General features: G+C 37.9%; 3 protein-coding genes across 4 annotated transcripts; 1 reads left to right on the top strand and 2 right to left on the bottom strand.

Moving 5' to 3' along the window:
• The first annotated feature begins 8,798 nt into the window (after window positions 1-8,798).
• On the top strand, window positions 8,799-26,781 carry LOC136221893 (GEM-like protein 4). 2 transcript variants are annotated; one of them, XM_066009366.1, is made up of 4 exons: window positions 8,799-8,955; window positions 9,045-9,125; window positions 10,238-10,515; window positions 26,700-26,781. In XM_066009366.1, exons 1-4 carry the CDS (start codon window positions 8,844-8,846, stop codon window positions 26,766-26,768), a joined length of 540 nt encoding a protein of 179 aa, XP_065865438.1. In that variant the 5' UTR covers window positions 8,799-8,843; the 3' UTR covers window positions 26,769-26,781. The 2 variants fall into 2 exon arrangements, with proteins under 2 accessions (XP_065865438.1, XP_065865437.1); XM_066009365.1 differs by lacking the exon at window positions 26,700-26,781 and adding an exon at window positions 12,379-12,728.
• Window positions 23,503-26,978, bottom strand: LOC136221891 (GEM-like protein 4). Its single transcript, XM_066009363.1, has 4 exons — window positions 26,804-26,978; window positions 26,631-26,711; window positions 25,264-25,541; window positions 23,503-23,817 (listed from the first exon to the last, which is right to left on the bottom strand). Exons 1-4 carry the CDS (start codon window positions 26,913-26,915, stop codon window positions 23,635-23,637), a joined length of 654 nt encoding a protein of 217 aa, XP_065865435.1. The 5' UTR covers window positions 26,916-26,978; the 3' UTR covers window positions 23,503-23,634.
• A 31,321-nt stretch (window positions 26,979-58,299) lies between these two features.
• Window positions 58,300-60,446, bottom strand: LOC136223896 (GEM-like protein 7). The gene is made up of 4 exons (XM_066012066.1): window positions 60,164-60,446; window positions 59,965-60,045; window positions 59,433-59,707; window positions 58,300-58,637 (listed from the first exon to the last, which is right to left on the bottom strand). The coding sequence occupies exons 1-4, from the start codon at window positions 60,312-60,314 to the stop codon at window positions 58,422-58,424; spliced, it is 723 nt and encodes a 240-aa protein (XP_065868138.1). The 5' UTR covers window positions 60,315-60,446; the 3' UTR covers window positions 58,300-58,421.
• Between the last annotated feature and the right edge of the window lie 7,864 nt (window positions 60,447-68,310).

The raw sequence follows: 68,310 nt of genomic DNA, 5'->3' as shown, positions 1-68,310 counted from the left end.
ATGATGAAGAATGGATTATGTTAGAATAAATGGCTTTGGTGTTGAATAAAATGGCTTTGAAGTGTGGGGTATATTTGTCTTTAGGGACTTTGCTTTCAAGAGCACTTTTACAATCCCACATAGGAAACTTACAAAGGTTTGAGTGGGTATATATAAAATTGGGCTTTAGAAGCCTTTAAATTGTGTTAAGTGGTTTTTAGCAAATATACCACACGCGCGCACTCGCTCGTTCGCGCGACTTGACTGAGCCCGAATTTTATATGAACGTTCTTATTTCTGAAGCCTATAAATACAACAAGTTTCCAACTTTGAACACACATTTTTTCTTTTAATCTTTTCAATCAAACTTTCTGTGCAATTAAAATACACTCTTGCTGTTCCACCATCTTCGACTTTGAGTGCACAAGTTCGAAGGTTTCTGTGTTAACCTTGGGGAGCGACCAGAATTACAGATTGCACCTCGGTCTGCCGAAATCGCTTTCAAGGTAGTGGCCTCCACCATGGCACAGTTCGATTTCTGTTCTCAATTTCAAATTGGTTTTTTTTTTTCTGTAACCCTAATCTATTTCTTACAGATTACAGTTGTTTTTCAATGGGATTCGACTTACGAGGAGTATATGATTTCTATTTTGTTGTATTTGTACTTTTTATGGTTTTTATTTGCTCTTTGTAGTATTTTTACTGCTCTTTGTAGTCTTTTTTATTGCTATTTGTAATCTATTTTCTTTCTTTTATGGATCTTGTACTGGATATTGCTTGTATGGGTGAAAAGTTTTATCGTGCTTTATTTGTACTTTATGATTCTATGGAATAAAATATGGCATCTTTATAAAAAAAAAAAAAAACTTGTAAATATGTTTAACAAATTGATGAGTCAATCTTCGACCCAACCTATTTATTTTGTGGGCAGAGCCGTATACAAGGGTGTGTAACCAGTCTCTTAGCACAAGGCTTGGTTGAATATAGGTTTTACCTAGAATTGAAAATAATAATATAGTGTAATAGAACCTATATTACATCATTTCATTAGATTGAGTTTACATGTGATTCCAACATTTACCACTTTAACATTGAGACCCTTGCAACTTATTTATTTATTTTATATATTTTCTTAATACGAAATTATATTAAACATTAAGGTCTGATATAATTTAGCATATAACCTCCAAAAAATTTAAGACGGGCATATTTGTGGGTTAAACATGTTAATTTGTTTAGGATCCAACACTATAGGGGAGGGAGGGACAGGGTCTCAGAAGGGACAGGGTCTCAGACATCAGATCTCTGCCAACCCTTAGACCAATTATATCAAAACACTAGTGTTGAGACCTATGAAGCACGGACTCTTCTTCGGGGTCGTCGTGGCCGAGTCGGACTCGCCGGACTCGGGGACTCGACGGGGACACGGCGGGACACGGGGGAACACGGATGGGGACACGGCCGGACACGGGGGACACGGCTGGGGTAAAAAAAAGTTAAAAATTAGGGTTTTTTTTTTAAATTTTTGGCTTAATCCTTCTCCAGCCCCCTTAACTTGTCCAAATTGTTCATTTTACCCCTCCAACTCATTGAAGGTCCTATTTACCCCATTAACTCCATAAAAATGGTATTTCTCACCCCCTTAACTTGTTCAAATTTGTCATTTTACCCCTTCTCAACTCATCGAATATCCCATTTACCCCCTTAACTCCATAAAAGTGGTATTTCTCATCACTTATGATCATATTTACCCTCTTATAACTCCATAAAAATTGTATTTCTCCCTTTATAGTAGTAAAAAAAGTTGAAAAGAGAAAGAACGAATAAAAAATACAAATAACAAGAACATTAATATAAAATAAACAAGTTAAATACATTATATGTAGAGATAATGTACCAAAATAGGCCTATGATTTTTGGAGAAGTATCAATATAGGTTCCACTTACAAAATAGCATAAATATAGGTTTAACGTTTAAAAAAAGTTCTCAATTTAGGCTTCGATAACAGACTGTAAGGGGTGAAAAATATCACTTTTATAGAGTTAAGGGGGCAAATAGAATATTCTATGAGTTTGGCGGACAAATGGACAAGTTGAGGGGGTGAGAAATATCACTTTTATGGAGTTAAGGGGGTAAATAGGACATTCGATGAGTTGAGGAGGTAAAATGACCAATTTGGACAAGTTAAGGGTGCTAGGGAAGCATTAGACCTAAATTTTTTTATAAAATTTAAGGATCAATTATGCAATTTGTCAAAATCCGCACGAATTAGAATTAGGTCTTCTCTCCTTCCTGCGCAAATCGCGATTTCAACCCCTGTGCTGCGTACATCGCAGTTCTCCTAACATCACGATTTCGTTTTTGTTTGGGAATAATCAGAAACAATTTCTTCTCTCCTGGGTTCTTCCTTCTCATGCGCTGCGATTCTTCTCCTGGGTTCTTCTCCTAACATCACGATTCCGATTTGTGATTTAGCATGTTTTTTTTATATTTTTTTATATCTAATATATATAAAATTAATTATATAAAATTTACCGTGTCCCCGCTGCACCGGTATCTCATATTTTCTAAAAATGCCGTTTGCCGTGTCCGCACCCGCGTCCGTACCCGTGTCCGTGCTTCATAGGTTGAGACATGATCATTTATATCAAAGCACTACTGCCCATTGATTCCTACATCAGCAAAATGAAGGAAACATCTAAAGAAATACCAAAAAGAAAGTATAGAAAGAGGTGGTCACATAATCTTTAACTTTGACCAATTAAGACCATTTTCTTTTTAGAAAGTTGTTCTCTTTATTTCATATGGTCTCTTTCTTTCATTTTATTTTGTTTTAAAAAAGAGAACTATTGTTCAAGTTGTTGTATGTAATGCAATATGGTATGAATATTGAAAAGCTCAAAATGCCAACTCAAAAGCTTCAAACTCCACACAGACTCTCCCATTCACACTCACACATTGCTTAGTTAAGATTGCATCTTTATAATTGGTTCCAGCTATTTGGGATAATTAATTTAGGGTAATTAATTTATTAGTCTCTATATTTTGACAAAACACACTGTTTAGTTCCTGTATTTTTAGAAAGACACAGTAATGTCCGTAATCTTTTTGTCGATGAACTGTTTAGTCCCTGCGGTTAGACTTTCATGAAGATTCTGTTAGTCAATTTGGATTAGCAGAAACATTTTTCGTCATCACTGAAGCAATTGCCAGTAAACATGAGTTGAGAATATGAAGGAAATTAAACTCATCATTGAGAGTAAGAGGATTTCCACCTTCAATTCTAACAGGAAGAGTAAGCGAGAGAGATTTGAGTTGATTTCTACCTTCAATTCAAACAGGAAGAGTGAGCATGAGTGATTCGATTATGGGTTAGGGATTCAATCTTTTCTCCATTTTTTTATGAGCGCTAGTTGTGAAAGAAAGACACAGAGGTTTAAATTGCTTTTGACTGATAAATAGTAAAGGGTAATTTAGTCATTTCCGAATTCATAAACGGTAAAAAATCTAACAAACAGACGGAAGGACTAAACATTTCACTGAGAAAAAAGTTAGGGACCTTACCGTGTGTTTTTGAAAATATAAAAACTAAACAGTGTGTTTTGTCAAAATATAGAAACTAATAATTTATAATAAAAACCCAATAATCACATAATAATGCATAACTTTTAGGCCAAAGTGAAAAAAAAGCATGTGGTTTGTGGATTTGCCAGGGTAGACTTGTGGTTTAAACCCAAGTCTGTGGTTTGTGCGGTTTATAATTGAGCCGAACCACCGAGTTTTGGCCTATTCATTTTCAGCTTCACAAAAAACGCACGAGTTTGGTACGAGCTCCGTTTATTAAGAAAATTATTTGATAGTCACCAGCAGCTGGCTTATTTGTTGACCAGTTTTATTTATGAGAAGCTTGTTAATTTAATTGTGTTTATGCGTCCGGTTATTAATTATGTTGCTAAGTTTTGAAAGTTACAAAACTAAAGTTTCATATAAAACTACATAGTTTTACGGTTTCTCCTTTATAGAACTTCTATTATTAAAAAAAAACGAACCGACCTTCCTCACTAATCTGTTCATGAACATTATAATCGAGCTTGTTTACGAACTTATAACGGAGCATGTTCACCAGCATTCGAGCCAAGTTCTCCATGTTCAAACTTGACTTGTTTACGAGGGCTCGGCTTATTTACAATGCTACCAACGAGTCAATGTGTCAGTAAAAAGCACCTGTAGTTTATGTCATTTGTATATTCCAACCTTATATATTTAGTTAATTTGCAAAGTTGATCTTTATACATGTTCCAAATCGCTCAATTTGGACCTAAATAGCATGCTAACAATTTTTCAAAGAATATCTAAGTTTGCAAACCTTTGAACAACATGTTGAGCAGAATTAACGAAAGATAAATAAACAAGCAATCGAAGAAAATAGATTTATGTGGTTCACCAACTTTGTGTTGCCTAGTCCACGGGCAGAAGGAGAATAGTATTATTAGGAGGCGAAAATGAGATTACAAATTAGGTTTACATAATGGAGTATTTATAATACCCAATCTAACATAATCCAACTTGGAAACCCACGACCTAATCCGACTAGGAACCCATGATGTCCCCATAATTTCGAATCCAAGTAGAAATCGAAACACAATACTACTCCGAATAGGAAACAAGATATACCGTGGGGCCGAGGCCAGCGGGCGCATCGCCCCCTGGACCCCGACTCGCTGCCCGGTCAACGAGACCCCGTTGCTTCTTGTCGTAGTGTGTTTTACTGATTCAAGGCATTACCACACAACATCTGCCTTGAGTCAAATCCCATGCAATTTTTTTTTGCTAAATTTAATTTGCTAATACAGACTGTTGGAAATGTGCCTTAGTTAATTTATTAACAGATAATGTTTTATTTAATTATTTGAATTCAGGAGAAGTTATTCAGTTATTGCTTATGTTTAGGAGAAGTTATGGAAGTCAGTTGTAACTGATGTCTGCATTGCTGTATAAATTTCCTGAATAGAAGTTCACGTTGGTTCCAAACTCTTTAAATATTAATTACTACAAATTGGTATCAGAGCAAATTATCTTGAGGGATCTGTGCGAATGGAAGCAGATGCAGTATCTTTTAATCAGGTTACTGCACCAGTTTTTGATGGCCAGAATTATCAAGCTTGGGCTATTAAAATGAAGGTTTATCTTGATGCATTGGATCTTTGGGAGGCTGTAGAAGAAGATTATGAAGTTGCTCCGCTTCCACTAAATCCAACAATGGCACAGATAAAGAATCATAAGGAGAGAAAGACAAGGAAGTCAAAAGCTAAAGCCTGTCTTTTTTCTTCTGTTTCCAACACCATATTTACTAGAATTATGAGTCTGGAATCAACAAAAGAAATATGGGACTACATCAAGAAGGAGTACCAGGGAAATGAAAGAACCAAGAACATGCAGGTGCTCAATTTGATTAGAGAATTTGAGATGTTGAAGATGAGGGGGTCAGAAACAATTAAAGACTATTCTGACAAGTTGCTAGGCATTGTTAACAAAGTCAGGCTGCTTGGTAAGGAGTTCTCTGATGAGAGAATTGTCCAAAAAATCCTTGTTACTTTGCCTGAAAAATATGAGTCTAAGATTTCTTCTTTGGAGGAGTCTAAAGATCTTTCAAACATCTTTAGCAGAATTAGTGAATGCTTTACAAGCTCAAGATCAAAGGAGAATGATGAGAAAAGAAGAAATGGTAGAAGGTGCTTTCAAGGCCAAAACTGAAAGTTAAGGAGTCATCAAAGACAAAAATTACAAGGAGAAGAAGAAGAACAAGTTTAGGATGTGAGCACACCTTGCCCACATTGTAAGAAGATGAATCATATGGCAAAAAGATGCTGGTGGCGGCCTGACATCAAGTGCAAGAAATGTGGTAATATGGGCCATATGGAAAAGGTTTGCAGATCACAACAAACTGAAGCCGCAAAAGTTACAGAAGAACAAGATGAAGAGCAACTCTTTGTGGCAACGTGTTTTACAATTAACAACAGCTCCAGTGATGCGTGGTTGATAGATAGTGGTTGCATAAATCACATAACCAATGATCAAACTCTTTTCACAGAAATAGATAAAACTCTCATTTTTAAAGTCAAAATTGGAAATGGTGAGTTTATCTCAGTGAAAGGAAAAGGAACAGTGGCCATTGAAAGCTTAGCAGGTGTAAAACATATTACTGATGTTTTATACGTGCCTGACATTGATCAAAACTTGCTTAGTGTTGGACAGCTTGTTGAAGAGGGCTTCAAAGTTACTTTTGAAGACAAGTGGTGCTTTATCAAGGATATTAGGGGCAAAGATGTGTTTAAAGTGAAGATGAAAGCCAAAAGTTTTGCCTTGAATTTGATGGAGGATGAGCAAGCAACACCAGCAAGTCATGTTAGCAATCAACTTACAACACCTTACATACCACAACAGAACGGTGTAAGTGAGAGAAAGAATCGGAGTGTCATGGAGATGGCTAGAGGCATGCTTCATGAAAAGGAATTGCCAAAAAAGTCTTTGGGCGGAAGCAGCGAGTACTGCAGTTTTTCTACTAAACAGGCTGCCCACTAGAGCTGTGCAAGGAAAAACACCATTTGAGGCTTGGTTTGGTTATAAACCATGCTTCCAAAATCTGAAAATTTTTGGTTGTCTCTTTTTTCCTTATGTGCCACAGGTGAAGCGAGACAAACTCGATAAGAAGGCAGAACCGAACATTTTTATTGGCTATAGTAGCACTTCAAAAGCTTACAGAATTTTCCAACCACAAAATGGGAAAATGATTGTGAGCCGAGATGTCAACTTCATGGAAGATAAACAATGGAGTTGGGAGGAGTCACTTGAAAGGCAATCTCCAACAAATTTGTAGATTCTTGATGAAAAGATCGATGATGTTCCTGTTCGTGGCACAAAATCTCTATCTGATATCTATGAAAGAAGTAATGTTGCTGTTTTTGAGCCTTCAGAATTTAAAGAAGCCGAGAAGGATGACAAATGGATAGAAGCCATGAAAGAGGAGCTTCGTATGATTGAGAAAAATGACACTTGGGAGCTAGTTGACTTGCCTCAAAATAGAAAGAAAATTGGAGTTAAATGGGTTTCAGAACCAAACTTAATGCTGATGGTTCTGTCAACAAACACAAAGCGAGGCTAGTTATTAAAGGGTACAGTCAAGTTTTTGGTGTGGATTTTTCAGAAACTTTCGCTCCTGTTGCACGCTTGGACACCATCAGAATGTTATTGGCATTGGCTGCACAAAATGGGTGGAAGCTTTACCAATTGGATGTTAAATCAGCCTTTCTAAATGGCTATCTTCGTGAACAAATTTTTGTTGAGCAGCCAGAAGGTTTTGTAGTCAAAGGACAGGAGGAGAAAGTTTACAAATTAAAAAAGGCATTGTATGGCCTTAAGCAGGCTCCTAGAGCATGGTACATCAGAATTGATGAGTATGTGCAGAGTCTTGGATTTGTTAAAAGTCCAAGTGAAGCCACCTTATATGTAAAAAAATCAGATGCTAACTTAATCATAGTGTCTATTTATGTGGATGATATGCTTGTTACAGGAAACAATGAGGAGCTTGTGAATGAATTTAAAGCAGATATGTTCAAAGTTTTTGAGATGACAGATCTTGGTTTGCTTTCTTACTTTCTTGGTATGGAAGTGAAACAAGGTCATGATGAAGTCTTTATATGCCAAAGGAAGTTTGCAAAAGAAATTCTGAAGAAATTCCAAATGGCGGATTGCAAAGAAATTCACTCACCAATGAATCAAAAAGAGAAGTTAAGAAAAGAAGATGGAGCTGAGAAAGTAGATGAAGGACTGTACAGGAGTTTGATTGGTTGCTTGATGTATCTCACAGCCACAAGACCAGACATAATGTTTGCAGTAAGTTTGTTGTCCAGATTTATGCATTGTGCTAGTAAAATTCATTTTGTTGCTGCTAAGCGTATTTTGAGATATGTCAAAGGCACGCTAGATTATGGTATTAAATATTCTTGCTGCAATAATTTCCAACTCCAAGGCAGTCATGATTTTCAGCTCCGAGGATTTTTTGATAGTGATTGGGCTGGTTCAGTTGATGATATGAGAAGCACAACTGGTTTCAGTTTCAGTTTCGGCTAAGGTGTTTTCTCTTGGAGTTCAAAAAAACAAAGTGTGGTTGCTCAAAGTACATCAGAGGCTGAATTTATTGCAACAAATACTACTGTGAATCAAGCAATTTGGATCAGAAAAATACTTGCAGATTTAGACATGAAGCAGTTTCAGCCAACAGAGATATTTGTAGACAATCAAGCAGTTATTGCAATCTCTAAAGACCCCATTTTCCATGGGAAAACAAAACACTTCAATATCAAACTCTATCACTTGAGAGAAAAGCAGAAAGATGGTGAAGTCAAGCTGATTTATTGCAAAACAGAGGAGCAGATTACAGATGTGCTGACCAAAAGTTATTCAGTTATTGCTTATGTTTAGGAGAAGTTATGGAAGTCAGTTGTAACTGATGTATAAATTTCTTGAACTTCAATAGAAGTTCACGTTGGTTCCAAACTCTTAAATATTAATTACTACACAGACTGACAATTATCTCTATGAAAAGGAGGGTTGAGACATTGTACAACAACTTTTCCTTAAAGGAAACAAAACTTAACATTCTTTATTATCTTTCTTATCTTCAGATATCAATCATTAGCTTTTGTCTATGCCTTTTTGTTGTGAATGAAACTTAAATGACTCATTCCACTAAGTTTTTTCACCCTTTAAATACATTCAATTGGGTGATATCAGATTCAGGCATATCAGAAGACTAATATTCTCTTCCTTCTGTCTCTACATTTAGAGAATCTCTCTACACAAAATGAAGAACTCATTTGAAAATCAAGTGATTGGGATTCCAATAATCTCAGAATCATATAGACTTGGAAGATCAAGGGGATATTTACTTGATTCTGCTTCTGGATTCAAGCAAAGTATGAACTCTCACCCTTTGGGCTCTCTTATTTCGTTTTCCAAGTTGAAAAATGTTGATCATTGAGATGTTTTGTTGGTCTTGTTGCAGATAAAGGAGATTCAGTGTTGAAGATAATGCACAAATTAGGGAAGAAAGCCGACAACTTCGCACAATGTTTTCGAGAGCATGGTAACTACTTTTCATTTTGACAATCATTGAAGTTCGGAGTCTGTTTCATAATTTTATAAACTTTATTTTCTTTCAATAAAATCATTGAGCTTCACAATCGATTTCATTAAAGTTATCGCGGCCAATTTGTGAACTTGGGAAGACGGTGGACTATATGACAATTCAGCGCCATGTCGGATAACAATGTGATTTTTGGATTTCTTTTTTGTGGCTTAAGATGTGCAACGTGGCACAAACATGATTGCCACGTTTATGAAAAATAAAATAAAAAACCATGTCTAATATGGTGCTTTGTTGCATATAGTCAACCATATTCTATGACACGTCAATATTCTAATGAGTTTTGATACATAGATTGGTCAGAATGACTTTATTGAAATCAAGTGTTTGAATTCATCACATGCCATCTGAACTTGGTGAGTAAAACCGATTGGCCACATGAACTTTAAGAGTGTCCCTTTAGTCCTCTAAACTTGCTTATTCTACCACGTGTACTTAGGGGGATGATGATATATTTTAAGCAAGTTCAGGAGCTATAACGAGACACCTTAAAATTTCAGAGTGTTAATCATGTCGGAGATTAACGGTTCTATGACATGGTATCAGAGCTTCTTGGACTAAACGATCGAGGGTTTGAATCCTGACAACCTCATTAATTTGTGAAACTACTATCTACGATTAGGTCTATTAGCTTGAGATTAATATAAGATCTACAATTGGATCTTAACTATCGGCTTGAGCTGTTGGGCATTTGCGTGTGAGTGTGTGTCAGAAATTAATATAAGATCTACCATTTGAGCCTTAACTATCAGCTTGAGTTGTTGGGGTATTTGTGTGTGGTTATGTGTCATAGATTAATATAAGATCTACAATTGGACCTTAACTATCAGCTTGAGCTGTTGGTTAAAACAGACCTTAACTATTAGGTTGAGCTGTTGGTTTAAACGGTTCTATGACAGGTATGGCTTCTGGTGTATTAAGCCTTTATTAAAACAAAAGAAAGTTTAGTGATATTTACGAAATAGACTCCAAACTTCAATGAACGTCGATACATTTTACGCATCAATTGAATGAAAAGCTAACACCTTTGATTGATTTTCTTGAAACTGCAGTAAGGTTGGGGCAAAATATAAGTGAAACAGTGAAAGGGAAGTTAAGTTTAGGAGCTAAAATTGTGAAAGTTGGAGGTGTGGACATGATTTTCAAAGAGTTATTCAGAGTTAAAGAAGAAGAAGATAAACTACTAAAAGTATCACAATGCTATCTTTCAACAACAGCAGGTCCAATTGCAGGTCTATTGTTCATCTCCACTCACAACCTTGCTTTTTTCAGTGAAAGATCAATCCAATTTTCTTCTCCAAATGGAAACTCAATTAGAGCCCATTACAAGGTAACTTCAAACAACTAAGAAAGTTCAAATCTTTTCTATGATTTCACAAAGAATTTTTTATTGTATGCTGAGGTGGAGGGAGGGGTCATGGAGGAAATTTTTTAGAATGGTAAAGTACAATGGTCCTTGGTCCTAGACCATTCAGACGTTGACACGTCAATACAACTATTAACGTGTCAGCATCTCAGTGGTCTATGACTAGTTTGCCCTGGACTACTATAGAACTGATGGGAAAAAACGAACTAACAACGGTAACAACAATAATGCGGAATTAACCTTCGTTATTAATCCTTTCCCGACTTGAATGAATCTATGAGGAAACTAATTAGTAGAGCAACAACCAAACATAACGAAGCAACAATAGTAGTTAAATGGCAGCCACACAAACACAATGAACAAGCACGATTTTTACGTGGAAAACCCTCTCAATGCAAGGAGTAAAAACCACGGGGACCGTAGTCCGCTTAAACCTTCCACTATATCAAATAATAATGGACAATACACAAGTTCATCCCTAGATAACACTAGAGGCATACACAATCAACATACAATCTTGGAATTTTCCCTCAAGAAGTATGGAATCAATCACAACACAAAAGAAAAGAAGAACCTCAAAGAAGTCACAAATCTGACTACAATCTGCCCCTGGTACGAATTGGTCTTTCAAGCCTCCGAACGACAATCGATCCGGTGAAAACAAGCAAACAGGTGTTAGAAAGCTCCTGTCCAAATTTCACGATGATCCAACGGTTCAATCTCCGACTATGGGCAATTTCGTGTGGCTGGGCGGAATGGAAGAAGAATAGGTTTTCTCTTTATCCTTTCTTTGTGGTGGCCGAAAATTAGGTCTAAAAAACACTCTTAAACTTATCGTTATATACTCCTAGGGTTAAAGCATGGACCTAACCCTAATTGGGCTCCTCATGGGTCAGAAAAGCCCAACAAGAACTTCTCATCATAGCAGGAGAGAAATAAAGAAAAATTAGAATTACAGACAAAAGTTTCTGTTTAAATGTAAATAACTTTCCTCGGTAATTTCAGTCTATTTAAGAATTTGTACCGGATTTAGCATTACTGACGAAATCTAATGAAAAAAGTTGTCATTAATGCTTATTCCAACAAAGAATTTGTACCGAAGATATGATGTGGCTTCAACGTCAGCACTAGTCAACCTTCAGCGCTCTCATGGCTACCACCTAGCGGACCAAACCACATGTGACCGCCACCTAGCTGATATGTGTCATTTAGGTGGCAGTCACGTGTGGTTTCGGTCAGTGGTAATGTGGTAGTCACGAAACTTTTCAAGTGTCTTTTTTCTTTTGAAGTTGTCAGAGTGATTTTATAAAAACAAATTTCAAAGAGGAATGATTTTATTGAGAAAAATTTAAGTAGAAACTATTTTGAGATAATCATAATAGTTCGATGGCCAAAGATGCTTTTAACTCGTAGTGTTGGAGGATTCTACAATGATTCTGCACCATTCAAATGTCAACACATCAGAGTCACAGATTAATATAAGATCTACGTTGTGCCTTAACTACCGGTTTTAGCTTTTAGTTTCATTGGTTCCTTGATATGGTATCCAAATCTCTTGGACCAATTGGCTGAAGGTTCTAGTCCTCAGAACCTCAATAATTTTGAAATTAAAAACACATTGTGGAATGGACCTGTGTTGTACATGCTGCAAATGTTTAACCTTCATCAGTAATTTCATTCTATTAAGATTTTGTAGTGGATTTAGGATCAGTAACAAATCTAATAGAAAAAGTTGTCGTTGATGCTTAATCCCAAAAAAACTGTAATTTTTAATAAATTTCGATTCATAAACCCCTCGAGCATTTTGTTCTGACTCCGCCAATGCAGGTTTTGATCCCAGTAGCAAAGGTTAAAGAACTTAACAAGAGTAAGAACATGAAGAATCCATCCCAAAAGTACATGGAAATAGTTACTATAGATGAGTTTGATTTCTGGTTCATGGGTTTCTTAAATTATGACAAGACATTCAAATGTCTTCAGCATTCAGCAGGCAACTATTCTTCCTAAACTTGCTTAATTTGACTTAATAATTGTAATTAAACAATATTCTTTACCTATATGTATGTACAAATTTTGTTTATCAAGTTTCATCTATTAAAATTTTTTAGTACTAGATATTCATTTCTCTTATGTAATCATTTTCGGGTGAAGTGTAACCACGATTATTAAAGTTTTCAAAAAATTCGAGAAATTTTACTGTATTCCGAAAATAATACATCTTCCATTTTAAAATAATTGTCAGATTCGACTAAATTATAACTAAGGAAATTATTGATTTGTATTAAATTTATAAAAAAAATTAACTAAAGCACCCTACACTGATTAATTAAAATAATGATGGAATAATTAGTGTCAAATTCATTAATAAGCCTAAAATATGAAAAAACTGCCTTGAAAATTAAACTTCACAAATAATGAAATAAGGAAAACTGGTCAAATGTGACAATTACTTTGAAACGGAGAGAGTAATTTTATATACCACTTCATGGGAGATTATTGATGTAAAGCAAAAAAAAAAAAACATGTTAGATTTGTAGCCTTGAACAAAAGTAACTTCGATCGAGGATATAAACGGTTAGCGGAAAAGTAACGCCATCCTGACTTAATCCCTTAGAAATAGGCTACATCATTCTTGGCAAAGGACGTCATCATCACGTTATGGATCATAAATTTAATGATGTCATTTCACGCGTGCATCAGATATCATATCACACACGTACATACTACTTCGCATCGAAACAATAAAAAATTGTGACAGTTATGCACTAGACATAAACCAAGAAGACCTGGAGGTTAGCATCAATCTCAAACCAATCCAAATTTTCTTCGAAGCAAAACTCAACCTTCAGTACAATAGTAGGATGAATGAAGCCCTAAAGCATTTCAAACTCTACTTCGGAGGCATCTGATATCATACTATCATAAAAAGAATACACATGGACTAATGAGACACTTCACCCAATAGTATAACCGCTGGATAGGGGAAAAATAAGGATAAAAAATGCACGCACAACTCTGCCACTTATTCCTCGTGGCAATAAGGGGAAGCAGCAGGTACCTCCAAATTTAACTGTAATTGGTACATCTACTAAGGCATTTGTCGTAATGCATTGAATCAGTATAACACACTACGACAGGAAGCAACAGGGTCTCGCTGCCCGATGGTATATCTTGTTTCCTATTCGGATTAGTATTGGCTTTCGGTTTTCTACTTGGAAGCAACATCGTGGGGACATCGTGGGTTCCAAGTCCGATTAGGTTAGATTGAGTACTATAAATACTTTATTATGTAAACCTAATTTGTTATCTATTTTTTCCGCCTCCTAATAAAAGCTATTCTCCTTCTGCCCATGGACTAGCCAACACAAAGTTGGTGAACCACGTAAATCTGTGTTTTCGGATTCCGTTTATTTTTCTTTCGTTAAATCCGCACAACAACATTGTCACATGGGAATCTACTAAAATCTAAGGTGCCCCCAACATGACTATAAATACTAGATACACCACTAAAAAGGTATTCACTCACTCATCTCTCTTGGCTACTCTAAGCTTATTTCTCATTCAATACTATCTTTCTAATTAACTTAAGCATATAAGTGTGGGCTCATCGGTTCCCGACCCCTCCTTTGACTACTTTTCTGTCTCATATGAGGTGATTAGTACAATCACCAAGCTTAGATTTTCAAAATCTAGACATGATATGAATCTTGAATCTAAATGATGTTGGATTTTAACATTTTCTGATGCATATTTGAATGCCTAAGAAAAGGCTTTCTACTGGAAATAAAAAGAAAAAAAGAAGTAGCCAGTGATTCCTTAAAATACCCTTTTCTTTTCTCATCCTTAACCTTTTGATATCATAAAAATTGCAATATATAATTTTCTTATGGGATTTGTGGTGACTTCAACAAAAGACTTAGGCCTGTTCTTTTTGACTGAAATTAAATTAAATTAAATTAGCTGAAATTAAATTAGCTGAACTGAACTGAACTGAACTGAATGCTACTGAACTTAACTTAACTTAACTTAACTTAACTGCACCAAATAATTATAATTATAATAAATTATATATAATGATATATTTTATATATAAATAATTATAATTACAATAAATAGTGATAAATTATATATATATATAATATGATAAATTATATATAAAACATTATATTTATAATAAAAAATAATAAATTATATATAATAAATTATAAATTATATATAAGTAATTATAATTATAATAAATAATGTTGAATTATATAAAAATTATAATAACTAATAATACATTATATATAAATAATTATAATTATAATAAATAATGATGAATTATATATAAATTATATTAAATTATAAATTATATATCAATTATAATAAATAATAATACATTATTTATAAATAATGATGAACTATATATAAATAATACTAAATTATATTAAATTATATATGTCGGGATAAGCATATATTCACAACATATATATTTATCCGAATAAGTAAACGGGTTTACAGGTTACCTCTTGTAGCGCAGATCTCGTTCTTGATTTGCAGCGGAAGGATTTCGGATCAATCGTCCGATCTAGTATCACCGGTCAAGCCTTCAACCACGCCAATAGAATTGGGAGAGGAAGACAATAGGTTCACAAACTAAAGCGACAACGAATCCCAAAAATAGAGAGAGGGGCGGCGGCTTAGGGAAAAATAGGAGAGAAAAAAATTCTCTGGAGATCCTGTATCTCAAAACCTAATTTCTGACTCTCTTCTAATTCTCTTAGAATTATGATAGATTAGGGTTTCTATTTATACTGAATAAATAGATCACCTATCCCTAATTCTTATTGGGTTTGGGCCCGTTCCATTTCGGGCGGGCCTAATTGGATCCATATCCAATTAATTCCAACATCTCCCACTCGCACGCAATGGAACTTATTCCAAACTTTCTCAATCTCGGTTTCTATCATACTCTTACAAATAGTTCGTGCGACCGGCATACTATCGAGAGCTCTAGTGCTATATACTCGTTAGAACATATAGCTGCTCGATTTTCATGTAACAAACTTGGAACTATGTACTCGTTAGAGATATATAGATCTTAGATTTAAACACGAATCATCGGTGGTGTATGCTTTTATCCTAGACTCCATATCATATCCACTGTAGTCTTCGGATATCTACAGTACATCTATTTTTCACAAATATGCACATATGCATAAGTGTCCGAACGGTGAAGAATAGAAACACTTAGATATGATTCAAATGGATATGTCTTTCCCTCTTAACATTATTCTGTCCATTATAATTTGATTCGCTTATCCAGTCAGGGTCTCTTTGGTTGGTATTATCTCATCAACCTCGAGGTATCCCTTTCCAAGGTAGCTACATCAGACTAAACTTCTTAGAATAAGTCTAGGGTCTATAAGGATAAACAATAGTCAAGAAGCACATCTTCATGACGTGAGTCTCACATTAGGAAAAGGCGAGATCAATCTACTTTTCCATCTCGTGGTCGCTAAATCACACATGGTATGGGTCATGTGTTATGGTGTTCAATTCTTTTCTGAAGAAGAGCATGTTATTAACACCATACAGAAGCATAGGTCTAGATGTGCCTGAACATCTAACTTTAGTTCATCACTTATGATGATCACTTCTGGCTATGACAGAAGGCTATAAGTTATCGCAAACTTGCCCTTTTAGATTACTTGTTAATCTTTTTCATGTATTTGTAACACATGTTATCTTGCACCGTAATGGAAACAATTTTCCATGTCTATAGCAAGACGACTTCTATCATTGAACAAACTCTCGAAATTGCTCAAAGACAGCCTCATCCTTCATTTATTATCACATCGACTAAATGGGGGAAACTGCTCATGTGAGTGAGCTACATTCTGTCTAAACATGCATTTTGAGTTCATAACAGCAAATATTTACAATTAAATACTCGCACTCGTGTATTGATGAAAATTCATAAAACCTTTATTAATAATTCATGTCTTACAAATAAAACAATGAAGAATGAGAAATATACTTAGATCCTAACAATCCTCGGGATCTAACATGTTTAAAATAAACATCTCTCTTGACTGGTTTGGTGAGGGGATCTGCCACCATGTCATGAGTATATATATACTTCACATTAACTTCTTTACGTGCAATTAAGTCCCTGACAAAATGATACTTAATCTCTATGTGCTTTGATTTGTTGTGGAACCTCTGGTCCTTAGCGAAAGCTATAGCAGATTGACTGTCATTGTTAACTATGACTTGGGTTTGACAATTGGCTACATTCAAGTTGTTTAGGAACCGATTCAGCCAAACAGCCTCTTGAACTGTTGATGAATACGATACGTATTCAGCTTCCATGGTGGATAGGGCTACACAAGTTTCTTTCTTGCTACTCCAGGAAATCGCGCCATTTCCTAGCAAGAACACATAGCCTGACATGGACTTTCTTTCGTCCAAGTCTCCTGCCCAATCAGCATCCGTGTATCCTCTTAGATTTAGGTCTTTACCTTGATAGCATAGAGAATAATCTGCTGTTCCTTTGAGGTACCTCAGTATCCTCTTCATAGCTGCCCAATGTGCTAGTCTTGGGTTGGACTGATATCTACTCACCATCCCAACGGCATGACAGATATCAGGTCTTATACACAACATGGCGTACATTAGACTACCTACGGCACTTGCATATGGAACCTTTTCTATCCTTTTCTTTTCGTTTGGATTCTTTGGACACATTTTGGTACTTAGGGTGATGTCCTTAGTCATTGGGCTATCTACAGGCCTACTTCCACGCATACCGAAACGATCAATGACTTTGTTAACATAAGTCTCTTGAGACAGTGCTAATAGTTTCTTTGATTGATCCCTTGAAATCTTAACCCCAAGTATGTATGCGGCTTCACCCATATCTTTCATTTCAAAACTTGAGTTTAGCCAAGCTTTGATTTGGTTTACAAATTCTATGTCATTTCCTGATATCAGTATGTCATCTACATACAGAGATAAAATGACAAAATTTCTACCCGACCGTTTCGTGTAGACACAATGGCCCTCTTCAAGCATCTTGAAGTCATTCGAAATCATTTGATTGTGAAAACGAAGGTACCATTGCCTAGAGGACTGTTTAAGGCCATAAATTGACTTTTTCAATTTGCAGACCTTATGCTCGGAGCCTTTTACCACGAAGCCCTCTGGCTGTGACATATAGATCTCTTCGCTCAATTCTCTATTGAGAAAAGCAGTCTTAACATCCATCTGATGTAGCTCTAGGTCTAAACTTGCTACAATAGCTAAGATTAGTCTAATAGATGTAAACCTTACAACAGGTGAGAATGTTTCCTCGAAGTCTATTCCTTCCTGTTGTGTATAGCCTTTAGCGACAAGGCGAGCTTTGTACCTTTCGATACTATTGTCAGTCCTTCGCTTCACTTTGAGAACCCATCTGCTCCCAACAGCTTTTCTACCCTTTGGCAGATCAACCAGTTCCCAAACATGGTTGGATCTCATAGAATCTAGTTCCTCTTGAATTGTTATAGTCCATTTATCTTTTTCTGGAGAAGTGAAAGCTTCTTTAGCATTTCTAGGTTCCGCGTCATCATTTGGAGTTACTAAAAGAGCTGTGCCTTCGATACCAAATCGTCGACTATCAACTCTTTGCCTTTTATTACGGCGCGGTTCCGAGTTTTGATAAACTTCTCTCATGTATTCATCATAACCCGGAATCCTATCTCTTAGACTTTGTCCCAAATTCTCACAAGAATCAGGAATCAAACTCCCACTTAAATAAGGATCTGTCACATTCAAAACGTTTTGAGGTTCGGAATTTTGACCTTGTTCTTGTTCCTGGTAGTGATCGGTATCATTACCTTGATCCTCAAAATTCCTCCCACTCGAATGGAGAGGTCCGTTTGAATCTATTTCCTCAAACAGAGTGAGATCAGTGTCAACTTCTCCTAGCTTAGGAAACTCATTCTCTAAGAAGACGACGTCTCGTGATTCAAATTCTGTCACTCGGTCTTCACTATTTTTTCCCACTAGGACATATCCCTTTGATACGTCAGGGTATCTTATAAAGACATACTTTCTACCTCTTGGGCCTAATTTCCCAAATTTACTAGAGGTATCATGGGCAAAAACAGTACAACCCCAAGGTCTGAGCATACTCAAATCGGGTTTTCTACCAGTCCACAGCTCATAAGGAGTGGAAGTGACAGTCTTGGAGGGCACTCGGTTTAGAACATATGTAGCTGTGAGCAAAGCATCTCCCCAATAGGAAATAGGCAAGTTTGCTTCAGCCATCATAGATCGAACCATATCAAAGATCTATTTCTCCTCTCAGCAACACCATTTTGCTGCAGAGTGTATGGGATAGACAACTGATGCTCTATCCCTTTCTCATCACATGAAGCTTTGAATTCATCTGAAAGATATTCTCGACCTCGGTCAGTTCTCAAAACTTTGATCTTCTTATCTAGTTGATTTTCAACAAGGTTCACAAACTTTCTGAAACAACTCAAAGCTTCAGACTTGTGAGACATCAAGTAGATGTGACCATACCTTGTATAGTCATCTATGAAGGTGATGAAGTAGTAGGCCCCATGCCTAGCCCTCACATTCATTGGACCACAGACATCAGAATGAATTAATTGCAGAGGAAATTCTGCCCTAGTACCCTTCCCGAATGGTTTTCTATGCATTTTTCCTTTAAGACATGGTTCGCATGGAGGTAATTCAACTTTTCTTAAACTACCTAGTAAGCCCTCTTTGGCTAAATGATTCATGCGATCTTGGCCAATGTGATTTAACCTAGCATGCCATAAACTAACATCTTTATCCACAGAAGAAGAAATAGTAACAGAAAAATTATTGGAGTTATATAATTCAACATCCAAAATAGTCAAACCATTCAGTACATATCCTGAACCATAGAATTCATTATCCAAACTTAAATGCAAACTGTTATTAGCAAAAAGAAAGGCAAATCCAATTCTTAACAAAGAGTTCACAGAAATAAGGTTTCTCCGAATATTCAGAGCATAGAGAACATCTTGTAGGAGGAGAGTTTGACCGCCACGTAGACTCAATCTACATGTGCCAATCCCTTCCTGCCATGTGTTTTTAATTCTACAAATCTGAGGTTGTCTGGATTCGAACCTCGACCGTTTGGTCCTAGAGGCTCTGATACCATGTCATGGAACCGATTGAACTAAAAGCTCGAACTGATAGTTAAGACACAATCATATATCTTATATTAATCTCGGACGGAGACATTATTTATATTCAAGCATGGTGTATTGGTCTAGTGCCCATATTCTTTCCTGCATCAGCAAAATGAACCCAACATCTAAAGAAACTTTCTCTTTGACCAATTAAGACCATTTGCTTTTCGGAAAGATATTCTCTTTATTTCATAACTCAAAAGCTTCCAACTCCACACTGCAAACAGACTCTCCCATACACACACTTGCTAGTTAAGATTGCATCTTTATAATTGGTTCCAGCTATTTGGGATAACTAATTATAATAAAAACCCAATAATCACATAATAATGCATAACTTTTAAGATAAAGTGAAAAAAATGTTTGCGGTTTGTTGGATTCGCGAACACAGACATTGTGGTTTAAGAGTTTGTGCCCTTTACCGCTAAAAATTTATGAGTCAACATTTTGCACTGGGCCAACTTATTGACACCATGTGGGGTGTTTAATTTTCTCCCACGAAGGTAAGTCAGCCAAGAGTTACACCTTAAAATATATGTAATAGGCATATATACAGGTTAGGATAAGCTATAAACCATGCAAGATAAAAGGAACAAGCAATTGACACTGATCATACATAACAGTAAGCAACAACATCACATAAAGGGACAAAATATATATGAATAATGCATGATTGATTTTATTAATCTTAAGACACTAATATTAGACCTATCCTAGTGTCAAGTCCTGGACAGACTAGTCCCTTTTTCTTATAGTGTTTCTTACACCAACTCGAGGCCCAGGGACAGTAGACGTTACAACGTTCCATTCACCATTCAAATATAAAGATTATGTGGTCACCTCTTTCTTTTTGAGATTTCTTTAGATGTTGTCTTCATTTTGATGATGTAGGAATGAATGGGCAGTAGACTAATAGACCATGCTTGAATATAAAAGGATGTCTCAACTCAAAATGTGTCATGTTACGCGTAGGGATGGCAACGGGTACTGTATCCGTGGGTACCTGACACTATCCAATCCTAATAAAACTACATATACTCTGTATAAAAGGGTATGAGATCAAAACCATTATTCGTGACGAGTATTGGACGGGTTTGAGAATACCCCCAGGATACCGGGTACCCGTCATAAATCTCTTATATATTAAAAAATATTATTGTTTTTGTTGTGCGGATTTAGCGAAAGATAAATAAACGGAAAAGCGAAACACAAATTTTATGTGGTTCACCAACGTTATGTTGGCTAATCCACGGGCAGAATGAGAATAGTTTTTATTAAGGAGGCAGAATCAGATTACATTTTAGAGTTTACATAATAGAGAATTTATAGTACTCAATCTAACCTAAACCGACTTAGACGCCACGATGTCGCTTCCAAGTAGAAAACTGAAAGCCAATACTAATCTAAATAGGAAACAAGATATACCGTCGGGCTGGGGGTGACTCCCCCCAAGGCATTATGAGAGTTTTTTAGATGTAAGATGTTGAATTCAAACCTCAAATTTTTGTTCTTCAACCATTGTGTGATACTATTAAACTATTTTATTTTTATTGATTAAAGTTCAATTTGTTTAATTTTTAGATGCATGATTTATTAAATTTATACTTTGTTAAATTTGTAATATTTTTTGTTTTATGTATTGATTTTTAATGGGTAATGGTACCTGTGCGTACCCGTGAATTAAATGAGACGGATATGGGATGTAAAAGGTATACATGTTAAGGTAATGGGACGGGAACGGGTAAGGGTTTGAAATTGGCACTACTCGCGGTATCCTACTCGTTGCCATCCCTGGTCATGTGACATTACGATTCATGAACTCGTAACCTAAATGAATTATAGCAAAAGTGTAATGAGTTCGGTACGTAAACAGGTTAACACGTTCAACCCGAGAACATGTCTGTTCCATACTTTTTAGAGGTTATATGGTAAAATTTTAGCCGGCCTTTAATATTTAATATAATTTTGTATGAAGAAAAAATATATAAAAAACAAATAAATTGGAAGGGTGCCAATTTTAAATGGCTAAATATCTAAATTACCTCGAGGGATGACTATGGGTCCTTTTCATCAGGAAAGGAAAAAAAAAGGTAGATAGATAGACAAAAGATAGATGAACGAGATATCTTTTTTTTTCTCTACACCCCCGTCTGGCCAAGGCTTTTTCCTTATTTTTTAAGTCGCCCCATTATCCGTCTTGACCACGAATCGTGACCCGCCTCCACGTTCTCAAGTAGTGCACTCTTGCTTTCATCTCCTTTTCTTGGACCACGCCTCTGTGAACTCAATATAATGAAATGATGTAAAATAGATCTTATTACATTAGATTATTATTTTTCCATTAAAGGGAAAACCTATATTTAAGCAAATTCATAAATTATACGGGGGAGGGGGATTCAGAACTTCTATAGTGGACCAGGTGCAATGGACCCAACCAATGAAAAGAGAAAAGCATGTTACCTCAATGGGAGATGATTGGTGTAAGGAAAGAAAGTGCACAATTTTCATGTTTCTATTAGCAAGGTCCAATGGACCGGGACCATTGTAGAATTTCTCGGATTACAGACCCTTTATGTTGATCTGCCCACAAAATAAATAAGTGGTATCGCGCATTGAGTTGTCAAATCGTTATTACCCGTAAAAAATTTACCAGTTGGCAGTTCGTATCAACACGGTCCATTTAACTAATTTAATACTAAACATATTTATAAGTTATATACATGATTATCGGTTTATGAGTCATTTTACCCTAGTATACTCAACCGTTTTTTGCGCGATGTCACCCACTCCGGCCCAGATCGTTACAGGTCCACTAGCTTTCGCCTGATTCATCCATGAACCATATATTGTACATGGAGTCGCATTTGATACTAATTGTACGAGTTTGGTCCAAACCATGTAGATATTGTCCACTTTGATCCAAATCCAACACCTTAAGCCTCAAGGCTTTAAGATACTTCTACATGTATTGGATACATACCCTACTAATAATTCCAAGTCAATCTCTGTTTATTTTTCATATAGAATTCAATCCATTACCCTCTATTCATAACGTGACAATGACATTCTTTTCTAAGAATGACACCGTATTTTTGACAGATTATGTTAGGATGACGTTGCTTTTTGGAAAAAGGTATCGTGAGGTCCCTGATCTTTTATTGTTTGGTGCATTAAGTCCTCGATCTTTCATTTAGACACATTGAGCCCCTTATCTTTCATTGTTTGGTGCATTAAGCCCTCGATCTTTCATTTAGACACATTGGGCCCTTGATCTTTCATATATGGGTGTATTAGGTCCTTTTGTAAATCAATTCATATATAGGTGTATTAAGGGTCTGTTTGCTTCAACTGTTAGCTAATAGATGTTGTTGTTGCTGTTGTTGTATTAGCGTTTCACTCCAAACCGCAGAAAATATAGCGTTTGGTTAGGTTTATATAACCGCAGTGTTTAGTATTTTCTCTGGACACTGCAGCATATTGGAGCTTTTCACGAAAAGCTCTTTTTTAGAGCTTTTCATGGACAGTTGTTTGTATTTACGTTATTATTGACAAAATTATTCTTCTTATTTCCATAAAATGTGTTTCCTTTTTAACATTATTTTTATTTCTAGAACAAAATTATCGAAAAACAAAGTTTTGTTGCGTTCAATATTTTTTTATTTTTATTTTTATTTTTTTGTACAAAGATACATTTATATTGGGATTATTATATTACTATTTTGTAGACGTTTGAGTTACCCCAAAATAAGGTGTAATGACATCATTCAAATCAAACGTAGACAGATAAAGAAAATTGATTAACTTGATAAACAAAATTTATACATATATATAGCGAAAGAACGTTGATTAATTACAATCATTAAGTCACTAATTAAGCAAGTTTAGGAAGATTAGCTGCCTGCTGAAGACATTTAAATGTCTTGTCATAATTCAAGAAACCCAAGAACCAGAAATCAAACTCATCTAGAGTAACTATTTCCATGTACTTTTGAGATGGATTCTTCATGTTCTTACTCTTGTTAACTGCTTTAACCTTTGTTATTGGGATCAAAACCTGCACAAATTAATAAAAGAAATATATGAAATTTTGTTTTTACAATCAGTGGCGGAGTCAGAACAAAATACTCGAAGGTCCATGGACGAAAATTTGTTACAAATTACAGTTTTTTGTTGTATTAAGCATCGGCGACAACTTTTTCTATTAGATTCTGTCACTGATGCTAAATCCATAGACTGAAATTTCCGATGAAAGTTCAACATTTAACAACAGAGTTTTGTCTGTAATTCTTAATAGACTGAAATTACTCATCAAAGTTAAACATTTAACAACAAAATCTTTTGTCGGTAGATGAAGGTAAATATTTAACAACACAACCAAAATTGTTTTAACCAACTGTTTTTGAAGCTTGAGAAGTGTGCATTTGGGAAGACGAGTATTAAATTCCTTGGCCACGTTATTGAGGAAGAGTCGAAGATTTTGATTCTATCTTGGTGGTAGTGGATAGATTTTCAAAATACGGGACTTTCATTCCGATGGCTAAGTATTCCTCGGCTGAAGCAACTGCTAGGGCCTTTTTCAAGCATGTTGTTAAATATTGGGGTATTCCTAAAAGCATCGTTAGTAATAGAGATGGAACATTTGTGGGTAGTTTTTGGTCAGAATTATTCAGATTGCTTGGCTCAAATTTGAACATGTCCACTAGCTACCACCCCCAAACGGACGGCAAAACTGAAAGATTCAACAACATGTTGAAAAAGTACCTTCGACATTTTGTCAATGCGAGCCGAGAAATTAGATCTCCCTATTAGATGTGGCCCAATTTTGTTTTAATAGCCAGAAAGCTCGGCTACTAATAAAACTCCTTTTGAAATTGTTACCGGTCAACAACCTTTAGTACCCCATTCTGTAGATATGCCGTACAAAGGAATTCTTAATAAACTGAAATTACCGACGAAAGTTAAAAATTTAACTACAGATATATTTTACAATTGAAATTTCTGTCAATAATTCTATTTTTTTTTTTTTTATTTCTCTCTTGAATCGGACGATAAATAGACCCTCTAAAAGGGCGGCCCAGTGCACTATGCATCCCGGCTAAGCCAGGGTCTGGGGAGAGGTCCCACCACAATGCTGTATAGGGGCAAGCCTTCCCCTGCCAATTGTTTTGGCAAGAGGCCGCTTCTAAAACTCGAACCCGTGACACAGTCACTCAATAACAACGTTTACCGTTACGCCAAGGCTGACCCTCTGTAAATAGACCCTTTATGACAAGAAATTCTAAAGTGATCCGAGATCAACTGGTTCAGGATCACTCAAATATTGACACATTAGTTGTTGTTCTGACATGTCAACATCTTAATGGTTGTAGACCAGTTTTGTCTAGGACAGTTCTAGAAATTTTCCTCCATAACACCCTCCTCCCTCCAACCCAACATACAATACAAAAATTGTTTATGAAATAATAGAAAGATTAGAACTTTCTGGGTATTTTTAAGTTACCTTGTAATGGGCTCTAATTGATTTTCCATTTGGAGAAGAAAATTTGATTGATCTTTCACTGCAAAAAGCAAGGTTGTGAGTGGAGATGAACAAGAGACCTGCTATTGGACCTGCTGTTGTTGAGAGATAGCATTGTGAAACTTTTAGTAGTTTATCTTCTTCTTCTTTAACTCTGAATAACTCTTTGAAAATCCTCTCCACACCTCCAACTTTCACAATTTTAGCTCCTAAACTTAACTTCCCTTTCACTGTTTCACTTATATTTGGCCCCAATCTTACTGCAGTTTCAAGAAAATCAATCAAAGGTGTTAGCTTTTCATTCAATTCATGGATAAAAATGCATCCACGGTGAAGCCGGTTCTAATGCGCTATAAATATAGCTGCCATGATGGAAGAAATGATTCACCCATCTAATAAACTGAAATTAACTTTAAACAAAATGAGCATCCCATATGATCAAAATCAGTATACATAATGATCTCTACTGGATTTGACTCTGACATATTATATGCGAGCTTTATTCTATGTGCATAGTGCATGACCTTATTGACTGCTTTTCTAAAACTTTAAAACTAAAACCTACAAATTTAACCCTATAGTTATTGGAGGGGAACCGATTTAGTGTCCACCTACAAAACAATGTAATATTAAACGTAACATTTACAAGATTGTGCAATTTCAGGTCTTATTTGGAGGCCAAACTCATCGTCCGTTAATAAGACTTGAAATTGTAAGGTTTTGTAAACGTTAGGCTTAAGGTTCTGTACTCTCTCCATTAACCATAGCAATAAATTTGTATTTTATCCCTAAAATCACCGAACTTGACATTTGATTTTAATAAAGTTATTTGGACCAATTTGTATATAACAACTCTTTAGAATATTGACGTTTCATAGAATATAGTTAACTAAGCAGCATATTGGACATGTATATTATCAAAATATGCCTAAGGTTTTTCGAGGAGTATCAATTTAAGCTCCACCTACAAAATAGCACCAATTTAGCATAATGGAACGTGAGACCTCATTCATATTATTCCGTTAAGTTCTGTCAATTGTAGAGAGAAATCAGAATTTAACGGATTAATGTGAATGACGTATCAACATTTCATTATCGAGACCTAAATTGATTTTTTTTGAAACATTAGTTTCATTGGTGCTATTTTGTCCCTCATGGCCCTTAGTTGGAATATACTCAAATATCTTCTGTGCGATGTTAATATTCCAGTGAGTTTTTATACACCACTTGGCTGGGATGAAGTTATTAAAATCAAATGCGAAATTGACTGATTTTATAGAAAAAAGTAATTTCACTAACATTTATGAAACAGACTCCAAACTTCAATGACCCGAGACAAAAGAATTTACCATGCTCTCGAAAACATTGTGCGAAGTTGTCGGCTTTCTTTCCTAATTTATTCATTATCTTCAACACAGAATCACCTTTACCTGAAACAAGACCAACAAACCATCTCAATGATGAACATTTTTCAACTTGGAAAATGAAATAAGTTTGAGAGCCAAAGGGTGAGAGTTCATACTTTGCTTGAATCCAGAAGCAGAATCAAGTAAATAACCCCTTGGCCTTCCAAGTCTATATGATTCTGAGATTATTGGAATTCCAATCACTTGATTTTCAAATGTGTTCTTCATTTTGTGTAGAAAGATTCTCTAAATGTAGAGACAGAAGGAAGAGAATATTAGTCTTCTGGTATGCCTGAATCTGATATGACCCAATTGAATGTATTTAAAGGGTGAAAAAACTTAGTGGAATGAGTCATTTAAGGTTCATTCACAACAAAAAGCATAGACAAAAGCTAATGATTGATATCTGAAGATAAGAAAGATAATAAAGAATGTTAAGTTTTGTTTCCTTTAAGGAAAAGTTGTTGTACAATGTCTCAACCCTCCTTTTCAGAGATATAATTCTCAATCGGTAGTAACAAAGACATAAGGTTTAAAATGGGAGGCGGAACTTTGTCATGGTACCATTTGAACTGAAAGCTAGAGTTGATAGTTAAGGCACAATCATAGATCTTGTACTAAGATCTATAAGATCTGACACATCCTAATGCAAATGCTCATTGGGCTTGCAGCGTGTACAACACAGACCCATCATACCATGTGTTTTCAATTCCAAAAATTAATGAGGTTGCCAAGACTCAAACTCTCAATTGTTTGGTCCAAAAGTCTCTGATATCATATCATAGAACCGTTTGAATTAAAACCCAAGCTAATAATTAAATTTGATTCATAGATCTTATATTAATCTCTGACACTGATGAATGTGATTTCAGAGAACACCTTCCTCAAATAAGGCAAAAAATGAATCAATTGAAGGGCTACTTACCAGCGAACTCACTCCCCGATGTCTAAGTTGGCAATATTTTCGAGGAAGAAGGGAGAAAGAATAGTAGTATTCTAGGGTTTAGTGATGGTGGACGTTTAGGTTCCCAACTACATTTTTTATTCATAAGATGTCTGGAGCAATCCCGATAGTTTGGCAGTTTGTGCACCCTAATAGAAACTCCGAACAGGTGTAAGGACATCAATGGAAAATATCCTCAATTGGGTCTGATGATGTTAGGCAGGTAAAGCTGTCATTCTGTAATATCGGCATGAAGGGACACAGTCTAACGAACTCAGGATTTCTTCTTATTGGTCCACATGGTAAAGGTTGTTATACTCTTGTTGCAACATGTTCATTGGTCCACGTGTCTAGCATGGTTACTTGTCTTCAAACTCCACACTGCAACAGACTCTCCCATACACATACACTCTTACTAGTTAAGATTGCATTGTTATAATTGATTCCAGCTATTTGGGATAATGAATTTATATTAAAAAACCATTAATCACATAATAATGCATAAGTTTTAGGACAAAGTAAAAACTAAAAATTGATATAGTATAAAATGATATAGACTCGTGGCATTTTAGGAGACCTCAGATCGATCATCACATGTCTCAAAACAAGCCTTTGAAACTACACGAAACTTCCATGACATGTATCCTTCCTCAGGATCAGTGGCGAATCTAGGATTTGAGGGAGCGGGGGGAGGGGCCAAAATTCTACGTAAAAAAAATTTAGAGAAAAAATGCAAAATTGTTCAATTTTTTATGACAAAAAATGCAAAATTGTTCAATTTTTTGTGACGAAAAATGCAAAACCGTTCAATTGTCATGCATTATTTTCATGATTTTTTTTGATAAAAAACGTAAATTATAATGTTTCCGACTCGTAATCATCCATTTCCGGGATTATCGGGTTGTTACGCATCAAATATCCGTAACGTTTTGGGTCAGGTGCAATTTTACCCCTAACATCTAAAATGGTGCAATTTTACCCCTAATGTTTGTAGCCAATAGCAATTTTATCCGTAACGTTGATAAATTGGATCAATTTCAGACACTATTATAAAATACAGTCATTTTTTTCTTTATTTTGCACCAATTGCATATCAATTTTGTAATTTTGCACCAATTTTACCTCTAACGTTGATAAATTGGATCAATTCCAGACACTATTATTCATGACCGAGAAGACAGTTTGATGAATTATTTCTCAAATTGAACAAATTTATCAGCGTTAGGGGTAAAATTGCTCTTGGCTTCCAACATTAGGGATAAAATTGCTCCTGACCCAAAACATTAAGGGTGTTTTTGCACTTTAACCCTTATTTTTCGATTTTAATTTTTTTTTAATGGGGGGGGCAAATGCCCCCTTTGACCCCCCTACATCCGCCCCTGCTCAGGATGGAACCCTCATGCGGCTAGGTCAAAGACTCCTCACATTAGAGGACTTCTCCTAGGAACCAAACTCCTAACAGACAAACGATTTCTAGAAGACAGGGATCTTGCCGGTCTAACCCTATATATAGGCAGATATAGCCAAATCCTATGGTATGTTGATTCTAGAACTCACACTTAGTCGTTACTCTTCATCCATTCTTAAGCACCTACTGACTTATACATCTGAGCAGATTCGTCGGTCTCTATTTTATAGATTCATCGAGGAAGATTCATCAACATGTTCAAACCCTCCATTGAGAGTTCATAACACAGTTATCAATAATAATAATAATAATAAACTGGTGGTTGTTGGATTCATGAGCGCAGATATATGATTTAAAAATCTGTGAACTTAGACGCGTAGTTTGTAATGTTTATCATTAAAGGACTTGTGAGTTAATAAAAATATATTGTCTATTTTACAAGTTAGAAAAAAAAAATCAAAATATTTTACCGAAGTTATAAATATTAATCTCCAATTATATTATTAAATCACATAAAATATGAAATCTTTTTTTAAATACTTAACATATGTTTTACGCATTTGACTAGTCTGAAAATTAGGACTTCAAAGTTTAAAGTACAACTCTAAAGACTAATTAGCTTCTCCCTCACAAAGTTCTCGCTATATATATTGTGTCATACACACTAGTAGCAATGACAACTATTGTCCTTAGACGATGAGCCGACAACAAGGCCATCTATGAGTTTGCCTCTCTGGCAACCATTGCGGCTACTATTATTACAGCCCGACATGACATTTTTTCTTTTAAGCCCCCATGGAATATGTTATAGGAGTTATTTTTTTTTTTTGTCTTTTATGCTACTACTTATTGTATACGTGAAGGTAAATTAAATACGTGATGTACAATCTTTGTGAGTTTTCACACTTTGGTGTACAACCTTCAATTTTGCATACAAAATTGTACAACCCTTTGTTAACCTTCTACAAAAATGTACAGCCGGCAATTATGACCAGTCAACGCACCATGTAAGCAATTTGACCTCCCTAAAAATCAAAATTGGTAACGTGGCGTGTTGACTTTTCGCTGACCGGTTAACTTTTGACTTTTATGGAGGTCAAATTGCTGATATGGCGCGTTGATTTTGTGTTGACCGGTCATAACTACCGGGTGTACACTTTGGAGGTCACTAAAAGGTTGTACATTTTTTTTTTTTTTGTATAAAATTGAAGGTTAAACACCAAAATGTGAAATAAGACAAATATTGTACATCACGTATATAATTTATTTTATACATTTATGATGAATATAGTTAAAGTTCATAAAAATTCGGTCAAAGCTCCCTCAATCAAAACTCGATTAAATTCAACTCGATCAAAACTCTGCTCGAGAAATTAACGGAGCAAATACAAAACCTACTTAAATTCGATATCGATTCGGCTCGTTAATATCCCCGGCTACTGTCTTAATACAAAATGGGCAATAACTTAATGGTGATGGTTTTGTGGTGACATGGAAAAAGATGGTTTGGCCAAATGTCTAGTCATCAACACCTCATCTTGATTGAATACATAAAAGAATGGATAAAATCCCTTAAAAGTTGTTTAGTCCAATTAAGTTGTGGACTTGTGAGCTATTGATGTCAAGTTTTCAACAATTCAATCCCATGTGACTACTTTCTTTCCTTTCTAACATTTCTTACCCCATTTGGAAAAATGGACTTTTCAATCTCTCTACTAAAAAGATGGATTAAATGTATCATTTGTTAATAAATTGGCTTAATACATCATTTGCCCTCTGAACTTGTCCACAAAACTTGATTGGTCTCTTGAACAGTGTCCCGATAGCCACCTGAACTTGCATAAAATGTTCAGTTAGCCTCATGAACTTGCAAAAAATGTAATCAATTGATCACTCGGTCGCAAAAAAGTAAGTTAAACGCGGAAGATATATTCCATGAGTCTTAAAAAAAGTAAAACGACCAAAATCGGGGTATACGATTCTAATATTAGAGAAAACAAGTTTTATAGTTGAATAAGTAATAACTTCATTTTTAATCTATTTTTGAATTATGTAACAACATTCTAAGATGGGTGGAATACATCTTCCGCATTTAACTTACTTTTTTTCGACCGAGTGATCAATTGATTACATTTTTTCCAAGTTCAGGGGGCTAACTGAACATTTTATTCAAGTTCAGGGGGCTATCGGGACACTTTGAAAGTTCAGGGGGCCAATCAAGTTTTTTGGACAAGTTCAGGGGGCAAATGATGTATTAAGCCTAATAAATTTATATGGTTATCTCAAAATAGTCACTCAAGTTTCAATAAATTATTAAATTTTGAGTTTTATCTCAATTAGATCACTCCGAAAATTTTAGTAGTTAAAATGCATCAGAATAATGTCATGACTGACACGTGAGCATGAGTTAACTCAGATGTCTAATCGAAATAACACGTGGAAGACACATGTCAGCTGGTTATTTTTATGGAAAAAAACAAAATTTAGTTCTTTTTTCATAAAAATAACCGACAAGTGGCTATCAGGTGGCGCATAAATGGATGTCATTTTTCATTTCGATCAGATAATGTTGATGTGTCATTCATGTCATCATTTCGATCTCGTTTAATCACTGAAATCGCCAGAGTGACCTAATTGAGACAAAACTCAAAGTTTAATGATTTTATTGAGACAAATTGAAGTTGAGTGACCATTTTAAAGCAACAATGTAAGTTCAGTTTTTTTATTCGAACAATAAGTTCAAACATGGTAAGTTCAGTTACCAACGACACATTTAACCCCTAAAAAGATTAAAAAGATAGAATTTGACCCTTCAACTTACTATTTCAAACATGGTACCGACTTGTTCCAAAATTGCTTTATCAAATTGGTCTGTCTCAATTCTCAAGTTTAAATTATTTTCCTTTTATAAAAATTAGAGTTTTCTATATGTATCTCTTATTTATTATACATAAAAATCAAAACAGCTATTGAAAATCTTAAGTTTCCATCAAATTGATGGATTGTATAAACAAAGAAGAAGAGAATTACAGTTGAGAAGAAAAGAATACAGAAGGGAGAAGAAAAATAAAGTGTAAAATTACAACAGACCTGTTATCCTTTTATACAAAGACAAGGGAGAAAATGGTAATTTCTCACCTAATAACTAACTCAATCCTACAGTAAAACTATTTTAATAAACTATGGTTAACACCCCCTCTCAAGCTGGGAAGATGGACATTAAGAATTCCCTAACGTTGAAGAAAAGAAATCAGCAGAGGTGAATGTAACGGTTTCGTGAAACAATCTGCTAACTGGTTTTCTGATCTTACAGGCAGCAACTTTATTTTCCCAGATTGCACTTTCTCTCTGATAAAATGACAATCCAGCTCTATGTGTTTCGTTCGTTCATGAAACACTTCATTTTTTGCAATTTGGATTGCAGATAAATTATCACAGAACATCATAGCAGACTGTGGATGAGGGATATGCAAATCATTCAGCAAAAATAATAGCCATTGTAATTCGCAGGAAGTTAAAGCCATGGCCCTATATTCTTCTTCAGATGAAGAACGGCTAACTGTATTTTGTTTTTTAGACTTCCAACTTACAAGACTGTCTCCTAGAAACACACAAAATCCCGTAATTGACTTGCGTGTTTCTTTGCAGTTCGCCCAATCTGAGTCGGTGAAAGCTTGCAACTGAATTTTAGAATTTGCTGAGAAGAAAATGCCTTGAGCAGGACTCTGCTTCAAATAACGCAAAACTCTATGGGCTGCAACCTGATGAAATTCTGTAGGCTTCTCAAGATGTTGTGACAATTGTTGCACAGCAAACATAATGTCAGGCCTTGTGTTAGACAAATATAAAAGTTTTCCTATTAATTTCCTATACCCTGTAACATCCTCTAAAAACTTTGAATTCCCATCATCCAAACTATCTACTGACATTGGAGTTGAACAAGGTTTAGCTTCTAAAAAACCTGTTTCAGCCAATAAATCTAAGGTATATTTCCTTTGATAAACATGAATTCCTTGCTTAGTTCTAGCAATCTCTAGGCCTAAAATAAACTTCAATGCGACTAAATCTTTAATACCAAAACTCTTATGCAAAAAGGATTTAACTTCCAAAATATCCTCATCATTATTGCTTGCTAAAATCACATCATCAACATAAACAGTTAATGCTATGAACTTACCATCAACTTTCCTGATATATAAAGAAGGATCTGCTCTAGATTTTTTGAAACCTAAAGATAACAAAGCAGTATTTAATTTAGAATTCCACATTCTGCTAGCTTGTTTAAGACCGTACAACGACTTAACTAACCTACATACACGATTAGGCACATCAGTCTTAATTCCTTCTGGCAAAGTCATATAAACTTCCTCTCCTAAATCACCATGCAAAAAAGCATGATTAATATCTAATTGTTCTAATTTCCAATTATTAACAGCAGCCAAAGCTAATATTAATCTAACAGTTGTTAACTTAGCTACAGGAGAAAAAGTTTCTAAAAAATCAATGCCTTCTTGTTGCGTATATCCCTTTGCCACTAATCTAGCTTTAAATCTTTCTACTGTACCATCACTCTTTCTTTTTATCTTAAAAATCCACCTACTGCCTATTGGCCTTTTTCCTGGTGGTAAAGAAACTATTTCCCAAGTCCTATTGTCATTTAAGGCTTTTATCTCACTGTCCATGGCTTGTTACCACTCAGGATCCTTAGGTGCCATTTTATAACTTGTTGGTTCTGTTTGAGTAGATAAAGCAACAGTATACGATTTATGAGCATTAGATAGGTGGTCATAACTAATAACCCGAGACAAAGGATGATAAATGTCTTGTTCTAATTGAGGATTAACAAACCCTGTTTCCAAAACAGCACAGTGATAATGCTCAAGATACCTAGGTTATGAAACAGTTCTGCTTGACCTTCTAATATTATGTAAAGACTCCGATACAGGCTGAATTGAAGGTAAAGTAGACATTTCAGACAAACTAGGCACTTTAGACAAACTCGGCATTTCAGAAATTGAAGGTAAAGTAGACATTTCAGACAAACTAGGCATTTCAGATTGATATGTCATTAATTGCTTAAGATTAGTTCCATAAGGAAATTGAGTCTCATGAAATTTTACATTTCTAGAAACAACAATATCACCTGTTCTAAGCTTTAAAATCTTAAAACCTTTCTGCCCTGTGTTATACCCCAAAAATACCCCTGGTTCTGCCCTCGGATCAAACTTAGTTCGGTTTCTAGCTAAGGTGCTAACAAAACATAAACACCCGAATGAACGAAGAACCTTATAGTCAGACTTATTGCCATTTAATAATTCATAAGGAGTACAATTCTTAAGCAAAGGTGAAGGTATTCTATTAATAAAAAAAACAGCTTGAGCCACAAAATGATTCCAGTACACATTAGGCATTTTACTTTGAAATTTTAAGGCCCTAGCAACATTTAGAATGTGCTGATGTTTTCGTTCCACTTAACCATTCTGTTGTGGTGTTTCCACACAGCTGGTTTGATGCAAAATTCCCTTTTCAGCATAAAAAACATCCAGCTTAAACTCCAATCCATTATCAGACCTTAGAATTTTAACTTTCTTACCATATTGTGTACTCACCATTTCAACAAACCTTTTCACTAAGCTCGAAACTTCAGACTTGAACTTGAAAAAAATAACCCAAGTCATCCTAGTATAACCATCAACTAAAAATATCAAAATCCTTCTATAGAACTCACCGTAGGTCCCCAAATATCCATATGAACTAAATCAAAAGGATGTAAAACCTCACTAGTACTCACAGGGAAAGACTCCTTCTTTTGCTTAGCCATAGGACAAATATCACAAATAAAAGAATTACTAACAACTAACCCATTCAAGTCAGATCGCAAAATAGATAATATATCATTAGACAAGTGACCAAAACGATAATGCCAAAGTTTGTGAATATTCAAATCTTTATTCGTATGATCAATTGTATGTACATCAACAATATGTTCATCAATAGAATCAAAGCTTTTATCAACAGAATCAAAAAAAATTCACATTAGAATCAATACAAGCAGCAACTATGGAATCAACAACATATGCAGCATCAAGATGATATAAACCTTGTTTCATATTAGCTAATCCAATCATCTTCTTGGCCGCTAAATCCTGTATCAAACACTGTTGAGACATAAACAGAAGACTATAATTCTTGGAACTAGTCAATTGAGACACAGAAATCAAATTATATGTAAAATTCGGCACATATAAAACATCATACAAAATGAAGCCTTTTGAAATCTGTACTTGACCAACAAATTGTGCTTGCATTTTCATGCCATTTGGCAAGACAACAAACCAATTAACAACTGGCTTAATATTAGCAAGATTTTCTAAAAAACCTGTTATGTGATTACTAGCTCCTGTATCTAATATCCAATCGTGCAATTTAATAGTATTGTCTACAGAAGTAAGTAAGACTTGCGATTGTGTTTGCGTACCTTTATACTTCCCAGTTGTTAAATTTGCTTGTTCTTGAATGGCAGACACACACGCTATCGTAGCAAGATTCTCATGAACAGAAGATGACCCCCCTCCAACTTGATTTTGCAAAATAGACATAATTTGTGCTAGTTGCTCAGAAGAAAAAGAAGAATTCAGAACTGCTCCTAAAATCCCCGCTGAATTAGAACTAAAACCTTCCTGAGCTGCACAAGATTCTGCTAGATTTGCCTTGACAAACTTTTTCTTAAACACATAACCTGGGGGATACCCATGTTACTTATAGCATGTATCAACAGTATGCTTCTTCATGCCACAATATGAACAGACAACAGGTTTTTGTGATTGTTGCTGATACGTAAAAGGTTGCTTTCGAAAAGATTGTGAGTTTTGTACAATAGCAGCCAAATCTTGAATAATTCCAGAATTAGGCAAAACAGTAAACTGCCTTTCATGTTGCAAGATTAGGGAAAATGCCTTGTTGATAGTGGGTAAAGGATCTAAAATCATGATTTGAGATTTTACACTAGCAAAACTTTCATTGAGCCATTTCAAGAAACATATCACAACATCCTTTTCTTGATTCATCTTCACAGCATTAGACAAATCACATACACAGCCATCACAAATACAACTGGGTATATGACGTAGAGTAATATATTCATCCCAAAGTAATTGTAAATCTGCAAAATAATCTGTAACAGACCTGGCATTTTGTTTAATCGTATAAATTTCTCCTTGAAGATCAGCAATACGGAACACATCAGCTTGTGAAAACCTTTCTTTAAGATTATCCCACACAACTTTTGCACTATCCAACCAAAGAATGCTTTTTGCAATTGAAGGAGATAAAGATTTCCCCAACCAGGAAAGAACAAGATTATTACATCGTTTCCATGGACCCAATAAAGGAGCGCCTTGAATCGGCATTAACAGAGTACTGTCAACAAATTCCAATTTGTTCTTGGACATAAGTGCCATCCGCATGCTTCTACTCCAACTATGATAATCTGGGCCGATTAGAAGACTAGGTACAAGAATCAAAGAAGGATTCTCACCTGGATGAACATAATAAGGGCTAGAAATTTGTTCTTCAATTCGCACCATTGAAGCCAGAATAGGGTTTCAGAAAAGAAACAGACTATGATAACATTAGGATATTATCATAAGGACCAAAAGGGGTAATTACCTTAAGATATGCCACGTAGCAAAGGAAGCCGTCTGGCGGATCATCCTAGATCAGCTCTAAGAGATCCGTCGGCGGATCTCTTAGGCGAATCTCTCCATTTACCTAGATAACGGCTGGCCGCCGTCTCGGCCATAAATGATTATTAAATGAATCATTAAATAGTCTCAAACCGCCATTAAATGAGCATTAATGGAGGCTTTCTAGTTACCTAGGGGTTACGAATTCCTCAACTATATATAGCCTACCTTTCCATGCTATCAAGGTACACTTACTTTTATATTCTCTAAGCTTCGTCAATATAGTTTATTCTCCCTATATTCTACTGACTTTGGCATCGGAGTGTCCCCGGCCGATCCCAACGGCGCCTCACAGGGACGTGATCCGATCAGAAGTTTCTCTTGTGTTATCAATTGGTGCGGTGAGCGTGGAATCCTTGATCAAATAAAGGATTTTTTCGTTCACAGTGAAACATCATGACCGATGAAGGACCAAATCCCTCCTCTGGGATTGAATCACCGATAATTACACCATCTAGTGCTGGACGCATAAGCACAACTGCTCCTACAATAAATATTAATGGAAATATGCCCATTGCCTCTTTCATCGATATGTGTGTTCAGGATATTGAGGCACGATATGGGCTTGAGATAGGGAACCGCCTACGGGCATCCATGACTATCCCTCCGCGTTGGAGTACAATATCTACGACATCTGTCTCATCCTTACCTCCTTTAAACTTTGGTCTGGGACCGGGTGCCCATAGCTTTTCATTCCTTCAAGCTCATAATATTGATTCCATAATAACCACTACGGCACCAGGTGACGGACGACAGGTTAACAGGGAATTATTTCCTGGCGAGGGAAGTCGAAGGAATGATACGGTCCCTCCTGGCGGATCGGGGGTTCCAAGGTTTAGTCTCGATGGACCAAATGTACCCAGGCGTCCGCGGACAAATTCGTCTCTTGGCGGATTCAAGGAGCCCATGCGTAAAAAGCATAAAAAGAATAAAAATAAGCGAGCAGGATCCCCACGCCGTGGCAGATCTCCTCCATCTACTGGTCGTAGAAGAAGTAAAAGGACAGAAATAACATCTCATATAGGTGGACCACCACCGTATCCATCTTCGGGAACTGTTGGACACACCTCGCCAGGAGGCCAACAAGGAGGAAATGGTCCAACTCCACCAGGCAGAGGAGGTAGTGGAGGAGATGGGGGAGGAAGGGGAGGGAACGGACGTGGTAATGCAGGAAGACATTCGCCATCAGATCCATCGTCTGAGTCAAGTTCTTCTTCTTCTTCTTCTCCAAGTAGATCGCCACGAAGGGGTCGCCCCAGGGCGGATCCGAAGAATTTTGATGATAGGGTGAGGGCCCTAGTACTCCAAATGAACGAAGAAAATGCTAGGCATAATCCATTTGCCAATAGGGATTCGCCTTTTGCAGTCTGGATCGAGGCAGAGGAAACCGACAGAGCTTTCAAGATTCCCAACCTTGCGATATACACAGGCAAAGATAATCCGGAGGCTCATATTCGAAAATATCGAATCCTAGCCAGACTCAATAGAGCTACTGAACCCGTGCTTTGCAAAATGTTTGTCACCACACTAGGAGGTCCAGCTTATTGTGGTTTCAATCTTTACCTCCAGGCTCAATAAACAGCTTTGATAAATTGAGCAGGGAATTTTGTGCAAAATTTGCTGGATGCATCCCTGCAGTGGTGAAATCCGGAAAGCTTTTCGAATTAAAGCAAAAGGCGAATGAGCCCCTCCGAGATTATGTGGACACTTTCAACCAGTTGTGTATACAAATAGTTGATATCGATATCTCCGTAGCTGTGGAATGTTTCGTGAGAAACACTACATGTAAAAGTTTACAAGAGGACCTCATCCGCAAGAAGCCTACCAGCATGGCAGAGTTGATGGAGCGTTGCAAAGACTTTATAGAGGTTGACGATATTCACCGAGGTTCTCCATCATCGCCAAAAAAAGACAAAGGCGAATCTCGTCCCCGAGATCGGGACAGAGACAAACGTCAAGATTCTTCTTCTCGGAGCAAACGAAGGGATTCTAGGAACAAATCGACGTTTGTCACTTCCTTCACACCTCTCAATGCTTCTAAGAGCGAGGTTCTTATGTGGATCGAGAATAGTCAACACAAACGGAGCATTTCATACCCCGAGCCAAAAGGAGGGGAGTACACCAATAAAGGAAAGAATCCTAAAAATTATTGCAAGTATCACAGGAAAAATGGCCATGATACAGACGCTTGCTGGGAGTTAGCTCGAGAAATTGAGCGACTCATTGAAAGAGGAAAGTTGGATCGGTTCATCCAAACAGAAGGAAAGGAAGATGATAGATCCAAGGAGGACCCAAAGAAGAAAGGAAAGGGTACCATCAATGTCATAGCAGGCGGACCTGGCTATCAGCCAGCATTGAAAAAGGCGAAGACAACCACCCTTGATAGGACATCGCTAAACCGCCCCTTCTCGGATGCGGGTCCTGAGATTTTACCCCATGCGGACGCACTGGTCGTCACTATGACGGTCGAAGGTTGGGAGATGAAGAGGGTAATGATCGATACGAGAAGTTCATGTAATGTCATTACCCGAGGAGCATTCGCCAAACTCCGGATTGATCCCGTCCAGGTGGAGCCAACGGTGGTTGACATTTTGGGAGTGACAGGTCATACCATTCAAACGAAAGGCCAAGTAACTTTGGATTGTGAGCTTGCTGATAATGATCAAGTTTGGAGAGGAGATTTGGAGTTCTCGATCTTGGATGGACAATTAGCTTATAACATTATCCTTGGACGACCTTTTATCTCCGAAGTTGCAGCTCTTATCTCTATTCGCCATTTGACACTTTACATTCCCACGGTCAAGGGAGGTGTGATGGTCAAAGGTTGTCAAAAGGTAGCCCAAGAAACATATACGGCATCCTTAACGATTCGCCCTCAATCTAAAGAAGAAGATGAGGAAGAGCGTGTCACAATGGCCCTAGGTGAAACCGAAATGTACTTTGTGGCAGAAGAGAAGCAGGTGCGAATAGCTAAGGGGCTACAAGGCAAGATCCGGGATGCGATCACCAAAGTACTTTATGAAGCTGAAGATGTCTTTGCATGGAAGGACGAAGTTCTCCTGGGAATCAGCCCAGATGTGATCACCCACAAGCTTAACATCGATAAAGATGCAGTCCCTGTGGCTCAGAAGCGGAGAAATCATAGCCCAGAAAGGCAAAAAGCGATAGAAGAAGAAATCGCCAAGCTCCAAAAGGCGGATGCCATTGAGGAAGTACTTTACACTCAGTGGTTGGCGAACGTAGTGCTAGTCAAGAAAGCTGGCGGATCTTACCGCATGTGCATTGACTTTACGGATCTCAATAAAGCTTGTCCTAAGGATAATTATCCTTTGCCATGCATAGACATGCTTGTAGATGGAACGGCTGGTCACGCAATGTATTCATCTACTGACGTAAAGTCAAGTTATCATCAAATCCCGATGGAGCCCTCAGATAGGATCAAGACCTCGTTCGTAACTCATCAAGCGACTTATTGTTTTAAAGTCATGCCCTTCGGGCTCAAAAACGCAGGAGCTACCTATCAGAGGATGATGAATAAGATATTTGCAGACAGTAAGACTGATAATTATTCAGTCTATGTAGATGACATGATCATTAAAAGTACAACTGTGGAGAAGCATGCAGAGGATATAAGGGGGGTACTGGACGTACTTCGCCACCACAACATCAAGTTGAATCCAGAGAAATGCACTTTCGGGGCAACATATGGCAAATTTCGAGGGTTCATGATTAGCGAAAGAGGAATTAGCCCAAATCCTGACAAAGTCAAAGCAGTCCTAGAAATGCAACCTCCTAGGAATATCAGAGAAGTACAACGCCTCAATGGGCGTATCATAGCCTTGGGCAGGTTTATCTCTTGCTCAGCTCGTAGATGTCAGCCTTTTTTCGAAGTTATCAAGGGACAAAAGGCGTTTGAGTGGAATGAAGATTGCCAAAATGCATTCGAAGGAATCAAGCGGTTCCTTACAGAGCCACCCATGATGAGTCGACCTTTGAAGGGGGAGGATCTATACATGTACGTGTCAGTCACGGATAAAGCCGTATGCACAGTCATGGTGCGAGAAGAAGATGGCCAACAATTCCCCATTTATTACGTGAGTAAGGTTTTGAAAGATGCTGAAACCAGATATTCGAAGTTGGACAAAATGGCACTGGCTATCGTAACCACGGAAATTCGCCTTAGGCCATACTTTCAGGCGCACACCGTGATAGTTCGAACCCATATACCGATGAGAAAGGTATTACAGAAGCCGGACACTTCGGGAAGGTTGATGGAATGGGCAATTCGCTTGGGCGAATTCGATGTAAGGTATGAAAGCAGGTCGTCTTTGAAAAGTCAGGTCCTGGCGGACTTCGTGAATGAATTCACTGACGAGGGGATATCTCATCCCAAGCCTCCATTAGAAGAGTGGTCGATGTATACCGATGGAGCTTCCTCTGCAGATGGAGCTGGTGTAGGAGTCGTGATCAAAGGTCCCCACTATATAAGATTGCGATACGCAGCAAAGTTAAATTTCCATGCTACTAATAACGCTGCTGAGTATGAGGCTCTAATATTGGGCTTACGCCTACTTCAAGAAATCACCCCGGAACAGATCGTGATATACAGCGATTCTAAACTAATGGTCAACCAGGTGATCAAGAATTACGAGGTGAAGGACGAGGTTCTAGCCAAGTATGTAGCAGAAGTCAAAAAGATTCTAGATAACCTTGAAGCTAAAGAAACTAAGTGGGAATTGGTTCACATACCAAGGGAATCCAATACAGAGGCTGATCAATTGGCCAAAATGGCTTCTTGTGAAGTAAACTGGGCGGATCCAGATTGTCCCTTCGAGGTAAAAATGGCTCCAGCATTCGCTGCTAAGGAAGTGTCCGTACTCACAACGGTGGAAGATGATTGGAGGACAGTCATCCGCCAATATCTACTAAATGGAACATTACCTGAAGACAAGGAAGAGGCGAAAAGGATTGTCAGGAGATCAGCTTACTTCTCCTTGATCAATGATGGTCTTTACAGAAAATCCTTTAGTCATCCTTGGCTAAAGTGCATTCTACCAGAAGAAGGGCAGCAGATCCTCAAGGAGCTGCATGAAGGATCTTGTGGGTCACATGAAGCATCCGCCACGATCTTGAGGAAATCCAGGATAGCAGGTTTCTACTGGCCCACAGCTGAGTTAGATGCCCAAATTTTGGTGGAATCTTGTCACAGTTGTCAGATTCATGCGAATGAGTCACACACTATCAAGCACATTCAGAGACAAATTATTGAAGGCCGTCCGTTCGCCCTTTGGGGAATAGACATCGTTGGCCCGTTCCCTCCAACTCGTCGGCAAAAGAGGTATGTAATAGTAGCAGTGGACCATTTCACCAAATGGGTAGAAGCCGAGGCCGTTTCCTCCATTACAGCAGAACAGATAGTGGAGTTTGTCAAAGATAACATCGTAGGAAGATATGGCATTCCACATACCATCATCACTGACAACGGGACACAGTTTAACTGTGGCAAATTCAAAGCTTTTTGTGAGGGATTGGGCATCCTGAACAGATTCGCCTCCGTTTATTATCCCCAGTCCAATGGAATGACCGAAGTGACCAATCGAACGATTGTAAAAGGGATAAAAAAGAGGTTGGGTGAACACGACAAAAAATGGGCGGACCAGCTTACAAGTGTTTTGTGGGCCTATCGCACCACCCCAAGAACTGCTACGGGAGAAACGCCATTCGCCCTTTCTCATGGAGTGGAAGCCGTAATCCCCGTTGAAATACAAGTCCTCAGTGATCGAGTGGCCTTTTACTGTGAAAAAGACAACGATAAGCGATTAAGGGAGCGTCTGGATCAGGTTGAGGATCGCAGGAATCAATCCTATGTACGCATGGCAGCATATAAACAGCGGATCGCATCCTATCATGATAAAAATGCCAAGCTTGTGGATCTAACGATAGGAGATCTTGTGCTTCGCAAGGCTGATAAAGTCCAATCTCGAGAAGGCAAGGGCAAGTTGGGGATCAATTGGATAGGTCCATACCAGATAGTGGAGAAGGTGGGACCAGCCACATTCAAAATACAAGATACGGAGGGCAACACCTTGCCACGCACCTGGAACCTCCAAAATCTCCGCAAATACTTTGTTAGAAAATAAAGTGTGGTCTTGAGTACTCTTTTTCCTTGAACAAGCTTTTTCCCATGGGGTTTTTCTTGTTAAAGGTTTTGACGAGGCTCATCTATAAAAGACCTGTCCGATGTAATAAGGTGTTCATCCCATTAATAAATATCATTGGTTTTATTATTCATGTTCTTTTTATAATTTACTGCTGCAATATCAATATTCCAGTCTTAAAAAGAAAGGGGAGGCATCCAATGTTCTCCACATTCGCAATATATCGCTATCTTAAAGAACATAAGAGGATCAATCTCAAAAGTTCCTTGAACCCCAAACTTGGCGGACCAATATCCGCCGATATCAGGCTTCGCCATCTGCTTAAACAGGAAAAAATCATACGCCGCTTTAAAATCAGATGAGCAGGAAACAAAATCAAGAGACTAATTACCTGAGCCACTTTCTCCGTAGGTTTGGCGGATTTACTCGCGTCCGCCATTATCTTGGTACTCCCAACATTATTGGGCCGCCTCTTCTTCAGCGGCGGATCGATAGCCATCTCCATAGGGCGTTTGCCCGTATCAGGTTGAGGGTTAGCCGCCTGATTTTTCTTGCGGGCTTCCTCCTCTTGAAACATCCTGCGCGTCTCTGCAAGAGCACGATTTTCCTTAGACACACCCCTGTCAAAGAAGATATCAGAATAATTAAAGCTCCTGAATTATACAAAGTACCTTGATCAAATTGAGTAATTTTTGAATAAATGAATTGATCCTCCACTCGGCGGATCAGAGGAATGTCACTCATCATGAAGGCTAAGGCATCCGCATACGTCCATGCATCCGCCTTAATTTGCTTCATGAGATCCGCCACCTTTTCATCACTGTGTGTTAAGATTCGCATATCGCCCGCCATGTGTAGCGGATGAGAATTCCAGACAGAAGGAAAACCTAACGGGTCATCCTCCTTTATCTTCACGTAGAAAAAACTCTCGTCCCAACTATGAACGTTGGACATTTTGTCTTAAAAGGGCGAATAAACACCAAATTTAGCAAATTTAAGATAAGACTCCGACTTCCTCCTGGAGGGTTTGTGAAAAGCTCTAAAGATTCGGCCATTATACACTACACCTAAATTTGACGCAAGATAAAAATCTAACGCCATGTCAAGCCAGCCGTTGGGGTGTAGCTGGTTGACGGCGATGTCAAAATACGAGAGGATATCCGCCAACATCTGAGAAAGAGGAAGGCGAAACCCTCTCTCAATATGACTACAAAATACAGTAAAGAAGCCCACCGGCGGATTGGAGGGGCGTTGATGAGAAGCTGGGAGTTGGGTTTCGTAATTTTTGATCCACGGAAAGCGATCCGATAGACTCGCCAAATCCGTGGCACTCATACGAGACGAAGTAGACTCCGTTCGAGGATTCTTTTTTCTAACAGGAACAAAAGAAGAGGCCATTAAACCCAGAAACCGGTTACGGGCACCGGCCGGGGTAAAACCGAAAAAGAAAGATGGGTTTCCGGTGGAACGAGTCTGGTAAGGGTTACGCGCCGAGTTATTGAACTCAGTTGAACCAGAATTAATCTCGCCGACAGAAGATTGGGAGTTTTCCGACGAGGATGTGGTCCAACTAAAATCTAGTTCAATCTTGGGAGAAGGCGTCGAATTAAAGAGTTCGGAAGTTGACCCAGAGGATGAAGATGAACTTCTAAACATTCAGAATAAAAGAAAAAAGCACTTACATGGAAATGTAGAAGCTTGAGTAGGATCTTTGAAGTTTCTGAGGAAAAGCTTCGAAAACGGGAGGAGATGGAAAATGAGAAAGGAAGAGAAACTCCGGAAGATGAAAGATGGTTTTTGAAACGTTCCTAGGACCGTGTGCTATTACACGTGTCGATCATCAAAGGACGTTGAACAGAGTGCACATTAAATGCGGAAGCATAAGACGGCGCGCAGAAGTCCAAAAGCCCTAAAGGACTTTAAAGGCATTTTTGGGGGGGCTTCTGATAACATTAGGATATTATCATAAGGACCAAAAGGGGTAATTACCTTAAGATATGCCACGTAGCAAAGGAAGCCGTCTGGCGGATCATCCTAGATCAGCTCTAAGAGATCCGTCGGCGGATCTCTTAGGCGAATCTCTCCATTTACCTAGATAACGGCTGGCCGCCGTCTCGGCCATAAATGATTATTAAATGAATCATTAAATAGTCTCAAACCGCCATTAAATGAGTATTAATGGAGGCTTTCTAGTTACCTAGGTGTTACGAATTCCTCAACTATATATAGCCTACCTTTCCATGCTATCAAGGTACACTTACTTTTATATTCTCTAAGCTTCGTCAATATAGTTTATTCTCCCTATATTCTACTGACTTTGGCATCGGAGTGTCCCCGGCCGATCCCAACGGCGCCTCACAGGGACGTGATCCGATCAGAAGTTTCTCTTGTGTTATCAGACTGAAAGAAAGAAAAAACACGATCTTTAAACAAAAATCGATCAAAATTGATTCAAGAGAAAAAGAAATCGATGAAAGATGAGCGGAAGCTTTTAAACAGTTTCTGATACCATCTTAAGTTTCCATCAAATTGATGGATTGTATAAACAAAGAAGAAGAGAATTACAGTTGAGAAGAAAAGAATACAGAAGGGAGAAGAAAAATAAAGTGTAAAATTACAACAAACCTGTTATCTTTTTATACAAAGACAAGGGAGAAAATGGTAATTTCTCACCTAATAACTAACTCAATCCTACAGTAAAACTATTTTAATAAACTATGGTTAACAGAAAATTGTAATAATTTAATTTTCATCCATTGAGAATAAATTATGTGCCAAAAATTATATTTCAATTATTTTAACTATATTTCTTAAACTTCGTAAAGACTCAAATTGGGATAGCTTTTTGAAATGGAATGAGCATTTCAATTTCGGGTCAAACAGAACAAATTTAATAAAAAGTAAAAAAAAAACGAAGAACTATTTTTTTTACATAGAATTAAACTTTTAAGGGAAAATTACACAGAAATTCATCTTTTAAAAATTATTTACAACTATGTCAAATCGTAATTTTTTATTATATCAAACTAGTAAAATTAGTACTTTTAATATATTATAAGGATTAACATTTATAAATTAGAAGTCTAGAATATATTTTTTACGATTTATGATTTATGAATTGGAGTCTAGAATTTTTAAATTATGGTGTAAAATCATAACATATAGAAAATAATGCCATATTAAGAATTAAGTTTGGTAATATGACTTAGTTGTAATTTTGTACTTAATTATGATATTCATGTATTTGACCCAACTTTTAACTTAATTTTTTCTAATTTCGAGAAGAGTTGCATACATGTCCTTATTACAAAAACAACGGACATGTATTGTTTAGGAGAAATCTCGATCGAATTAAACTAGAATGCACAAACTATTGGAACATGTGGACCAATAAGAGAAGAGTTGCAAAATCACATCGAAATAGATCATTAAATTCATGCATAATAAGATCAAGTATGACAGTTTTGGTAAGACACAAATTGTCCTCACTACGAAAGACATTCATCAGTGAGAGGTTGATATAACTCACGACAGTACTGAAAACGAACATGGTGGAAATATTGAAGAGAAACATCAAACGATTCGCCTTGTATCCAACCAATGTCATCAGGGTCTTTCCAGACGTGATGACTCACACCCTCGATGTACACCTTGACACAAAAGTAGTAAGACAGAAGAAGAGGAACCATGGGCCCGAGACGCAAAAAGTGATCAAGGCGAAAGTTTATAAGCTGATAAATTGTGCCCACGTCAAGCTAGTACACTACGCCCCATGGTTTGCCAATGTGGTACTAGTGAAGAAAGGGAATTGCAATGGGGAGAATATGTGTTGACTTTACAAACCTCAATAAAAGCTTGTCTAAAGGATTCATATCTGTTGCCCTGCATAGATATGTTGATCAACTTAGCAGAAGGTTACATCATTTATTCCTTACTAGATGCAACAATAGGACACAACCAAATACCTATGGCTAATGTTAACATTGAAAAAGGCGATTTTATCACATTTGCGAAAATCTATTGGTACAAGGTCATGCACTTCGGCCTAAAAATTGTAGGCACCACATACTAGAGACTAGTTAAAAAGATCTTAAAGATGTCATCAGTGCAAAAATCAAGATTTACATGGACGACATGATTGTCAAGAGCAAAATTAAGGAGGAGCATGTTTCAGACGTGGAAACGGTCATTAAAAGACTACATGAGTACGAGATAAAGCTCAATCCAAAAAATGTACATTCGGGACCAGCTTTGGCAAGTTTTTGGAATTAATGATATCACAAAGGGGAATAAAGGCCAATCCGAACAAGATCCAAGACATCGTCGACACGGCCCTGCCAAAAAAGAAAAATTTCCAGAAACTCAATGAAAAAAGCAATAGCCTAAGATGCTTTATCTCTTTCTCAGCCAGGGGATGTATGCCTTTCTATAAGAGTCCGAAAGGGTGATGCGGGGCATCTTTCCCTAGGATCGGGTCCGGACGAGGGAAGTCCGAGGAAGAACCAAGCACGAGCAACAAGCGAGTAAAGAGGCCAAAACAATACAACACGACAGCTCAGACACGCTCCGCGTGTACTTGGGCACGCTCCGCGTGTATTTGAGATTGATCCGGAGAAGGTCCGGAAGGTCACATACGCAGGGCTTGGATTGGGCATGCTCCGCGTGGAAGAAAACACGCCCTGCGTACTTGAGGGTCTGATCCGGAGAAGGGCTCAACAACCAAAGTATGCCTCGAGTAAATTTGGGCACGCCCCGCGTAAAATAGATACTGATCCAGAGAAGGGCTCATCAGCCAAAGTACGCCCCGCGTGGATTTGGGCACGCCTCGAGTACTTTCACTTTTTCAGGAACTTGTGCCTTACTCCAGCTTCCTTGTTATTTACATATTTGGTCCCTCAGCTCCTTTCCCACTTCAAACCAACCCCCTCCACTTACCTTTACCTCATTTACCCCTTGTCTTTATGCTTTAATTAATTATGTAATCTACCCTTTATGTAATTAGGCAATTAGGGTTTTTGAGATGATATAAATTCATCTCTTTCTTGTAATTGTTCTTCAACTTTTATCAATCAAATTATTAATCTTCTTCAAGAAGCTTTTGTTAAGGTTTTCACCTTCAACAATGGGGATTTCATATTCCTATGGATTTAGTCCATGAAGTTGGGATTCACTCCTTCTAGTTTAGCTAGAGAATTGGTATTCTTTGTTAGTTTACGATTAAAACTAACACGTCACGATTTCAGATAAAACCGATCTGTATCAGTTGGTATCAGAGCCGATCGTTTTCCTTGAACGAAGACTTCTTTTGACTATGGTTCAACCAAATTTATCTCCAAGCTATGAAGAAACCATCAACAAGGGGTTGGAAAACCTCAAAGCTATGATGATAAGGCATCATGAGAGTTGTAAGGAGGATTTTCGGGTGTTGAACGAGCTAACGAGGAAGCTTACCGAATCCGTAAAGAGCCTCAAGCAAGAATGCCGAAATAACTCCCAACCCGCCCTAGAAGTTCCTCTTGAAGATCCATCACCAATCTTTTCTCCTCTACACATTGAAGAGGTAAATCCTAAACTTCCAATTTCTTATATTGAAGTTGTGGATGGTCCTATTGCTAGGAAGAGATTGGATGTTTGTGATATTGTTTATGATGTTGAGGTGGATTTAGATTCTCATTGTGGATTTGTTGATAATGATGTTGTGAATGAGAATGTGAGTTCATGTATGGGTGAGGAGGAAGGAGTGTTTGTAGGTGAGAATGTTGGGAAAGCCCATGTAGCAAGTGATGCTCCCCAAGTGTTTGATGAAATGCCTCTTAAGCATAACCTTGTTTGTAAGTTTGAAGAAATTGAAGGCATTATTCTTGAGGAAGGGGAGAGTGACTTTGGGCTTATTAATCTCTTTGAGGAGAATGATGAAGTTAGCCTATGTGTGGAGATTGATGGCTATGGAGATGGGAGAGATGTTGGTGATTCAACCATGTTGGGTGGTTGCATGTCTTGTGATTCAAGCGGCTTGGCACGTGAGTTGGTCGGCTTGAACTATAGAGAGAAGTGGAAGGAAGCGAGAGGTCGTGGGAAAAGACGGATCGTGGATGAAGATGGAAATGAATTTGAATATGATCATGAAGAAGAGGAGTTAGAAGAGGAGATTGATGAAGAGGAGAACCAATCCGAGAATGAGCTAGTAAGACACGAGGAGTGTGATCATTGTGAAGGCGAATTCGAGGATGCGGTTGAAGAGAGAGAGCACGCTTCTGAAGATAAGATATGTGAGGATGGTGAACTTTGTCATAGTGCATATGAGTTTGATTATGATGAAGATGGTAGAGTTTACCATGAGGAGGATGAACGTCAAAGAGTTGAGTGGAACCAATATGGGGCCGCTCATGAGGAAGACGAAGATGGGGTCTACTATGATGAGAATGGGCGTCGATGTATTGAGTGGGATCGACACGGGGCTCCTTATGAAGACAATGAAGGTAGATTCTATTGTGATGATGAGTTGGAGGATGTTGAACGGTCCTACAATGAAGATATCTATGAGTGTGATGGAGGTAGGTTCCATCATGATGATGAGTTGGGAAATGTAGAGTGGAACCGAAGTGAAGAAGCGTATGATGATGATGAAGATCGATTCCGAGGTGAATACGAATCGGGAAATGTTCGGTGGAACTTAAACGAAAATACTTATGAGCATGATGATGGCCAGTTCCGAGATGACTATGAGTCAGGAAATTTTGGATGGAACCGAAATGAAGGTGCTTATGATGGTGAAGGAAATCGGTTCCAAGATGAGGATGAGGCGAGAAGTGTTGAGTATGAAGACACATATGAAGTTGGTGATGATGGCAATGAGCACAATGTGTATTTGGTGACTAGGGTGCCAATGCCTAGTGAAGAGGAGCCTAGCCAACGTCATCGATTATTTAGAACTCGATGCTTAGTTCTTGGGAAGAAGTGTGAGATGGTGATCGACGGACGAAGCTAAGTGAATATCATTAGCCGGTCCGCCATGAGCAAGTTTGGGTTGGTTCCCGAGCCACATCCTAGACCTTACCGCCTTAGTTAGGTCAACAAGGTGGAAAAGCTTCAAGTTACTCATTGGTGTAAAGTTCCTTTCACTATTGGAGCTTATGGGGATGAAGCTATGTGTGATGTGGTGGAGGTGGGTGCTTGTGATGTGCTACTTGGTAGGCCTTGGCAATTTGATTGTGATGCCTCACATGCGGGAAGAAGCAACACCTACACCATACGCAAAGGTGGAATCTGATATGTCCTTACACCTTTGAAGAGTTCTCCTAGTAAGAAAACGGAGACCACTTTGGAAGATTGTCCAACTCGGGAGTTGAATGTGAATGGGTGCATTGGTGGAACAGTTGAGATATTAATTCATCTTGACTTGGGTTCCATGGATGAGCTAGCTAGCCACTCTCCTAGTGAAGTCAAAGCCAAAGGGGAGAATGAGGTTGAGAAGGAGGGTAGCAAAGTTGGAAGTGAGGAAGTAGAGCCGATGTTCAAGGGTGACAAGCACGTGTCTTTCAATGAGCCACCTAAAGGGCTTCCTAAAGGGCTTCCACCTTTGAGGAAGCTACCACAAGACATAGTATGGGATTCGAGAGATAGTGCACCTAGCTCTACATATGGTGAGTTGAGCTTTGGAGAGGAGGATGAAGGTTGCTCCATGATGTCTATTGATAGCACCGGAACACCTAGCACATGCCACATGCAAAAGAATCAAGTCCCTTACATGGTAAAATCTGAACTTATTCTTTTGTGCTTTGTTGAGATATTTGTGTTGGAGTCTTGGATGTGTATGTTGAGGGAGAACCTTCCCTATGATGATCCAATGAGAGGGGATATTATTGTGAGAAATATGAGCTTTATGTTGAGGGAGAACCTTCCCTATGATGGAACCATGAAGGGTGATCTTGTTGGGGGCTTTGGTGTTTGTTCATTTAGGAGGAATGACTTCCCGGGGAACATAGAAAAGATGGAAGGAAGTCAAGGCTTGATAAACTCGGAACTCATTATTTTGCGCTTTATTGCTATGTATGTGTGGGGGTATATGTGGTGCTTGTTGAGGAAGCAACAACCCTATGTGGAGTCAATGAGAAGCAAGCTTGTGATGAAGAGAGTGGGGTTTATGAAGTCTTTGATGAATGGGGATAGCCGCCCGAGAGATGTTGAGAAGGTAGACAAAATTCAAGACTTGGGGATTGAGGGCCAAGTTAGTAAGGTGGCAAGTCTTGAAGTTCCGGGATTGTTAACCCAAGGTGAGGATGGAGCTACTATGTGTGTGCTTGGGTTCACTATGATGTGGGTTGACAAGTGTCGCCGGGATATTCCGTTTGATGTGGGCCATGGGCAAGGAGAGATTGAGCATGGTAGTCGGGTTAGTGGAATAAGTGATAGCCAAGTCCGGGCATATTCAATTCAAAATCATGTTTGGGTTGTGAAGAGTACTCAAGGGATCGCTCCAATTTGGGTTGATATAGGGCGTCGGGACATGTTATGTGAGGTTGGCTATGTGCGAGTGGAGGTTGAGCCTAGCATCTGGGTTGATGGCGTGAGGTATATTAAGGTCCGGACACATTCGACTCAAGGCCGTGTTGGGGTTTTGAAGATTGCTTATGGGATTGATCCTAGTTGGGTTGATACGTGTCGTCGGGACATTCCATTCGAGGTAGGCCAAGAGCAGAAGAAGAGTGTGTTGATTCCTCAAGTTCGTGACGGGGAGATCAAGAGGATCCATGGGTGGTCCGTGCAACCAAATGAGGAACGTTGGAAGATCACCCAAGCAGTTACGGGGAAGTGGTTTGACACGCTCCGCCAAGACATACCATTCGATGTTGGTAGAGCGTCCGATATTGGTGGAGATTGGGAGATAAGTGCTATGGAAGATGGATGCCGGGGTGAAGTACTAGTTGAGATATCGGGAAAAGCTCGTGAGGAGAAGGTGAGTCCGGCAGTATGTGGAGTGGACTTCTTGAGTTCATCTCGAACAACACTTTGGTTCGATTTGAGGGCTTGGGTTCATTCACAACGAACACGTCTCATCAATGTATGGCAAGCAACTTGGGGTCAATTTCTTTTTAAGAGAGAGTGTATGATGCGGGGCATCTTTCCCTAGGACCGGGTCCGGACGAGGGAAGTCGGAGGAAGAACCAAGCACGAGCAACAAGCGAGTAAAGAGGCCAAAACAATACAATACGGCAGCTCAGACACGCTCCGTGTGTATTTGAGATTGATCCGGAGAAGGTCCGGAAGGTCACATACGCAGGGTTTGGATTGGGCACGCTCCGTGTGGAAGAAAACATGCCATGCATACTTGAGGGTCTGATCCGGAGAAGGGCTCAACAGCCAAAGTACGCCTCGAGTAAATCTGGGCACACCCTGCGTATAATAGATACTGATCCAGAGAAGGGCTCATCAGCCAAAGTATGCCCCGCGTGGATTTGGGCACGCCTCGAGTACTTTCACTTTTTCAGGAACTTGTGCCTTACTCCAGCTTCCTTGTTATTTACATATTTGGTCCCTCAGCTCCTTTCCCACTTCAAACCAACCCCCTCTACTTACCTTTACCTCATTTACCCCTTATCTTTATGCTTTAATTAATTATGTAATCTACCCTTTATGTAATTAGGCAATTAGGGTTTTTGAGATGATATAAATTCATCTCTTTCTTGTAATTGTTCTTCAACTTTTATCAATCAAATTATTAATCTTCTTCAAGAAGCTTTTGTTAAGGTTTTCACCTTCAACAATGGGGATTTCATATTCCTATAGATTTAGTCCATGAAGTTGGGATTTACTCCTAGTTTAGCTAGAGAATTGGTATTCTTTGTTAGTTTACGATTAAAACTAACACGTCACGATTTCAAATAAAACCGATCTGTATCAAAGGGGTTAAAGATTTCAAATGGATGGTTGAATGCCCAAATGACCTTAGCTTCCAAGGAGGAAATTTATCCGCTCCTGATGAGTGATGTCTGTATTTTAGGTAGTTGTAGTAGTATCCCTAAATGAGTATTAATCTCTGAAGCACGGATACGTGATAGACCTAACGTATCACGTTTCGGATACGTATCTGATACGGAAACGCCCGAAAACGCCTGTGATACGTTTCGAGGCCGTTTCCGTAATATCCGAAAGTTGGACACGCGAATCAGTGAAGGATATGCATGTCCAGCAAAAAAAAACCATTCGATTCTTCAAATGTGAAAAAACAGAGGTTCAACTTCAATCATCGATCGTTATTTGAAATAGATTTAGAGAGCAGGAATATGCAAAGATTATGTTATATGTATGTGCAGAGAAATTAAGATCAGAGGTAACCCAAAAGACAGTCTATGAGAGCAGTTACAGATTCATCAATCTTATCAGAAAAACAGAGTATCTGTATTCACTGCAGAAAACCAAAGGACAGAGGGAATTAATGCCAGAAACTCCTCTAATTAATACAAAAACTCTCAAACTTCTCCATCTATATAAATAGGGTTGCTAACAATCTTTCACAATTCACATTCTTTCTTTATTCTTGCGTTCCTACTCAAATTTCTAAGTGTTTTCCAAACTTTTAATCTCTTTCTCTGTTTTTATTATGTTTAGTTAAGAGTTTTATAATTTCGTTTATATGCATTTATTTAGTTATATTACAAAAAAATCATATATAAAAATATATTTTTAATATTTATAAATTTGCCCAAATATTTTTAATATTTACACGTTTCCCCCATGTTTCCGTGTCCTGTGTTTTATAGAAATGACGTTTCCCGTATCCGTGTCCGTGTCAGATACCATATCCGTATCCGTATCTGTGTCCGGACAACATAGGTATTAATCCTATCTAGAAAAACATCTCATTGGTCCACATGTTTCGAGGAATGAGTATTCCTACTCAGTTTAATCCAACGAACCTTCTTACTTCGGATGTCCATGTAGGTTTAGGATAAAGATACATGGTCCTTGATATCTTTCGAATATTATCAGATGTCCCCATCCCATTGATTTCCGAAGCTCTATAGGATTTTCGGCTTCTGAGCGTACCTGGGACCCCTCTACTGTTTATGAGGAGAGGTTCGATATTCTGTAAGTACCTCCTTTATTCGAAAGTTACATTTGGGATGTCTTTTCCAGCTAAATGTGTCGCACCCTAGCTATCCTTTATCTTTGGGGTAGTGAAATGTACATCGTAGTAGTGTCGTCATCCCTAAGTAGGCGTGCAATCGCCTTTTGCAATCATTATTAGTTGTTGTTTAGCTAACTCCACACATCGAACGACGCACGTCCTATGTGTTTTACCTTAGATGGAAGCATGGCGGAAAGGTGTTTGGTGATTCTTGAGGAGCTCCGTCATTGTTTCCTTTAATGATGGCGACCATTCACCTACATTCTACAAATTTCCTATATAATGCGACTCAAGGCTAGCAAGTTTCTTTTTCGCAACCTATGCATTTCAACCTTCATTCAATGCTTCCAATTTTCTCAACGACATGTAAGTCTTCTTTGTCTCCCGAGCTTTTCTGTTGTTGTATGGAAGTCTTAAGGGGCAAAATTTCTCACAAACCCTCAACCCATTGTAATGTCTACTATATTGATTATTCCCGGAAAATAGTGGAAACATCAGGTGGCCACACTCATTATTCTCTGGGAATGGACGTTCATCCTGCTAAAACTGAACCATGCACGAAACTTAAAAGAAAACGGATGATTTCGAACATCGGTCGTAATATTTAAGAAACTAAAATAAAATGAAAGCTTTCATTTGGGTCGCGAATCTCATCGTAGGCAAAGTCTTTTCTCATTTTTCGCAGCCTCTCACAACTTCCATCGACCAGAGTCTTGAAAGAAAAACTGTTACGTTCATATGGAAGAGCTAAGGACGAATGAAAGTGGGACTTCCACTTCGGGTATCTTAATTATAGAGATAAATCCATCTACTTATGCATCACAGTTATTGGATATATACCTGATGTTGTGATCACATTGTTGCAATGTGGCGAGACAATGAAATACTTCCGTTGAGACCAATTGTCTAATCGTGTTAATGTCGACGTCACTACACCATCCATGGCCTTTTGCAACATCGTAAATGAGTTACAATAAACCCTATAAATGTAACAATAGGCAAAAAATGGGATAAGGCAACACATTAGGCCATATTTAAAGTATTGGTATATTGGCCATTGCCTTTGCTTTCATAGGCAACATTGTGTTACCTAATACAATACTAAGGAACGTGTTGCCATATTTTACAGCAAATGCAACATCATACCACAAAATAATTAAAGGCAACATTGTTTCATCGTGTTAGCAACACTTTTAATATTAATGGTATGTTGTCTTTGTTAAAATGGCAACACTTTATACTTAATGCAACACTTATATACAAAAAATGCAACACTCTTTTAATATAATGCAACACTCTATAAGCATTAGCAACACAATATTTTTATAATAAAGTAAAGATTGTTTGCATAAAGACAACATTTTATAACCTATAGCAATGATTTTTATTTGACTATACAAAATGAAATACTAGTAAATTTTTGTGATGATGACAAAATTTTCATATAATTCTATGTATTAAAACTTAAAAAGTAGTGGCGTTAACTGGCCGAACCGACGAGTTTGGATATAGTCGGCTCGGCTAAAAAATGGGTGAGGTCGAGCTCGGTTCGAGTTCACCGTGCTTGAAAATTTGGATTTGATTTGAGCTCGAGAGAACCAAACATAAGTTCGAATTTAGAATAGTTCGGTTTGAGAATAGCTCAAGAATTATCTTGAAATTTGTACTTAAATGCTTGTTTTAATATTTTGTTTTTTTAATTGGCCTAATGCATTCCCAGCCTTTCAAGTTGTCCAAAAACTGCAAATGGCCCTGAAGTTTAAAAAGTTACAACTAACCCCCTCAACTTGCTTATTTGGAAGAAATAAGCCCTCAAATGTCATGTGGCAGTGCGTGATGACCACGTGTGTTAGTTGTAATGTTTTCAAATTCCAATCACGGGCTTCCACGTGGCATTCGAGGGGTTACTTGTTCCAAATAAACAAGTTGAGGGGGTTAGTTGTAACTTTTTAAACTTCAAGGGTCAGTTATAGTTTTTGGACAACTTGGAGGGATCAGGGATGTATTATGCCTATTTATTTCAGTCTTCTAATTAGGTTTGTAAATGAGTCTAGCCGTTCATGAACAGCTTGACGTTCGGCTCGATCATAGTCAAGTCGATTTAACGAGCCGAGCTGAACCGACACTGAGCTTGAATAGGCTCGGCTCGGCTCGAAAATGGGTGAGGTCGGGCTCAGTGTGAGTTCGCCGAGCTCAAAAATTTAGATTTGATTTGAGCTCGAGAGAACCAAACACAGGTTCGATTTTACAATAGTTCGGTTCGAGAATGGCTCAAGAACTATCTTGAATTCAAATTTGTACTTAAATGCTTATTTTAGCATTTTGTTCTTTAATTTCAGTTTTTTAATTAGTGCTCTAAATGAGCCGAGTCGCTCATGAACAGCTCGATGTTTGGCTCGATAAAAGCTCATCATATTCAGCTTGAAAAAAGCTCGATCACATTTGGCTCGATTTATTAAATGAGCCGAGTTTGAGCATGGTGAAACTCGGCTCAAAAGCTCGCGAGTACGTTCGATTATAGTTTCATGAACAAGCTCATGAAATGAATCGCGGACAATGTAGGAGGAAACATGCTTGATGCGGCATTGCTCAACATGAGAGTTCATGGCCGAATCGCGGTCTGCGGAATGATATCTGTGCAGAGTCTATCAGCTGCTGAAGGGATTCATAAGTTATTCAATCTTATAAGCAAACGTATTAAGATGCAACGGTTTCTACAAAGTGATTATCTGGATTTATATCCACAATTCTTGGAACATGTTTCTAGTAACTAAAAGCAAGGTAAGATTGTTTACATTGAAGATATGAAAGATGGACTTGAAAATGCTCCAGCTGCTTTTACTGGTCTCTTTTCTGGTGAAAATGTTGGTAAGCAAGTCATTCATTTAGCTCATGATTGATTTATTTGTTCTTATTCACACACTGAAGTAATTACGCTAATAAAGATGCCAAAAGTTTCATACCAAGCACCTTTTATAACCTATACACCGAAAGGAGATGCAATGATTTGTCAAGTCTTTGACCCGGTGAAAATGTTGTCAAGTCTTTGACCCGGTGATAAAGGGTAGTCCTTTTCAAAGTAAAGCTAGTGTTGGCGGAGTGAGCAAGACATTCCACGCTTCGTTGACTCTGAGGAATGGAGCCGCTAGTTCTACACTGATGTCATTCTATAGGCCGAACATTGACCTTAACTCGAGGAAGCAATTGTTGACTCAAGCCGCCTATCAGGTACTTTCCATACTTGTTGTTGTATATTTGTTTCACTCACTTAAATTGAGAGCCATGGCAACTTTATTGGAAGACATCGTTTTGTGTTCTTATTATGAAGCATCACCTTGTGAGGAGAAGATTGAGGGTCGGGAAGTTTACGAAGAACGACCTCGATATGCGGAGTCCAGAGGGAGATTGTCGGGAAGCCCGGAATCGATTAACTCCAAACCATGGTGGGATTATGGAGGATTTCAAAGTAGAGTACACCATCTATAGGTGTATGGTACCACCCTTGAACAATGACGTAGAGCCTAGGTGGAGAAATGAACATGAAGTTTCCATAACCCAATCCGTGAGATAGTGTATTCGACAGTCACCTTGGGCATTGATAAGTTATTGGTGATCGGAAGTGGGTCTATTGAATTTAAGGAGGGCACATGAGTTTTTGGGCGTACGGAACAGATAACACATGTTAGGGAGCACATTATTTCTAGTCCTATGATAGATTTGGGATCCAAATATTTTAAAGAAGGGGAGAATGATACGGACATCTCCTTCAGGAAATCGAGTCAAGATGAAGGAAGACCTGACATGGTGTGTCACCAGGGGCACACGCCATGTGGAGGAGCTATTGAGCCCGTAGTTGTAAAAACTCTAATTCACACGGCGTGTGAACTAGAACACACATCGTGTGAGTTTTGTTGGAGGGTTGAGTTGCTGAGGCTTGGAAGAGCGGCGCAGCCGGAGCTCAAAGGCCACACGTTGTGTGACACACCCACTCGCCATGTAGGGTGGCTTTTCCAGCAACGTGGATGAGGGAACTAGAGCTGCCAGAATTCTGCCGCTTTCTTATTTTAGTGTTTTCCCATTGTCCTTATTTAGTGTCTTACAATTTAGGCTTATTAACCTAAATGCCATTTAGCCACTTATCCCCTCCTTACCCCTATACTTTACTTTCTGTTGTTAACCGTAGCTATGTTATTTAACCATCGATGCTTAATTATCCCAATGTATGCAAATTTCTATACAATTTCTCATTAATAAAACTTCTTTACAATTTCTCTTGTCAACTAATCTTGTTGACATGTGATCTTACTTCTTAATTACATCCCATAAACAAAAGGGAACAAACGGGGTTGACTTCAAGGCATTAAATCATCTAATTTGGTTGATTTGTAGCTGTCAAAGCTTTGGGAAAGTACTTGTTGAAGATGGTTGAAAGCTTTATGATAATTGAAGAAACCCATAAACCAGAAATCAAAATGATCAACAGTAACTATTTCTATGTACTTCTGTGATGGCTTCTTCACATTTTCACTTTGGTTTGCTGTCTTTATTTTCCTTATTGGTATCACTACCTGCAAAAATTAGTATCATTAGCTTCAATTCTTAACGTTGCTCAAACAATGACGATTTACTAACAACCAATTAACTTCTTAAACTTTCTTAACGTGGCCGATTCACTCCTGAACTTGTTTAAAGTGACCTGCACTTCAACATGTCCAAATCTACACGGGTTAAATGTAACGTTGGTCACTCAACTTCACTCAACTTACATGGATGTTTGAAAATGGTCAGTCAACTTCAATTTGTCTTACTCAACTTTGAGTTTTGTCTTAATTAGGTAACTACGGCGATTTTAGTGGTTAAAATGGATCGAAATGATGTCATGGCTGACACGTGAGCATGAGTTAACTCAGATGTCTAACCGAAATAACACATGGCAGCCACGTGTTGGTTATTTTAAAAACTAAATTTTTTTTATATAAAAATAACCGACACGTGGCTGCGAGGTAGCGCATAAATGGAGGTCATTTGTCGTTTCGACCATATATCTAAGTTGAATCATACTGATGTGTCACTCATGTCATCATTGAGATCCATTTTAATCACTGAAATCGCTGAAGTGACCTAATTGAAACAAAAGTCAAATTTAATGATTTTATTGAGACAAATTGAAGTTGAGTGACCATTTTCAGACAGCTATGTAAGTTCAGTGACCAACTACGCATTTAACCCAAATCTACACTTGCTCTTTAATCATGTCCCTTTAAACAACTTCAAGAAGCTAATCAATCGTTTTCATCATAAGATTTTTCACGACAAATTTCGGGGACTAGGGATGTGTTAGAACTTGTTTTTTGGAATATTACCTTGTAATGGATTCTGACGGATTTTCCATCGGAAGAAGTCATTTTGATTGATCTCTCACTGCAGAAGGCAATCTTTTGAGTTGAGATAAAGAGAAGGCCAGCAAGAGGACCAGATGTTGTTGACAAGTAACATTGACAAGCTTTCAACAATATTTCTCCTTCTCTAACACTAAATAACTGCTTGAATACTTTCTTAACTCCTCCGAATTGAATTAATCTTGCACCTAAGCTCAATTTTCCTTTCAGGGTTTCTGTGATTTTGCTTCCCAATCTCACTGCAATTCCACAAATTCAGAAAAACAAAATCAACTTCAGAAGGTCTATTGACACCCATTAGAATTAGCGACGACATTTTCCATAACTTTATAGGGGATTTAGCAGCAGAAACGGAATATGGACAGAAATACCGTCCCTGATATTTAGTCGCGCAAAAAGGTTATAACTTTTAACACATTTTCATCAATAGACCCCGAGTACTTTTTTCTCGTTCAGCCACTATTAACCAATTTTGATGACTCTTAATGCAACTTACCATGCTCTCGGATTCCGTGAGCAAATTTGTCAGCTTTTTTCCCTAGCTTATTCATCCTCTGAATGACTGAGTCTAGCTTGTCTGCAACATATTAAAACTAGCAGATCAGAAAAAACCCATCATGTTTTTCATGGAAGTACAAGAGAAAACGTCATCACGACGGAAATTTCCGTCGTAAATTCTGTAGCAAATAAATTACCTTGCTTGACAGTGAGGGATTTATGAGCAGGAGTTGGAACATAGCCTTGGCTAGCATTTTCAAGCAAAAGTCTTGGCATTCTCTTAACTGGCTTTGCTGAACTGTTGATTGGGATTCCTAAAACTTGTTCTTTCTGAGCTAAATTCTTCATCTTTTATCAAATGTGTTTTTTTGTTAGTTGGAAGAAGATTGTAGGGAGAGTGATGATTAGGTAGATGTAAATATGAATTTAGTATAAGTATATATAGAAAAGGATATTTGAGTTAGGTGATATTTTACTTTTACTTACATGAGTCCGCCATTGATCATCCACGATTGCAAAGGCAGACATCTTGACTCAGACATGATGTATATGTTTTTAATAAAAGATTACATTTTTATTGCTTTCAAGAGAAGATATTGTAGGCCCAATTTGAATATCCATTTCTTTTATTTGTATGGCCACATTGATTCGATTTTGGTTATTCTCTTTAGTCTCTAAGAAGTTTTTGGTTGATTGCACAAGTTTGGGAGAAAATTCTACTGGGAAAAGTTGTATAACTGTTAGCCCTTTTTGTTATCCCCTCCGAATTGGCTGAATTTGAAATTGTCTATAATTACTATCAATTTGAGCTAGTTTAATTGGTTCGATGACATGATATCAGAGCCTCTTGGACCATATTGTTAAGGATTCGAGTCTTAATAACTAAATTAATTTGTCGAATTAAAAACACATAGCTGGATGATACTGACTTGTACACCCTGCAAGTCCAAAATGCATTTAGGTGCGAAGACATGTGAGCTAATACTACTATTTCCCCAATTTGATTTGGGGGATTTATGGAAAATCTAACTCTTTCCTCATTAATTGAGACAGTAGAGTTAGAGATATACAATAAATTCTAACAAACACCATTTATATATATATTTTACTTAATTTCTTTGGTATGTGCTGACTGTGTAAAGATGTGTTGATAAAGACTTTTGAGAAGGCAATATAGCTTTATGATGGCAGCAACCATTAACCAACTCTTCATTTTCTATAATAAAAGAGACCACAAAAGTCCTTCACAAAATCATGTGTTGTGCTGGATCAATCGACATGAGATGAGAGAACGGCAAACGACATTTTTAGAAAATATGAGATACGGGTGCGGCGGAACACGGAAAATTCTATATAATTAATTATATATATATATATATTAGGTATAAAATATATAAAAAATTGCTAAATCACAAAACAAACCGAAGAAGGAAGAGAAAGAAGCCCTAAGCGTTTATAATCGCGATATACATGTGAGAATTAGATGCAGTTTAGGTTTTTTTTTTATCAAATATTGTAATTGAACCATAGGTTTTAATAGATTTAAAAAAAAAACCCTAAACTTTTACATATTTTCACCATTAGCCGAGTCCCATCTGTGTCCCTGCCGTGTCCAAAATTTTTATAAGTTGATATTGGATTATATAAACTCCGCATGTGAGGGTCACTTGGTGGCCTTTACAGCCGGTCCCAAGCCCGGACAAAGGAGGAGGGTTGCGGTAGGTTTGTGGCGGCCAGCGTAAAACTTAGTCACATCTTATGACATGAACCATAATATAAATACCGTTGGGGCGTTCCCTACTCAGCGACGCGCTGCACTTCCTAGACCCGGGTGTAGTGATAAATGTGCAAGGGTTGCTAGGTCGTCGCCCCGAAGCGGCGCGCCACCCCAGGACCCGGGGGTGGTGTCAAATATGCAAGGGTTGCGGGTAAATAAGCTAGTCCACGGTAATGGTAGGGATAGGGGTAAGGGTAGTAGGTTACGCTTTGGGACATGGAACATAGGTTCTTTGACAGGAAGATTAGCTGAAATTGTAGATGTTATGAAGAGGAGGAGAATAAATATATTATGCCTACAAGAAACCAAGTGGGTTGGAGCTAAGACTAGAGAGATAGCTCCTTGGGGTTATAAGCTTTGGTACTCAGGAAAGGATAAGGGTAGAAATGGAGTAGGTATTCTTATTGATAGGGAGTATATTGATGAGGTAGTAGCGGTGTCTAGGAAGAGCGATAGAATTATGAGTGTTAAGCTAGTGATAGGGGATGAGGTTGTGAATGTCATTAGTGCATATGCGCCACAAATAGGATTAGATGTGTCTATAAGACAAGCTTTTTGGGATGACTTAGAGGAAGTGGTGCAACATGTTCCTAGGGATGAAAAAATGGTACTAGGGGGTGATCTCAATGGACACGTGGGTTCTAGGCGAGATGGGTTTGAGAGTGTTCATGGAGGGTATGGTTTTGGAGATACGAATGAAGCAGGAAATGATATTTTGGAATTCGCATCAGCCTATGACTTGAGTATCATGAACACATGGTTTATGAAGAGAACATCCCACTTAGTGACTTATCGGAGTGGCGGTAATGCGAGCCAAATTGACTTCTTCTTAGTAAGGAGTGCTTGGAGAAAGAGTTATATTGATTGTAAGGTGATCCCTGGTGAGAGTACGACAACCCAACATAGAGTAGTGGTGCTAGATTTTCGAAGTAGGAAATGTATAAGAAAACAAACACCTCAAGTAGAGACTATGATTAAGTGGTGGAAATTGCAAGGGGAGAATCAACAAAAATTTGTGGATGAGATGACCAAAAAAGATATTTGGACTTGCAATATGGATTCAGATATAGATTCGCTATGGAATAAGATGGAGCATAGTATAAGGGAAGTAGCGAAGGAAGTTCTAGGGGAATCTAAAGGTAGCATGCCACCGGGGGAGGACACATCTTGGTGGATAGAAGAAGTACGACAAGCAGTAAAGAGTAAGAGAGAATCCTATAAACTATTGGGGAAATGTAGGAGTGACGAGAACTACGAAAAATACAAAGAGGCTAAAAGGGAAGTAAAGAAGGTCATACGAGATGCTAGAGCAAAGGTGAATCGGGATCTGTATACAAGATTGGATACGAAAGAAGGGGAAAGAGACATATATAGAATTGCTCGGATGAGAGATAGGAAGACGCGAGATCTCGGAAAAGTTAAATGTGTGAAGGATGTGGACCAGAAAGTCCTAGTTGGAGATAAGGATATCAAGGAACGATGGAGGTCCTATTTTGATGACTTATTTAATGGAGATCGCCAACAAGATGTTGGAGATATAAGTATCCATCACGATATGATAAATCATGAATGCCTGCGGAGAATTCAAAAGGGTGAAGTCAAAATGGCATTAAGTAAGATGAAGTTGAAGAAAGCAGTAGGACCTGATGGCATCCTTATTGAGATTTGGAGATGTTTGGGAGAAAGAGGAATCGAATGGTTGACGACGTTCTTCAACAAAATTTGGAGAAACAATAAGATGCCATCAGAATGGAGGAAAAGTACCTTAATCCCTTTGTATAAGAACAAAGGCGATGTCCAAGATTGTGCCAACTATCGGGGAATCAAATTAATGAGTCACACTATGAAACTTTGGGAGCGAGTGATTGAACAAAGGCTAAGGAGGACGGTGAAGATCTCGGAAAACCAGTTTGGCTTTATGCCGGGAAGATCAACTATGGAAGCCATCCATCTAATGAGACAATTAATGGAGCACTATCGAAATAAGAAGAAAGACTTGCATATGGTTTTCATTGACTTGGAGAAAGCATATGATAAGGTACCAAGGGAAGTACTTTGGTGGGCCTTGATAAGGAAAGGCATTTCGTGGAAATATATTGACATCATAAAGGACATGTATGAGGGAGTATGCACGAGTGTACGTACTAGTGTTGGGAAGACTGAAGAGTTTCCTATTACGATTGGAGTGCATCAAGGTTCCGCACTAAGCCCATTTCTTTTTGCCATCGTTATGGATGAACTAACAAGTTCACTTCAAGATGGTATACCATGGTGCATGCTGTTTGCAGATGATATTGTGTTGGTTGAGGAGACGAAAGAAGGAGTGGAGATGAAGTTGGAACTATGGAGGCAAACTCTAGAATCTAGAGGCTTTAAGTTGAGCCGAAGTAAGACAGAATATTTGGAGTGTAAGTTTAGCGGCCGTAGGAGTAGGGAGGCAGGGACAATCATCCTAGATGGGAGAGTTGTTCAGGCCTCGGATTGTTTCCGGTATTTAGGATCTATTATCCAAACGGATGGAGAAGTAGATGGAGATGTTGCTCATAGGATTAAAGCTGGTTGGTCGAAGTGGAAGAGTGCTACGGGTTTCCTTTGTGATCCCGGCATGCCTAATAGATTGAAGGAAAAATTCTACCGGACGGCAATTAGACCAGCATTGTTATATGGTACGGAGTGTTGGGCAGTGAAACACTGCCACATCCATAAGATGTCGGTGGCGGAGATGCGTATGTTGAGATGGATGTGTGGTCACACGAGAAAGGACCGGGTGCGTAATGAAATAATTAGGACAAAAGTAGGGGTCACATCTATTGAGAATAAAATGAGAGAAAACCGACTAAGGTGGTTTGGCCATGTGAGACGTAGAGCGCTTGATGCGCCGGTTAGGAGAACCGAAGAGTGGCAAATGGATGTAGTGGTGAGGGGTAGGGGAAGACCTAAGCAAACTTGGAGGAGGGTGATCGAGAGTGATATGAGTTTATTGGGAATTGAGGAAAATATGGTAGTGGATAGGACGGAGTGGAGGGAGCGAATCTGTGTCGCTGACACGACTTGATTTTCACGGTTTTATATGATGGTTCATGTTAGCCGACCCCGAATCATTTCGGGACTAAGGCTTTGTTGTTGTTGTTGTATTGGATTATATAACATCTCGAGTTCATTATTTGAATGTTAGACCCGAGATAACATCTTTGGTTATATAAGATGAATTTTTGTAGTCGGAATAATACATAAAGGCTCAATTTGGATACCGAATTATAGTGACGTTTAGACAGAGGAATAGTAAATGATACACAAATATACACAAGTGCACTATCTCTGTTTTCGAAAGACCGTGTTTCGATTCACGGAGGCCTCCTCCTAGTGGTTCGTATTCTCTCTTACGGTAAATCGTCTTGTCCGTATGTTTCTATGCACGATTTCCTCTTTTATGGATGTTTACTTACTGTTGCGTGTGGGTGTTGTTATTCTATGATTTTTTTTAACGGAGAACGCAGGTCTGTGGCTGTCCGTTTGGGGTTCGGAATGACCTCCTATACGGGTTTGCTAAGTGTGGTTTTAAAAATATTATTTTCTCTAGTTGGTTTTGTTTTGTAGGGGGAGTCAGCAGGTTCTTAATCTAATTTGTTCAGTAAAAAAAATAGTTCAGACATAGATTTTGAGCAGGTTATTAATCTGACTTTTTGGTAGAGATAGTCGTTTCAGACTCAGATTTAGAGTAAGTTTGGAATAAAAGCCCTTTGAGACTTGGATGTTTAAATTGGTTTCAATTTGATAAAATTGATAAATATGTGTTAGACGTTTGAATCGGTTCGTTTGGTAAAGAACTCGTGTTAGACCTTAGGTTAATTCATTGGTAAAAATGATCCGAGTGATAAAATAGTCGGGTTATACTTATAGTTTGATTCGTTTACCATTCGTTTTAAGATGTACGGTGATTTTGAATCGGGTTCGTCCGGTAGAACGAGCAGTTTAGACTTAAAATTTTGGTTTGTGTTAAAGAGACGTTTGGACTTGAAATGAATTCGTATGGTAGAAGTTCGGTTAATCACGTGAAAAATAACAAGTATTATAAATAAATAAAAATAAATAGTACAAAATCATGTATATATATACGTGAACATAAATATATGAGAATTTGTAGTTAAATGTATGCCATGAATAACTTAACTCGAAAGATTAATTGTATTTATAATTATTTTTGGAGATTTCACTGGAAATAAAAGAATAGTTTACTCTAAAACAGTTAGAACTTGTACGCGGCTTTGATTCCCGATCTAAAGATTGCAAGATGTTCGGGATACGTAGAAAGCTTGATAGAATTATCAAGTCCAAGCCAAATAATTAAATAAATGTTAGGTAGTCCGAATCAATTTTTATCTATTAGAAACTACGTCCGGCTTTTAGACTGTTAAAAGTTTGTTATCCTGTTTCAGTTCATACCCGATGCCGTTTGGAGTTGGGTGTGATATGCCGAGTCCCCGCCGTGTTCCTGCCGAGTCCCATGTCACCGGCGTGTCCCTGCCGTGTCACCGCCGTGTCACTGCCGAGTCCCGACGTGTCCCGACGAGTCCGACACGGCCACGGCGACCCCAGGAAGAGTCCGTGCTTCATAGGTGTGTACATACCGGGTGTTCAGAAAACTAGTTTTGAAAGTAAATAGCTCCCTGGTATCAGGCAAATATATATAATACGTGTCCCTATCAAAACAAAGTAAGCATATGTGTTGTAAAGAGAGCTTCCGGTTCCGGATAAAATTAAATTAAGAGGCGCAACCACCAATCCACATGGACTAATAATGGGAGGAGAGTTCTAAAATCACACCAATATATGTTACTGGTTCCATTCCATGTCTAGAATCACGAGATGCCAATTTTGATAAAATGCAAACTATCCTTCTTAGGGCACACCATTTAAGCCATATGGACTAATGGGAGTCACATCAATATACCTTGCCTCGTAAGTTGAAGGATCAAATTCTAATAATTGAATAAATATAAACAAATATATACAAAAAGATATTAGGTGATATTATTAGATAATACTAATAATATGTCTATCATCCCCGCAAGATGATGGCCGGCTTGAACAGTGAGTCTTGTGCCAAACTGGTGAAACTTGGCACTAGCTAGAGGCTTGGTGAGAGCACCTGCCACCTAGTCATCTGTAGAAATAAATCGCACATTTAGGAATCCCGTAGCGACTTGTTCCCTAACAAAGTGATAATCCAACTCGATGTGTTTTATCCGAGCATGGAAAACATGATTAATAGTTAGGTAAATATCACTAACATTATCACACCAGTGCTGAACAAGATTGTGTATAGAAAAATCGAAATCATGTAGAAGTGTTCAATCTTTACTTTTGCAACGACTTTGTATTCATTCTTCGTGGAGGACTGACCTATGATGGGTTGCATACGAGTATGCAAAAATATCAAACTATTTCTAAGATAGACACATAATGCTCTCTAGAATGGTGATCATCTAGACAACCACCTCAATCACTATGAGAATAGCAATGGATATGTTTGATGGGTGAACGAGAAAGAAGAATGCCATAGTTCGACATACCTTGTATGTAGTGAATAATAGCTTCGCCCCCTTCTAATGCTTATTAGTTGGAGAACGCAAAAACTTACAAAGCTTATTAACCGAAAAGGCAATATCACGGGAGTTAAGGTAATGTATTGTAAGGCACCAACAACACTTCTATAATGGTTCTATGCTGAAATTTGGAGTAAGTCAATTTTTTTGTCAAATAATACTTGTGATTCAGTTAATTTGAAAGTCAATCTTTTTAATTGTTCCATGTCTCTTCCTTTTGGAGTAAATAGTTACGACAACAATTTTTGATAGAATGACTGAATTTGTAAACTTCACAAAACATATGATCCTTATTTGTAAACTTTTAAACCACCTGACAGTCTTTACAAATCCGTCAAAACACATGATTTATTTTTGTATTTTTCTCTAATAATAACTTAGACTATTTTGGGTTGCACTTCATTTTCTTCTCCAATTCTGAGAGTGCAAATGCAACATCCCTAGTTCTAACTTTCAAGTGAAGGACCGCTTGGAACTAGCTTTCATATAGGACGGATTCCAACGGCTAGAGTTCTCGTTTCCCGCTCCCTCTGCCTCTAAACACAAGATGCTACTTTATTAGATTGTTCAGTAGAGATCTATACTACCAGAAGGCACCTATATTGCACAGACAACGTGAAACGTTATTTATAAAACATAACCTTCAAACGAAAATGGACACTAACAGGAAACAGAAAGGTCCTGCTCCATCTGCCTCTAAACACAAGATGCTACTACTTAATTAGCTTGTTAAGTAAAGATAACTATGTCACTAGAAGGCACCTATGTTTCACAAACACGGAACTAGACAACATGAAATGTTATTTTTGAAACATAACCTCCAAACGAAAACAAACACAGACGTGAAATGCATAAAGGTCCGGCTCCCTCCGCCTCTAAACACAAGACACTACTGCTTAATCAGCTTGTTTAGTAAAGCTCTATAGGACTAGAATGCATCTATGTTGCACAGACACAGGAC

This window comes from Euphorbia lathyris, chromosome 3 (genome assembly GCF_963576675.1).
Source record: "Euphorbia lathyris chromosome 3, ddEupLath1.1, whole genome shotgun sequence".
Lineage (NCBI taxonomy): Eukaryota > Viridiplantae > Streptophyta > Magnoliopsida > Malpighiales > Euphorbiaceae > Euphorbia > Euphorbia lathyris.
The sequence above is the reverse complement of the archived record's forward strand: the minus strand, read 5'-3'. Positions and strand labels throughout refer to the sequence as shown.

What these genes read in the sequence shown, in the direction of transcription:
- LOC136221893 (XM_066009365.1), top strand. Translation starts at nt 8,844, where the DNA reads ATGAAGAACTCATTTGAAAATCAAGTGATTGGGATTCCAATAATCTCA. An exon ending in TGCTTCTGGATTCAAGCAAA is followed by an intron (nt 8,956 to 9,044) that starts GTATGAACTCTC and finishes GTCTTGTTGCAG; the next exon opens with ATAAAGGAGATTCAGTGTTG. An exon ending in ACAATGTTTTCGAGAGCATG is followed by an intron (nt 9,126 to 10,237) that starts GTAACTACTTTT and finishes TTGAAACTGCAG; the next exon opens with TAAGGTTGGGGCAAAATATA.
- LOC136221891 (XM_066009363.1), bottom strand. Translation starts at nt 26,915, where the DNA reads ATGAAGAACACATTTGAAAATCAAGTGATTGGAATTCCAATAATCTCA. An exon ending in TGCTTCTGGATTCAAGCAAA is followed by an intron (nt 26,712 to 26,803) that starts GTATGAACTCTC and finishes GTCTTGTTTCAG; the next exon opens with GTAAAGGTGATTCTGTGTTG. An exon ending in ACAATGTTTTCGAGAGCATG is followed by an intron (nt 25,542 to 26,630) that starts GTAAATTCTTTT and finishes TTGAAACTGCAG; the next exon opens with TAAGATTGGGGCCAAATATA.
- LOC136223896 (XM_066012066.1), bottom strand. Translation starts at nt 60,314, where the DNA reads ATGAAGAATTTAGCTCAGAAAGAACAAGTTTTAGGAATCCCAATCAAC. An exon ending in TCACGGAATCCGAGAGCATG is followed by an intron (nt 59,708 to 59,964) that starts GTAAGTTGCATT and finishes GTGGAATTGCAG; the next exon opens with TGAGATTGGGAAGCAAAATC. An exon ending in CCGTCAGAATCCATTACAAG is followed by an intron (nt 58,638 to 59,432) that starts GTAATATTCCAA and finishes TAATTTTTGCAG; the next exon opens with GTAGTGATACCAATAAGGAA.